Raw genomic sequence first — 72,089 nt, 5'->3', positions numbered from 1 at the left:
TTGCGGAGTGTAGATGTAGATGTAGAAAGTGAAGAAGTATTCCAGAATCTTCTGAGTGGAATGAACAGCCTAATGAGTACAAAATATGGATTGAGAGTAAATCGAATAAAGACGAAAATAATGAGAATCAGCCGAAATGAAAACTGCGAGAAACTTAACATCAGGATTTATGGTCGCGAAATAGATGAAGTTAAGGAAATCATGACAGATAGATTAAGCAGGACCTCAAAAGAGGAGTAAAACTGTCGAAAACGTCACTGCAGGCCAAGACAAGTCTACTAGTATCACACATAGGCATTAATTTGAGAAAGAAATTTCTAAGAATATACGTTTGGAGCACACATCGTATGTAGTGAAACATGGACTATTGGGAAATTGGAATAGAACACAATCGAATCATTGGAGTCGTGGTGCTACAAACGAATGTGGAAAATGTGGTAGACTGTTAAGTTAAGGAATTAGGATTTTCTGCGCAGAATCGTGGAGGGAAGGAACATGTGGAAAACATTAACAAGGAGAAGGGACAGGATGACAGGACATCTGTTAAGACTTTAGGGAACGACTGTCATGGTACTAGAAGCATCTGTAGACGAGAAAAAATATAGAGGGAGACAGAGATTTGAACACATCCAGAGAATAATTGAGGACTTAGTCTGCAAGTGCTACTTTGAGATCAAGAGTTTGGCACAGGAGAGGAATTCAAGACGTGCCGCTTCAAACCAGTCGGAAAACTGACAACTAAAAACCAGAAAAGGAGGTTGATGTTTTCTAGATTTTGGTCGGTATATTAATTGCGATTACCTTCCTCTGTTTCCTTCTCGAACTCTTGGACGATCGTAGCACAAAAGGTATCGCACGATCGTTGTTCGTGGAATTTATTTTCAGTCATCCAGAATCAATATACATTCCGCAAACAACGATCGTGTGTTACCCATAGTGCTTTGTTCGTACAAGAGTCTCAGAAGGAAACAGATTAAGGTAATCATCGAGAAGAGAGTTTTGGCCTCCGTATCAGGTCTAACACGCGAGCCTAAAAAGTGGTTGATACGGAGGCCGGGAAAACCATGCGTGTGATGCCAACGCATACACAGAAGCAGGCGTGACGGTAGGGGAAAGGGACAGAGGAAGACTAGGCGCCAACAAGTGCGCGTGACAAGACGCTGTACGCCGACCGAGCGTTAATGGCGCACGCGGCGCCCGGCGTCGAAGCCGCAGCCTGTTGCGCCGCACGACCACACACGGCACACCTGTGCGCGGCCTAACAGCTGCTACTTGTTGCGTCCGCACCGCAACGCGGACTCCGCAGTCACACAGGCGCCGTGGAGTGTCCGTTCATGTCACTTCCAATTTAAGTATCATGTTAGGTTTTCCTAGTTTCTGATGGTGATGTAAAGTCTGCTGCAGTGCACCTTCATAGCGTAGGAATTGCTTAGTTAACTGCATAGTAACATGTATGCACAAATACATATCTGCCACTAGTTGCATTTATGTTTTTAATGCTACAGTGTAAGATGAAAGGTTGACGTACAGACACGATGCATCACTTGAATCAATGTTAGTTTATGTGTTACATAGATACCCAACATACAGGGTGTTATAAAAAGGTACGGCCAAACTTTCAGGAAACATTCCTCACACACAAAGAAAGAAAATATGTTATGTGGGCATGTGTCCAAAACGCTTACTTTCCATGTTAGAGCACATTTTATTACTTCTCTTCAAATCACATTAATCATGGAATGGAAACACACAGCAACACAATGTGCCAGCGTGACTTCAAACATTTTGTTACAGGAAATGTTCAAAATGTCCTCCGTTAGCGAGGATACATGCATCCACCCCCCGTCGCATGGAATCCCTGATGCGCTGATGCACCCCTGGAGAATGGCGTATTGTATCACAGCCGTCCACAATACGAGCACGAAGAAGTTCTACATTTGGTAGCAGGGTTGCGTAGACAAGAGCTTTCAAATGCCCCATAAATTAAAGTCAAGAGGGTTGAGGTCAGGAGAGCGTGGAGGCCATGGAAATGGTCCGCCTCTACCAATCCATCGGTCACCGAATCTGTTGTTGAGAAGCGTACGAACACTTCGACTGAAATGTGCAGGAGCTCCATTGTGCATGAACCACATATTGTGTCATAATTGTAGAGGCACATGTTCTAGTAGCACAGGTAGAGCATCCCGTATGAAATCATGATAACGTGCCCCATTGACCGTAGGTGGAAGAACATTTCGCCCAATCAAGACATCAACAACAATGCCTGCCCAAACGTTCATAGAAAATCTGTGTTGATGACGTGATTGCACAATTTCGTGCGGATTCTCGTCAGCCCACACATGTTGTTTGTAAAAATTTACAATTTGATCACGTTGGAATGAAGCCTCATCCGTAAAGAGAACATTTGCACTGAAATGAGGATTGACACATTGTTGGATGAACCATTCGCAGAAGTGTACCCCTGGAGGCCAATCAGCTGCTGATAGTGCCTGCACACGCTGTACATGGTACGGAAACAACTGGTTCTTCCGTAGTACTCGCCATACAGTGACGTGGTCAACGTTACCTTGTACAGCAGCAACTTTTCTGACGCTGACATTAGGGTTATCGTCAACTGCACGAAGAATTGCCTCCTCCATTGCAAGTGTCCTCGTCGTTCTAGGTCTTCCCCAGTCGCGAGTCATAGGCTGGAATATTCCGTGCTCCCTAAGACGCCGATCAATTGCTTCGAACGTCTTCCTGTCGGGACACCTTCGTTCTGGAAATCTGTCTCGATACAAACGCACCGCGCCACGTCTATTGCCCCGTGCTAATCCATACATCAAATGGGCATCTGCCAACTCCGCATTTGTAAACATTGCACTGACTGCAAAACCACGTTCGTGATGAACACTAACCTGTTGATGCTACGTACTGATGTACTTGATGCTAGTACTGTAGAGCAATGAGTCGCATGTCAACACAAGCACCGAAGTCAACATTACCTTCCTTCAATTGGGCCAACTGGCGGTGAATCGAGGAAGTACAGTACATACTGACGAAACTAAAATGAGCTCTAACATGGAAATTAAGCGTTTCCGGACACATATCCACATAACATCTTTCCTTTATTTGTGTGTGAAGAATGTTTCCTGAAAGTTTGGCCGTACCTTTTGTAACACCCTGTATAATGCATGTCGCACTGTCATACACCCGTGGTCAGAATGTCTTGGATAACGAAATTAATGTCCTGCATGACTATAAATACTATTAAGAGGCCAAAAAATCTGCTGAAATGATAGGAGAAGAAATGGGAGTTGATGTAGGAAATAAAGAGGGATTTAATATTAGAATCAGGGCTTAAGAGAGCTTCGGAAAATTTGCGATCAAATAAGGCTGAAGACTTAGATAACATTCCTTCTAAATTTCTAAAATCATTGGGGGAAGAGGTTCAAATGGCTCTGAGCACTATGGGACGTAACTTCTGAGGTCGTAAGTCCCCTAGAACTTAGAACTACTTAAACCTAACCAACCCAAGAACATCACACACATCCATGCCCGAGGCAGGATTCGAACCTGCGACCGTTGCGGTAGCGTGGTTCCAGACTGAAGCGCCTAGAACCGTTCGGCCACCTCTGTCGGCTGGGGGAAGAGGGAGCCATATGAGAATTCATGTTGGTTAGTAGAAAGTATGAGGCTGGAAGTATAAAATTGGACTTTCGGAAAGTATCGTCCGCAAAATTTTGAAGATAGCAAGAGCCAAAATATGCGAGTATTACCGGACAATTAGCTTAACGGCCCATGATTCCCAGTTGCTGTCGAGAATCCGTAGAGCATAATGGAAAAGAAAGTTGAGGATCATTTAAATGTCGATCTTTTTGGCCCTAGGAAAGGTAAAAGCTCCAGAGAGAAAACATTGCAGTTGAAAATGGAAGGAAAACTTACGTAAAATCAAACACGTTCATAGAGTTTGTGAACCTAGAAAAGCGTTTAACATCTGTATACATATTCCGCAGGTCACCCACCGATCGGTGGGTTGCGGAAGGTAGCCTTTAACACTACTTATTTCCTTTCCCGTTCCGTTCGCAAATAGAGCGGCGGAAAATCCGCTATCCATGTGGCTTAATATAAGGCCCAATTTTTCGTATCTTATCTTCGTGGTCCTTATGCGCTGACGGCAGTAGAATCATTCTGCAATCAGCTTCAAATGCACATTCTCAAAATTTTCTAAAGAATGTTCCTCAAAAAAACGTCGCCTTCCCTCCACTTATTGCCATTAGAGTTTCCGAAGCATCTCTGTGATACTTACGTGTTGTTCGAACCTACCGGTAGCAAAAGTAGCTGCCCGCCTCTGATCTACTTCGATGTCTTCTTTTAATCCCATTTGGGGTACGGATCCCAGACACTCTATCAGGTCGTATTAACATTCTATATGCGGTCTCCTTTACAGATGAACCACACTTTCCCAAAATTCTTTCAGTAAACTGAAGTCGTCCATTCCCCTTCCCTACCACAAACATCACAAGCTCGTTCCATTTGGGAAGTCTAACCAAAGGCAGGACACTTAGAAAATGTAACAGACCTACTAAGGAGACTGCCTACACTCCGCTTGTCCGTCCTCTTTTAGAATACTACTGCCCGGTGTGGGATCCTTAATCGGTAGGACTGACGGAGTATATCGAAAAAGTTCAAAGAAAGGCAGCACGTTTTGTATTATCGCGACATATGGGAGAGAGTGTCACAGAAATGATACAGGATTTGGGCTGTAAATCATTAAAAGAAACACGTTTTTCGTTGCGACGGAATCTTCTCACGAAATTCCAATCACCAACTTTCTCCTCCGAATGCGAAAATATTTTGTTGACACCGCCCTACATAGGGCGGAACGATCACCAAGATAAAATAAGGGAAATCAGAGCTCGTACGGAAATATACAGGTTGTAGATGTAGATATAGATTTCATATCGTTTTGCACTTTTACGCCCAGATATAAAAACGACGTGACTGTGCCAACCAGCACACTACTAGTGATTTATCCGGAGATTATGGGATTGTTTTTCCTACTCACCTGCATTAACTCACATTTATCTAAATATAAAGCTAGCTGCCATTCATAATGGTGAAACATATTTGAAATTCCCAGGAAAATAGCTGTAAGCTGTTGGGAAATACAAGTAATATACAATATCTACAAGAATCAAGGGGGAAAAACAAAACAGACCTTTTCTAAGTAGAAAGGGTGTATGTCCGAGATGTTGTTTTTCGTCCTTACTGTTCAGTCTATACACCGAAGAAGCAATGACGGCACTAAATGAAGATTCAGGAATGTGCTTGAAAGTCAGGACGACAGTATATGAGTCATAAGATTTGCTGATGACACCAGTGTCCTCAGTGAAAGTGAGTATGAACTGCAGGACCTGGTGACCAGAATAAACATTCCGGTGAGCACATACGGTAGGTTAACACCAAACAGAAGAACGAAGAAAATTACGTAGACTAGTAGGAGTGAGATTAATTTAACATCAGAATAAGGGACTGAAGTAAATGGAGTCCAGAAATTTGGTATGTGGGAAGCAAATTGACATTTGAGGGACGAAGCAAGGAGGTCATAAAAAGCAGACTACCACAGCCGAAGAGGGCACACGTTGTCAACAGATTAGTCTACTGTAGTACGAACCACGAAAGATGAAGTTGGGAGAGGTCAAGACACAGGAACGGATTGCATTTCTCTTGGTGTTTTACATTTTGTGAGGGTGTGTGACCCACAAATTGCGGTTCTCGCTTACTTGTGCAGAATCTCTTGCTCACTGTCACCATTAGCAATGACAGATGCCAACAAATGGAATAGCGGTTCACTAAATAAATAACTCACTACGGTAATGTGTAACGCTCGCGTTCGCTCCGCCATTCAGAGCAGAGCGGTCAGAACACCGCCTAACGCTCAGAGGCTGTCGCAGACGGCGTGACATAGATGCGCACGACAAGTGTAAAGTCGATCGTTATTGTTCGTGACACAAACTATACTATCAAAAATAGGACTTATTCAGAGGAAGAAATATATGAGAAAGTACGTTTTGTTCACAGCATTGTAAGGAAGTGAATCATCAAGTGAGGGACAGCCATAAAAGTTGAGAATCGAAGCGTTTGAAAGGTGGTACTAAAGAGAGATTTTGAAAACTGTTTGGAGCGATAATAAATAAATCAGGAGATTGTATGCATATTCGGCGAGAGCACTGTTTGGACGTCACCGAACAACTTACGAGGGTTGACTGAAATGTAATGCCTCCACCTTCGTAACTCTTCAATAGCTGGCAGCATTGGTATGCGGCAGGTACTGCCTTGTTCCGTAGCCTCTTCTCTACAGCTCCAGTTGGTGGGAAGCCTTAGCATTGAACGGTTGCGTTGTTACAGCATAAAATATGGAACCCTGCACTGACGGTCGATCAATGCGACTTAAGCAACGTGCAGTCATTGAATTCTTGACAGCAGAAAAGTGTCACCCCAAAGGAGATTCATCAGAGAATGAAATCAGTTTATGGCGATTGTGTTGATGTGAGTACTGTGCGTCTTTGGGAGAGTAAGTTCAAAGATGTTGAAGCGGGAACATCTGACCTGCATGACAAACAAAGTGTTGGAGTCCTGTGACAGCAACCACAGAGTTTCACAACCAACATGTTGATTTCGTAGATTGTGGAACGACAATAAATTTAGAGCGTTACATCACAACGCTGCGAACTCCGAAGCGACGGCTAACAAGCATCCGAAAGGAAAAGTGAAATGTTTTCCTGCAGCATGACAATGCCAAACCACACACTTCACGTGCCACCACAGCAGAACTTCACCACCGTACGGCATCCTCCGTACAGTCCAGATTTAGCAATATCTGACTTCCCTCTGTTCCTGATAGACGACCTGCGGGGACATCATTACGCTTCTGATGAAGACGTTTAGATGACTGTCAGACTGTGGTTGCGGATCCACAGTGTCGACTCCTTCCATGACGGCTTCAGAAAACTAGTTCATCGTTGGCAAAAATGTATCCAATTGCCTGGTGATTATGTGGAAAAGTGGATATTGGTAATTAAAGATCAGATTTAAGGTTTATTTCTGCGTTTGATTTACTAAATATTACTATCCAAACCCAATTAACGAAGATGGAGCCATTAATTTTCATTCAACCCTTATACATGGTGCTGCAGGGAGCTGTAGACGCAAAAAACTGGATAGACTAGATATATCCGACAGATAAACGACACCTTAAGGTGTACGTGGCAATCAGAGGGTTGGGTTGGGTTGTTCTTGGGGAGGAGACCTGACAGAGACATCATTGGTATCATCGGATTAGGGAAGAACGGCGAAGGAAATGATAGCGAGTGCCTGCTGCATGCAACCAGATGTAGCGAGAATCTTTGGCGGAGCACTGGCTGTAACGAGAACCGTATGCACGTACACAGGCCCTTAAGAAGAGCGCATCTTGCTTACTTTGTGGGAACGAATACTTCACGTTCCGTAAGCGACACGCTTAGTTCAGAGTTCACTAACGAAACACCAGTCGAAAACCCTTCATTGTTACATCATGTTAATCATATTTAAGATGTATAAGCCTCGTTCCCGTTGAGCCACTCACCTTTAAAGTTCGAGTCTCTCACCTTCACCAATTTCCGTTGATGCAAACGTACAAAGCGAAGTATTATTTTTTGACGACACAGTGTTGGAGGTCATCAGTTTGAGTGGAACATGCTGATCTGCCAGACAACAGATTTGTGACGCAGCATAACACGTGTCACCGCATTGACATTAACGCCATTTATCTGCAGGTCGAGAATGGTTCAGCCTATCCTCGGCTGACATTCTTCAAACACCTCAGATGTAACACAGGTGCCAGTACGGTAGTCATATGTCGCATAAACTATGACTGGTCACTCACCTCTCTTCGCGACACACACGTACATTCCCACATTCCACGAGCCGGCGTTACCTTGACTGATTTCTGAGTCCCATATTTTCTTTTGTTTTCTCCCTTATTAATTTTTCTCTTGCTACCTTTTTTTATTCGTGACTGCTATGGATTATATGTATTCTCTAGACCGCGTTTAACAGTTTTGGAGATTGTGTAATAAGAATGATGTGCTACGTATTCATATTTAAGAACAGAACGTCGTCTGCTATAAACTTAGGAAGCGCCTTTTTTTTTATGGTAGTTTACAGGAACTCATAATAGCAGATCAGCCAGTATAATCTTTCACTGAGTAAGAAAGGCAGTAGCAATTGTTCATGTTCCAGTTTCTGCCAAAGTCGAAATGATTACCAGCTTTATGGCAGCATCTGCCCTAGAAAGCTAAAACTATTGAAGCGTAGTCAATGAAATATCAACCTACTTTTATGAACTTTATAATCTCTTTGGAATTTGTATGTGCTTATTACTGCAATTGTTTCGTAAGTACCATAACATGAACATCGAATTGGTTTATCAAAGAGTGCATTCAAAAAATAATACAACTTAAAACATTTTAAAATATGAAATATGTTTGAGAAGAAGAGCTGACATCTAATTTAGGCATTCATTATCATCCATCTATCGAGTTATAAGTGCAGTGGGAAAAATATGATAGCTGTGTTTATTCGCAAGCAAATTAATTTGCATCTGAGGCATGCCAACGGGCAGCAAATATGCCGACATAATTTATTAACTAATCAACTAATATACCTGGGAAGTGATTGCTTTCAAAAGACAAATTTGTCGTTTTAATATATGATCTACTGACACGTTTCTCTGATTAGCATTAAAATACTTTTTGTTTGTGACACGCTATGAGGACTGAGTTACTGTGCATAAACTAGTGAAACTACGGTGCATAGCTAGCGACAGGATGGAAAACAGTCGTTACATGATGAAGCGAGATTTGGGTCCCAAAATTGCATCATTTTCAATACACTGTTAGGTTTCAGAAGCCTTGACATTTGGTCCAATCGATATTGATTTTTCCTTACAAACATTACGATGTACAAAACTTGGCATTTATTGTTGTGGATATTGCTTTTGTTATTACTAATTTTTAGTCTATACTGATAACCAAACAAAAATGTTCGCCGCTATCTACAACAAATTAGCCGTGACACACGTGTCATTCATTATCTTTTCCTTAAGCCTGAATGGATAAGTAATTATTTGTAATTGTTGTTTCCAGAGTCTTTCTGGAGAAACGGGAATCACACGATCGTTATTTGTCGGGGTTTGAAGAACTTCTATCCCGTAATTTTTACGCACAGCACTTTTTGTACTCTCTGTCTACGCGAGGAAGTTTTAAAGAATCCGTTGAACGAAGCTAATATTAATTGATGTGAGAGTTAATCAAGAAAAGACGAAACTAACAAAGAGTAGCAGTGTGAGATTAGTGGCAAACTTACATTAAAACTGGTAAGGAAATTCTGCTTCGTTATGAAGAAAACACTCCATGACCGGCAAGGTAAGCAGGATATAGAAACCATACTATAGCAGGAAAAGAAACCATTCATGGGGAAAAGAAGACTGCAAACGTGTGCTTTAACTTGAGAAATAAGTATGCGAGAATTTACACGGAATTGATTCAACTGAATCAGGTTCTTGGATAGAACTGAAAAAGAGACGCGACACGTTTGAAGTGAAGTCTTACAGAGTAACGCGAAAATTAAGTGGGTTGAGACGGTAAGAAATGAGAGGGTTCTTCATGAAATCGGCCCGGAAAAAAATATCATACGAAAAACATAAGCAAGATAAAGGTACATGACGAAAGTTCATGTTTTCAGACGTCAGGGAATATATTCTGATTTACTGGAAGGAACGATAGTGGGTGAAAAAGGCAAGGAAAGATTGGAAAAGATAGCAAATAATTGAAGTCCTTAGGTGTAAATTTTACTGTAAGATTATGAGGTTGTTACATACGAAGAAGTCGTGGTGGGCCATGTCACAGCCACGTCAAACCAGCTAGGAGATTGACGACAAAAAAAGGATTAGTAAAGAAATTTCTGTCAGTACATGTCTGGAGCACTGTCAACTTTGTCATGTCAGAATACGTAATTAAATTTTCGTCGTATAGTATTCTGTGTCCTGAATGAAAATAGTTTTTCATGTTTTTTTGGGAGTGAAGTTGTTACTTGTACACTTCAGATTACATTTTTGTATTAGTTTTGCTTTTTAGTCAAAGAAACAGCTCGTTCATGCACGCAGCATGGTTTTTGGGCAAAGTATGCAGAATAATAATATGTCAGAGAGGCATAAGGATATGCGAAATGCATGCAGTATGAGATCTCGGGCACTCGGCTTAGGCGTAGGATATATGAACTCTGATAATGAAATTTGCTTTAAGACTTTCAAGTTCAATATTTATGATGACAGTAAACAGATCGTCGTTATGAATAAAGACGTACAATAAGCAATCTAGGCGTTTATTCACAGAAATTAATAATATCTCTACTTTCGGTACGATGAATTACCTCTGAATTTTAGTAGTGTAAGTCGCATACTTACATTGTTTCAGTTCGGGAGGCGCTACACTGTAACTGTGTCTCACATTATGCACAACACTTGATTCGGTTATTTCCTTTCAGAGGTCCTCAGCCTTCTTTAAAAATAAACTTTGATATTTTAGTATACAGCATTTGAGACTTTCACTCGCCTTTCTTTCCAGTAATAGCTAACTTATTTACAATCCTCATGTTCAGATTTGTGTGAATATGATAACTTCAAAGAAATTGAAGTTATACTTAGAACTATTTCTGCTTCAGGACTGAGTGAATTCAACCCTGTGCAGTTTTAAGTCAAGTAATTCACTAAGTGACTGAAATTCCACAAAAATTTAAAAGATTTCAAGGACATTTATCCGGTGATGACGCTTTGTAACCGTGAATTCGCTCCTTTAATATTGTCCTTTGGAACACCTAATGTTGTCTCGGGGGTGTACACACAAAACCCCCGGTTTTGAGAAGCTTTACAGCATCTTCACCAAAGAGCATAATTAAAAATTGATACGTAAGTTAATCGTTGTGGACGCACGTGAGGTGAAGAGTTCACTCCTTAACTTTTACAACATTAAGGTGCGACAGAGATAAATTACTAGTCGTACCCAACAGAAAACTAACTTCAGTCGCTTGTTACTTAGACCTTAGGCTTTATAAAATATTAGCAACTCTCTGCACTCCAACAAAGAAATCGTGCACTAAGCAGTCTCTATTTTAACCGATTATTTAACGCACAGATAACGCAGCGTGAACTTACTTCACGAGTGAACGAAAGCGCTAGAACGCTTTTAAATGCCTGTTTGAAGATTTAACTACGGCTGGAGACCAATTTAGGCGGTGATCGATTTATCGGTATGGTAATTGCGACGTCAGCGGCGGGAAGGGATTCGAACCATCAGTTAACGAAATCTCGCGTAATTTCCCGTCGCACGCTACCCTCGCGAGCGCACGCCACGTTCGAGTCGGCACGCATCGCCCCATGAAATGCGTCGGCCACGAAGTTAGCCCGCGCTCCACATGCCGCACCACCACAAAAATACGTAACGACTTGGTTCTCGTTAGAGTAACTAGCAACCATAACTCACATTACAGTGTTTGGCTGAGAATACTTCTTGTGTTCCTTTAGCTTATACTGCGCGTGAACATCTACTTCGAGACGGAGAGGAGTTGATGATATGCTAGAATCATTTAAGGGTGGTTTTCGTATTTTAAAATTGTTTGACTCACAACGCCTCTTCAGTAGCGCCTGCTTCTAGAATTTGCTGAGCATCTGCTTGACACATCTGCACCTAATAAACGAACTTGTCCAGAAGCAGTACTCTTTTCTGGTGTCCCCTATTAACGTCAGATAAGTGTCGCGAACTGTCAAGAATACTCACGGTTCCTCCAAAAGGAGGTACTGCAGATACAATAGATCCATATTTAGCAATTATATACAACCACTCGCTCGCAGATATATCCGCACCTAAAGACTGGAAAACTGCTCGAGGCACATCAAAACCCAAACATGGAAATAGGAGTAATCCGCAGAATTATAGACGCATGTCACTAACGTCGATTTGCAGTAAGCTTTTGGAACATATAGTATGTTCGAACATTATGAAGTACCTCGAAATGACACATAGTCAGCACGGATTCAAAAAATATCGTTCTTGTGCAACACAACTAGCTCTTTATACTCCTGAAGTAATGAGTCCTATCGACAGGGGATGTCAAATTGATTCCATATTTTTAGATTTCCAGAAGGATTTCGACACCGTTCCTCACAAACATCTTCTAACCAAACTGCGTCCCTATGGAATAACGCCTCAGTCGTGCGCCTGGATTCGTGATTTCCTGTCAGAAAGCTCACAGTTCGTAGTAATAGACGGAAAGTCATCGAGTAAAACAGAAGTAATATCTGGCATTCCCCAAGGAAGTTTTATCGCCGTCTACTGTTCCTGATCTACACTCCTGGAAATTGAAATAAGAACACCGTGAATTCATTGTCCCAGGAAGGGGAAACTTTATTGACACATTCCTGGGGTCAGATACATCACATGATCACACTGACAGAACCACAGGCACATAGACACAGGCAACAGAGCATGCACAATGTCGGCACTAGTACAGTGTATATCCACCTTTCGCAGCAATGCAGGCTGCTATTCTCCCATGGAGACGATCGTAGAGATGCTGGATGTAGTCCTGTGGAACGGCTTGCCATGCCATTTCCACCTGGCGCCTCAGTTGGACCAGCGTTCGTGCTGGACGTGCAGACCGCGTGAGACGACGCTTCATCCAGTCCCAAACATGCTCAATGGGGGACAGATCCGGAGATCTTGCTGGCCAGGGTAGTTGACTTACACCTTCTAGAGCACGTTGGGTGGCACGGGATACATGCGGCCGTGCATTGTCCTGTTGGAACAGCAAGTTCCCTTGCCGGTCTAGGAATGGTAGAACGATGGGTTCGATGACGGTTTGGATGTACCGTGCACTATTCAGTGTCCCCTCGACGATCACCAGTGGTGTACGGCCAGTGTAGGAGATCGCTCCCCACACCATGATCCCGGGTGTTGGCCCTGTGTGCCTCGGTCGTATGCAGTCCTGATTGTGGCGCTCACCTGCACGGCGCCTAACACGCATACGACCATCATTGGCACCAAGGCAGAAGCGACTCTCATCGCTGAAGACGACACGTCTCCATTCGTCCCTCCATTCACGCCTGTCGCGACACCACTGGAGGCGGGCTGCACGATGTTGGGGTGTGAGCGGAAGACGGCCTAACGGTGTGCGGGACCGTAGCCCAGCTTCATGGAGACGGTTGCGAATGGTCCTCGCCGATACCCCAGGAGCAACAGTGTCCCTAATTTGCTGGGAAGTGGCGGTGCGGTCCCCTACGGCACTGCGTAGGATCCTACAGTCTTGGCGTGCATCCGTGCGTCGCTGCGGTCCGGTCCCAGGTCGACGGGCACGTGCACCTTCCGCCGACCACTGGCGACAACATCGATGTACTGTGGAGACCTCACGCCCCACGTGTTGAGCAATTCGGCGGTACGTCCACCCGGCCTCCCGCATGCCCACTATACGCCCTCGCTCAAAGTCCGTCAACTGCACATACGGTTCACGTCCACGCTGTCGCGGCATGCTACCAGTGTTAAAGACTGCGATGGAGCTCCGTATGCCACGGCAAACTGGCTGACACTGACGGCGGCGGTGCACAAATGCTGCGCAGCTAGCGCCATTCGACGGCCAACACCGCGGTTCCTGGTGTGTCCGCTGTGCCGTGCGTGTGATCATTGCTTGTACAGACCTCTCGCAGTGTCCAGAGCAAGTATGGTGGGTCTGACACACCGGTGTCAATGTGTTCTTTTTTCCATTTCCAGGAGTGTATATTAACGACATAGGAGACAATCTAAGTAGACCTCTTAGATTGATCGCATACGACGCTGTCATTTACCGTCTTTTAAGGTAATCAGATGACCAAAACGAATTCCAAAATGATTTAGATATGATATCTATATGGTGCGAAAAGTGGTAATTGACCCTGAATAAAGGAAAGTGTGAAGTTATTCACGTGAGTACTAAACGAAATCCACTAAATTTCGATTACGTGATAAGTCACGCATATCTGAAGGCTGTAAATTCAACTAAATACTTAGGAATTACAGTTACAAGTAACCTAAATTGGAACGATCAGATAGATAATGTGGGTACAGCAAACCAAAGACTGCGATTCATTGGCAAAACACTTAAATGGTGCAACAGGTCTACTAAAGAGACTGCTTACACCACGCTTGTCCGCCCTATTCCGGAGTACTGCTGTGTTGTGGGACCCGCATCTGGTGAGACTGACGGAAGAAATCGAAAAAGTTCAAAGTAGGGCAGCTCGTTCTGTATAGTCGCGAAATAGGGGAGATAGTGCTACAGATGTGATACGTGAATTGGAGTGGCAATCATTGAAACAAAGGCATTTTTCACTGCGACGAGATCTTCTCATTAAATTTCAATCACCAGTTTTCTCCTCCGATTGCGAAAACATTCTGCTGGCACCAACCTGAATAAGGAGAAATGATCATCACGATAAAATAAGAGAAATCTGGGCTCTCACAGAAAAATTTAAGTAATCGTTTTTCCCATCTACAGTGGAACGCTAGAGAGACAGGTTTAAAGTGGTTCACTGAACCCTCTGCCAGGCACTTTATTGTGAAGAGCACAGTAATCGCGATGTAGATGTAGATGTAGATGTACTGTGACCTACCTCCTTAATTTATCAGTTAAATTTCGTTAAGACGCTTGAAATTAATGATAGCCTGGCGTTTCCCTTTATTACAACTACTTTTATGTCATCGTTCAATTTTGAACCACGCAAACTTTCTGATTGTTTCCATTGATTGATCGAAAACCGTGTAGTCGGGCAACAACAAGTTCGTGATTAATTTACATGCCAGATGGCACATTTGTTTACGTCGAGGACCAACTGCCAGTCCTTGCACGTCGCACCTATTTTCATCGGATCTTCTTGAAAATCACTACAGTCTGCTAAAGACACAATCACGGGAAGCGCATAACAACAAGAACAGTGTCAATGAACTTAGTAGTGGGGTTTCCAACATTTTGCGTACGTTATCTGCGTGGTAACATTCCGCCACAGGGGATGCCACTGGATGGATTGAAATATCGTTTTATTTACTATTTACTCCTGTGCAGCCTTTTCAATTGACTATTAGTATATTTTTGGGATTTTAAATGTCTTTGATCCTAGAATTTTGTGCTTGATTTAATCATCCTTTAGAGCTATTATATCATCATTAGATGCATTTGAAAAGGCAAAAATAATGTGCAAATAAGTTTGATGCAGCCCGTCACGGATTCCTGTCTCGCGACAAACTTTTCATCTGTGAATGGCCCTCATTATTTGTTGGATATATTCCAGTGTTCTTCTCCTTTTTCTTCTTCCTCCTTTCTTCCTTGGGTAAAGCCTGTTCCGTCAGTACGCCTCTTCTACCTTGAGACTGTCATTACATCTTGTACAGCATATATTCCTTGTACCGGCTGGTGATTTACTTCTTATGATTTTCACAGTCGTCCTGTCTATGCACTCGTTCCCATCATGCTTTATCTTATACACCCACTCATAAATGAAGTCCATTTTACTGTCTTTGCTAATGATTCCCCTTCTCTCTGTATCTCTCAGAGTCTTCCCTCAATCCTTCGGAGAAGTTTCGTTTGCCTAGTTTCCGAAAGTCTTCTAGTACTGAATGTTTCTGGTCATGTCTCAGCTGTGTACAACGCAGTTCGTTTCACTATTGTTTTGTGTGTTCTTGTCTTGCATCTTTTCCTAGGGACTGTTTTGAAATTATTTCATTTGCACAATCTGCCACTTTTTTTTAGTGTTAGCTGCTTTTTCTCTAACCTACTTTTCGGCATTCACAACGTTGGACAATTCAGTACCAAGGTATCTATCTGTTGAGTAATTTTTCCACCTACCTCCGTTTTCCATCTAATCGATTCCACAGATAAGGTCATAAATTTACTGTTTTGAGTGGATGTGACCATATTTAGGTTTTTGGCTGCCACTTTAAATATACGTAAAACATTCTGTAGGTTATCTTCACTGTTTACTAGTACAACTGCATCGTTAACATCACAATGATATTATTCCTTCATCTTCCATTCTATAACCAGTATCAGCCACTACCTTCTTTATATCCTCTTCCGTGACTTTAGTAGCCGGTCAAGGCGTCATCTTGTCTAACACCACAGTTAACGCGTATACAGCTAGTTAAGCTTTCTGCAAGGCAATAGAACAACGATTAGCTGCATAATGCATTGTGCATGACGCATTGGATTTACAGCCGTACTGCTCCTCTTCGAGGGTAATGATATTTATTTTTTGTTTCAATTGCCTATTATTACTGTCACGAATTTAAGAACTGAAGTCAGTATATTCATGCCTCTCTCACAGGGACAATCTTTCCTATCTCCTTCGTTGAACGTGAGAACAGTCATACTAGTCCACCTCTGATTTGGAACTATATTACGAGTTATAAGATTGTTAAGTTACCTAGTTTATTAGTCAGTTAGTATATGTCATCCATACAATGTAATTAATTAGGAAGCCTATCTTTCCCAGGTGACTTCTTATTTTTAGCAGACTTGTAGCTTCTTCTACGTTTACATGTGACACAATTACACCCTTGTTTACTTGTATACTGGTCTGTGATGCATTTGTTTTTTATTTCTGGTAGATTTTAGCATTAAAGAACAGTGTTAGATATTTAACCCACGATTCCTCATTTACATCGTTAATTTTCCATAATTTCTTTTACTTCTCGCCCCTCTTCGTATCAACCTCGAAATTTGTTTCTACGGAACACAGTAGTGATATTCTGTATTTTTATAATTAAAATCTTCATAAATCGGTTCTTTAACGGGTTTGTCTTATATTGAGTTCCTTCGTGATTTCCATAAATCGCTCCAGACAAATTCTGGGATGATTCCTTTAAAAGGGCAAGACCGATTTCCTTCCCAGTTGTTGAGAAAATCCGAGCATGTGCTCCGTCTCTAAGGACCTCGTTGTCGACGGGACGCTAAACTCTAACCTTCCTTCCTTGGTTTTCCCAACGTGTGTTTTCTCCTAGAGTTAGTAGCTCCTATAGCTACCTGTGGTTCCATGGAAGTAATTGCCTGATGGCTTAACCCATTACGTATCACTCTGTCCTTTCTTCTTGTCAATGTTTACGAAGTGTTCCTCTCTGCACAGATTCCGCGGAGAACCTCCTCGTACCTTATATTAGCAGTCCGCCAAATTTGAACACACTAAATAACAAATTAACCAACTAGTAAAGCGGGGAAGACGTGAGAAACGTGTCATCATTTTCATCAGACAATGCTGACGGCTTGAAAGACCTATAACGAATTGGATGGCGTGCGGTTTGGGCATTGAAGGTAAAAGAATGTTGGCCAGAAAAATAAAACGTGCACCGGTTACAACAGCATGACGTGTAATGAAAAGTAGGCTCTGAGTAAGAATTCGTTAAGTCAGAATTTGTGCATATTATTTACCTGAGCCGATCAAATCGGCGCAGTTCGGTTACAGTCAAGTACTGTGACTCAAACCTAAGCATATACACTCCTGGAAATGGAAAAAAGAACACATTGACACCGGTGTGTCAGACCCACCATACTTGCTCCGGACACTGCGACAGGGCTGTACAAGCAATGATCACACGCACGGCACAGCGGACACACCAGGAACCGCGGTGTTGGCCGTCGAATGGCGCTAGCTGCGCAGCATTTGTGCACCGCCGCCGTCAGTGTCAGCCAGTTTGCCGTGGCATACGGAGCTCCATCGCAGTCTTTAGCACTGGTAGCATGCCGCGACAGCGTGGACGTGAACCGTATGTGCAGTTGACGGACTTTGAGCGAGGGCGTATAGTGGGCATGCGGGAGGCCGGGTGGACGTACCGCCGAATTGCTCAACACGTGGGGCGTGAGGTCTCCACAGTACATCGATGTTGTCGCCAGTGGTCGGCGGAAGGTGCACGTGCCCGTCGACCTGGGACCGGACCGCAGCGACGCACGGATGCACGCCAAGACCGTAGGATCCTACGCAGTGCCGTAGGGGACCGCACCGCCACTTCCCAGCAAAGTAGGGACACTGTTGCTCCTGGGGTATCGGCGAGGACCATTCGCAACCGTCTCCATGAAGCTGGGCTACGGTCCCGCACACCGTTAGGCCGTCTTCCGCTCACGCCCCAACATCGTGCAGCCCGCCTCCAGTGGTGTCGCGACAGGCGTGAATGGAGGGACGAATGGAGACGTGTCGTCTTCAGCGATGAGAGTCGCTTCTGCCTTGGTGCCAATGATGGTCGTATGCGTGTTTGGCGCCGTGCAGGTGAGCGCCACAATCAGGACTGCATACGACCGAGGCACACAGGGCCAACACCCGGCATCATGGTGTGGGGAGCGATCTCCTACACTGGCCGTACACCACTGGTGATCGTCGAGGGGACACTGAATAGTGCACGGTACATCCAAACCGTCATCGAACCCATCGTTCTACCATTCCTAGACCGGCAAGGGAACTTGCTGTTCCAACAGGACAATGCACGGCCGCATGTATCCCGTGCCACCCAACGTGCTCTAGAAGGTGTAAGTCAACTACCCTGGCCAGCAAGATCTCCGGATCTGTCCCCCATTGAGCATGTTTGGGACTGGATGAAGCGTCGTCTCACGCGGTCTGCACGTCCAGCACGAACGCTGGTCCAACTGAGGCGCCAGGTGGAAATGGCATGGCAAGCCGTTCCACAGGACTACATCCAGCATCTCTACGATCGTCTCCATGGGAGAATAGCAGCCTGCATTGCTGCGAAAGGTGGATATACACTGTACTAGTGCCGACATTGTGCATGCTCTGTTGCCTGTGTCTATGTGCCTGTGGTTCTGTCAGTGTGATCATGTGATGTATCTGACCCCAGGAATGTGTCAATAAAGTTTCCCCTTCCTGGGACAATGAATTCACGGTGTTCTTATTTAAATTTCCATGAGTGTATATTTAATGGATTATGCTGTACGGTCATACGAAAATACACCACCGGAAGTACATAGGCATGAATGGAATGTGTAAGAATATTGTGATCCATTCAATGGCAGTCGCTGTAGCAGAATATTATCACTCAGATGTGAAAACCGTGAGCCTTATTGCAAGAAAAATTTTACACAACGTTATTTATGTGCAATGTGAACCGTAACGGTGTTATAGCTGTCTCCTGGGTTTACCTGCTATGACATTTGTTGCACCCGTTCAGATGGGCGTGCTGCGTTACAGTAACTAGGAACTCGTCAGTCCTATCAAAAATTGGTCCTACATCCGTAAGGTTCAGCAGGTGACATAGGGGAATCTTCCCGAAGTCAAGCATGTCGGATCAGCTTAGACGCAACTGGCTATTAACATTCCGACCAAGGGCAGAGCAGAGTGAGATATTTAACATGCTCGTTGTTAGAAAAATCTATATTGACTTTTTGTCACCAAAAGGTCATAATTGGCGAGCAAGAAAATATTTCAGTAATTCTAAAACGATATAGATCATCTTGCGGACGACACAAGTGATTTTTCAATCGTCTAAACGTGCTGTCGGCCCTGTACGACGAAGGTGCCTCCATTACTATTCCTGCTTTCAAACAGGCTTTATTCGGCTGTTGTTTGTCAACAAAACTGTGGTTTCGCATTTTTGCTTAAGCATCTGTTTAATGTGTCTTGATTTGCTGACAGTTTTTTAATACAGCTTTGAACTAAATTAGAGAACCACCATGTTCGGCGTATTTGTGTCTAAACCTTAATGTACAATATTAATGAAATTCATCTGTTGATACTCCATTTATTTATCTTCAGCTCACTTATATTCAGGTTAATATTGCGCTTCCTGAACTGAAAATTCTTTTACGTGTTCATTAGCATAAGACTTAAGAAGTTTCCGTCACAAATCTGTTGTGAAACTTTGCAAGCAAGTAGGCATGACATCAGATTCGTCGATGGTTCCGCTGCTTATTTCGGCTTTATAATACACATTATTTAGAAGCCATGTATTAGATCCAAACGGTGTTCCCACTTTTACAACCCATAACAATCTGGTATTATGAATCATTGCTTCGCTTCAAGGTGTTTCATTATCAACAGGTGTCAGAACGTAGACATATGGAACTTATAAAATGTAGTTTGTGGGTATGTCTGGAAGTCGTTTCTGAAAGTATTTGTATGGAGTGTAGCCATGTATGGAAGTAAAACAAGGACGATAAATGGTTTAGACAAGAAGAGAATAGAAGCTTTCGAAATGTGGTGCTACAGAAGAATGCTGAAGATAAGACGGGTAGACCACATAAGTAATGAGCGGGTAGTGAATATAAATGGGGAAAAGAGAAATTTGTGGCACAACTTGACTAGAAGAAGGGATCGGTTGGCAGGACATGTTCTGAGGCATCAAGGGATCACCAATTTAGTATTGGAGGGCAGCGTGGATGGTAAAAATCGTAGAGGGAGACCATTAGGTGAATACGCTAAGCAGATTCAGAAGGATGTAGGTTGCAGTAGGTTCTGGGAGATGAAGAAGCTTGCACAGATTAGAGTAGCATGGAGAGCTGCAACAGACCAGTCTCTGGACTGAAGACCACAACAACAACAAGAAGATACAATAGTATTAATATATATCAGATACGAATAATTCTGTTTACTTCGCTGTGTTCGATATAGGCATAGCAATACAGAATTAAAGAGTTTAATTTCGCAATACAGTCATCCAATTTTCCTACTTAAAAGATTTAAGTAACTTTATGTTCTTCTTCTCTGTAGTCATTTTAATCGGTTAGAGTTTTATTCCTTTAGGGTCTCTGTCTTACTGTTTGTCACTGACAGTTAATGAACTCTTCCATAAAATTAGAACCAAAACCTATAACACGTAAGCGTTACAGGTGAACGATTTACGCTGTTTTAAAATATGTCACGCTACACAAAAACTGGAATGGTGTAGTGTTTAAGACCCACGACACTATTTTTGAGGGTCGACTATAAATCTTCGTCTAATTGATGAATGCATGCCTGATTTATGCTAATTCCTTCCCTGTCGTTGACCATCAGACGTTGTGTTTGGTCTGCTAACGTCGAACAGATGTTAGCAAAACGTTGTCGGAGTTCAACCACGATTACAAATGTATTCGCATGATAAGGTAGTGCTTGAGAGACATAATAGTGAACTACAAGTTACTGCCATATTACGAAGTGTAACTTCGTTACAGGCGATCTGGTTCATTATTGTTAAATGTTGCTGTTTTAGTCGAAGAACCATATGTATCTATGCTGCCTCCTGTTCAGCCCCATAGTATCTGTACTGCTGGAGAATCGCGAGTGTGTCACAGACGAAAGAATGTCAGATATCATCTCGCCACTTTGATCGGAACAGTTCCAATTATTTATTCCCACGTCGGAAAACTGCACTGTTGCCAGTTGCTGATGTCAGACTAGTAGTTTAGCAATGACGTCAGAAATAAGTTTTAGAAAATACAGTTGCTCATCTGCTGAAGTTCGCTGCCGCACTTTACAGAGGCATTTTCCGGGTCAATACGACAGGGGTAAAGTTCCAGTGTTGTGGACATACCAGATTTCGTCCGCTCGCGGTAAAGAGAGTGCACGGAACTCTTTCTCATGACGGCACACAAGGTGTAAATCCAAGTGATTCAGAAGAAACGTAAGAGACAACACGCATTGCTTTAAGGACTCCACACTGGAAAACGTTATTTACCTCTTTTTCCGAAGGATATGTAATTTTGAGCTTGGAGTATCAGATATTTTTGTAAGTTACATTTCTCGATCTGTAAAGAAATACAGTGTAGGTTATAAATTAGTTTCCAAAATACCCAGGGAACAGAAATGAGATTCGATAATAGATAATGGAACGAATACAAGTAATAATGTCAAGTTAGCAGAAACTCTGAAGTCGTACGAATACGGTCAAAACAACTTCTCAGGCTATGGAGGACCTACCCGGTTACCAGGTTCGTCTTAGGTATCATCATTCTGTTCTTGGAGAAATAGTAAAAGGCAAAGAAAATTAGTCGTATTCTAGGAAGGGATTGAAAATGATTATATCGAGTGCTAGGTAACAGAATTACTGTACCAATAATCAAGCAGTTAAGTGACAGCGCTACTAAAACTATGCCGTCCGAACGTACGAAATAGCCGATACCGATTTCCATATGAAGACGACGTATACTTGCATGCAAATGAAAATTTCATGGAGAAGTATAAAGATGTCAAGAGGAATTTGTATTACACTGGTAGTCACCAAATAGAAAAAAATGAACATCACCCTCGACTTACGGAATCAGTATGAGAGTTGTAAGACGGAGAAATCAAAAACAGAAATGAAAAGTTGCTTGTGTTCAAAAATAAATTTATAGCACTAAAACACATACGAGAACTGATATCCGAGGACAAAACATCCACGCAAGACAACCTTCTTCGACACTCGAACGAATATGATTACGAATCCTAGTTCTCTGTTTAGATTTACACGTGGTATTCTTCAGGAGCTACAGCAAATCAGTAACAGGATATGCCACCTTATCTAAGACGATTAGCCGCGCGGTGTAGTCACGCGGTCTTAGGCGTCTTGTCACGGTCCGCGCGGCTCCCCCCGACAGAGGTTCGAGTCCTCCCTCGGGCATGGGTGTGTTTGTGGTCCTTGGCGTAAGTTAGTTTAAGTTAGATTAAGTAGTGCGTAAGCTTAGGGACCGATGACCTCAACAGTTTGGTCCCATAAGATTTTACCAAAAATTTCCGAAATAAGACGATTAATAAACAGTTTATTACTGCACTTCGTGTTCCAGTGCTGCAGTTGATGTTGGAAGTGTTATGATTATTGTGCTGGTGGACTTTCCAGAGATTGATGGCCTGCTCTGGGTAACATGGGGGACGGAAATGTGGAAAGGAAACTAGAGATCAAATAAAGGCGTAGCAATAACGAGCACCGAACGAGGTGGCGCAGTTATAAACACATTTGATTCGCTTTCGGGCGGACGACGGTTCAAAACCATGTCAAGCCATCCTGATTTAGGTTTTCCGTGATTTCTCCACATTGCTTGAGGCAGACTCTGGGATGGTTCTTTTGAAAGGGCACGGCCGATTTCCTTCCCCGTCCTTCCCTAATCCGGTGAGATCGATGACCTCGCTGTTTGGTCCCCTTCCCAAAATCAACCAAGCAACTAGTGAGTATGTAAGGGCTAGAGAAAGGTGGACATTGCTAAGGACGACGTAATGGACAGTGATCCTCCTGTGTTTATGGTGCAGTAGAATACAGTAGAATCGGAAATATTGTGGAAAGTAGAATGGAAGTGAGATTAAACGATGATATCCAGGTGGGAGAAAAATAATGAGGGGCAGGGGAGTAGGCAACAGTGGTTTTATCATGAAATACCTAACCAGTAAGGAATGTAATTTGATGAATGGTATGAAGTCGTTGAAGAAAATCCTTATTTTGGGGGCCGTTGGTTTTGAATTTCAGAGTTGATTTTCAGTGTTTAGTACTAGACGTTGTGGCGTTCGCTGTGTTATTCGGTGGTTTGGTATTTTATTAATTTGTAAATGAAAATGATAATCATATTTTATTACATTGAGCAATTACTAAATAATTTTTTCTCCCGGCTAAAGATTTGGTCAAGTTGCTAAAGAACTCCAGGTTAACGTCGTGTTAAAGTGTTGTCTGTAAGTTGTGTAAGTGTCACTAAATCACTGTTCATACAACAGATTCTATACAACTATTGATTGTGATGGAAACAGTTATCTTCAGCAAAATGATCACTGAAACCACCGAATATCAGCCGCGCACAACACTGACGTATGTTACCTCAAACAATATTCTTCGCAACTCGTGCTTCATTAATTTCGGCTCCATACATCAGCTAAAAAGATTGTTACAAGGATAGTGCTATGACCACTCTTTATAAAGAACCAATCTGATTTGAATTATTTTGATTAAGATGATTTCGGGACCACTGGTGCACATTTATTTTTACACATTTGTATTACCTTCTGCATTTATGTCTGCAGAGTTGCGTAATTTGAATTTGCCGATGAGATAAATGTTAAGATGGCGGCAGACAACTGATACAGACTGTGGTGTCACAGCCAGACACCACACGTGCTAGGTGGTAGCTTAAATCGGCCGCGGTCCTGTAGTACATGTCGGACCCGCGTGTCGCCACTGTGTGATCGCAAACCTAGCGCCACCACAAGGCAGGTCTCGAGAGACTGACTCGAACTCAGCCCCAGTTGTACGGACGACAGTGCTAGCGACTAGACGTACGAAGCCTTTCTCTCTCATTAGCCGAGAGACAGAATAGCCTTCAGCTAAGTTAATGGCATCGAACTAGCAAGGCGCCATTAGCCTTACAGTGATTGTAATTAGAGTCTCACTTGTGTTCACCATAGAGATGTACAAGAAGACATTAAAGATAAGTATATGAGAAACTCCGTTCTTTTCTTCATAGCATTAATTACGTATCCTGTTCCAGTACTTCACGCCCGTCTGCGTTAGTCTCGCGTGCATTAAGCCACCTCTATCTACAAGGTGTTGGCCCAGCCGCCGACACATCACAGACTTTGTATTGTTATAGCAAATAGGATAAGTATTTGAAATGCTTATTAAACTTTACTTTCGTATTGTGCACTATTTAGACTTCATCAAGCAAACATTTGATTTTTTTCTAAGGAAAACATAGACAAAAAAACGCGATACAAATCGCTGTCATCAATGGCTGCGCTCCTTGCAGAGGAAAGAAATAATTAACACAGATAATGCTTACTAAGAGAGGAATTAAAGTTACAAATAATTATTCACTCATATTTATAATAATAATGAACTCTATTCTCAAGTAATAATTAACACATAATTGCAATTTCTTAACAGATCTGAGTTTGATATGCGTCTTGCGTCCTGAACCTACAAAAGCCAACCAACAAAAGGTAAAAACAAAGGAAGACAAACGCAGATAGTAAAAGGAATTTACAGTTATCATTGTCTTTGTATGATACACATCGATATGTACAATTACATCATAAAATATTATATAAATAACTAACATTTATTGCACTGTTTTTTCATATTTCGGATAGATAATATTTATAACTGTTAGAGGCATAATTTCCTCTCGTCGCACTGTAGCTAAAATTTATCTCGTGGATGTTACAACGTAATGGACTATCTGAATGGCATAGTACAATAGACCTACTTCACGTTTAGTGGTAGGAAGCTTTTCCTTAAGTTAGTAGGCGATTTTTGGTATGACGTAGGTTGAGAGACTCGAAGACACTGTTCCGATAAGTGATCATGTCGGTAGAGTATTTTTCCAAACCTGTGTGAGTTGGTCATTTTAAAATTATAAAGAATGTAGCAACCAGTCACGGAAACATAATTTATTTATCTTGTTGCAAATTGATTACGACTGATATCAGTCATCATCGGTGCATTTTTGTAACCGATATATGCCATAAGTAGAAGTACTGTCCTTGACAGATTTCTATCGTGAAGTTAGGCACTTAACGCCCTGGGATATTCAGGCCCCGGGCAAGGAGTGTTCAGTACAGTTTCTATGCCAGAGTGTAAGGGCGCTGTTGGTAATAGGACAAGAAATTGTTGAATAAGTTTTGGAGAAAACGTGGATGAGAAGTGTGGGACTGGAATTTTTACAGACGTCGAACGCTTTGGCTATCAGGAAGTCGTTTCGGGACGTTGTTCTTGAGGATGTAGATTGGTGTTGGTTCACACTGAATGTCTTCGTTTGCGATACCATGGTCAATTTTTTTGGTCACAGCACTGAGGGTCATTAAATGCCGAGGAAGTTTGGCGTTTTTGGAATGTAGGAACTGAATGGTGGCAAGGATGCCAGTGGGCCACATGGGCTTGATGATATTTTCGCCCTCTGGAAATGGGACGGTGTCAGTGTAAACTTAGCAGTGTTCTTAATGAGGATAAACGTCTCCTCGGAAGCGAGCAGTCAGAAAGATATGCAAGCATAGTTTTAAAATGTTGAAGATATAAAATATTTACTTCTGTTTTTCCTCATAGACATGAACTAAGGATATTTAGACTGTATGTCGCATTTCCAGTACAAGCGCCGGCCAGAGTGGCCGAGCGGTTCTAGGCGCTACAGTCTGGAACCGCGCGACCGCTACGGTCGCAGGTTCGAATCCTGCCTCGGGCATGGATGTGTGTGCTGTCCTTAGGTTAGTTAGGTTTAAGTAGTTCTAAGTTCTAGGGGACTGATGACCTTAGATGTTAAGTCCCATAGTGCTCAGAGCCATTTGAACCATTTCTTGGTACGGTGTCAGGTACTGGCTATTGTGTGATTTAGTAAAGTGTATTCATTCGAACATACGTTAATGTATTTTAGTCATAACTGAATTACGTAGAGATACTACTCAGTAAAATTTTCTGCATTGCTTAAGGGCTTAACTCCAATAGCTCTGTTTGTACTTGCACCTTATCAGTTACATGTGCTAGCTTGTCATCTTACCTAGGCAAAGGCGTATGTACTTACAGGGTGTTTCAAAAATGACCGGTATATTTGAAACGGCAATAAAAACTAAACGAGCAGCGATAGAAATACACTGTTTGTTGCAATATGCTTGTGACAACAGTACATTTTCTGGCGGACAAACTTTCGAAATTACAGTAGTTACACTTTTCAACAACAGATGGCGCTGCATGTGATGTGAAAGATATAGAAGACAACGCAGTCTGTGGGTGCGCCATTCTGTACGTCGTCTTTCTGCTGTAAGCGTGTGCTGTTCACAACGTGCAAGTGTGCTGTAGACAACATGGTTTATTCCTTAGAACAGAGGATTTTTCTGGTGTTGGAATTCCACCGCCTAGAACACAGTGTTGTTGCAACAAGACGAAGTTTTCAACGGTGGTTTAATGTAACCAAAGGACCGAAAAGCGATACAATAAAGGATCTGTTTGCCAAATTTCAACGGACTGGGAACGTGATGGATGAACGTGCTGGAAAGGTAGGGCGACCGCGTACGGCAACCACAGAGGGCAACGCGCAGCTAGTGCAGCAGGTGATCCAACAGCGGCCTCGGGTTTCCGTTCGCCGTGTTGCAGCTGCGGTCCAAATGACGCCAACGTCCACGTATCGTCTCATGCGCCAGAGTTTACACCTCTATCCATACAAAATTCAAACGCGGCAACCCCTCAGCGCCGCTACCATTGCTGCACGAGAGACATTCGCTAACGATATAGTGCACAGGATTGATGACGGCGATATGCTTGTGGGCAGCATTTGGTTTACTGACGAAGCTTATTTTTACCTGGACGGCTTCGTCAATAAACAGAAATGGCGCATATGGGGAACCGAAAAGCCCCATGTTGCAGTCCCATCGTCCCTGCATCCTCACAAAGTACTGGTCTGGGCCGCCATTTCTTCCAAAGGAATCATTGGCCCATTTTTCAGATCCGAAACGATTACTGCATCACGCTATCTGGACATTCTTCGTGAATTTGTGGCGGTACAAACTGCCTTAGACGACACTGCGAACACCTCGTGGTTTATGCAAGATGGTGCCCGGCCACATCGCACGGCCGACGTCTTTAATTTCCTGAATGAATATTTCGATGATCGTGTGATTGCTTTGGGCTATCCGAAACATACAGGAGGCGGCGTGGATTGGCCTCCCTATTCGCCAGACATGAACCCCTGTGACTTCTTTCTGTGGGGACACTTGAAAGACCAGGTGTACCGCCAGAATCCAGAAACAATTGAACAGCTGAAGCAGTACATCTCATCTGCATGTGAAGCCATTCCGCCAGACACGTTGTCAAAGGTTTCGGGTAATTTCATTCAGAGACTACGCCATATTATTGCTACGCGTGGTGGATATGTGGAAAATATCGTACTATAGAGTTTCCCAGACCGCAGCGCCATCTGTTGTTGAAAATTGTAACTACTGTAATTTCGAAAGTTTCTCTGCCTGAAAATGTACTGTTGTCCCAAGCATATTGCAACAAACGGTGTATTTCTATCGCTGCTCGTTTAGTTTTTATTGCCGTTTCAAATATACCGATCATTTTTGAAACACCCTGTATTTTTACTGCGTACGACCAAAACCACTCTTATTATCTCTGTCAATCTTAGCGAGATTCTCCTAATAAACAAGCTAACACACACACACACACACACATATATATATATATATATATAGGGTGATACGAAAAGGTACGGCCAAACATTCGGAAACATTCCTCACACACAAATAAAGAAAAGATGTAATGTGGACATGTGTATGGAAGCGCTTAATTTCCATGTTAGAGCTCATCTTAGTTTCGTCAGTATTTACTGTACTTCCTCGATTCACCGCCAGTTGGCCCAATTGAAGGAAGGTAATGTTGACTTCGGTGCTTGTGTTGACATGCGACTCATTGCTCTACAGTATTAGCATCAAGCACATCAGTACGTAGCATCAACAGGTTAGTGTTCATCACGAACGTGGTTTTGCAGTCAGTGCAATGTTTACAAATGCGGAGTTGGCAGATGCCCATTTGATGTATGCATTACCACGGGGCAATAGCCGTGGCGCGGTACGTTTGTATCGAGACAGATTTCGAGAACTAAGGTGTCCCGACAGGGAGACGTTCGAAGCAAATGATCGGCACGGAACATTCCAGCCTATGACTCGCGACTGGGGAAGACCTAGAACGACGAGGGCACCTGCAATGGAGGAGGCAATTCTTCATGCAGTTGACGATAACCCTAATGTCAGCGTCAGAGAAGTTGCTGCTCTACAAGGTAACGTTGACCACGTCACTGTATGGAGAGTGCTACGGGAGAACCAGTTGTTTCCGTACCATGTACAGCGGGTGCAGGCACTATCGGCAGCTGATTGGCCTCCACGGGTACACTTCTGCGAATGGTTCATCCAACAATGTGTCAATCCTCATTTCAGTGCAAATGTTCTCTTCACGGATGAGGCTTCATTCCAACGTGATCAAATTGTAAATTTTCACAATTAACATGTGTGGGCTGACGAGAATCCGCACGCAATTGTGCAATCACGTCATCAACACAGATTTTGTATGAACGTTTGGGCAGGCATTGTTGGTGATGTTTTAATTGGGCCCCATGTTCTTCCACCTACGCTCAATGGAGCACGTTATCATGATTTAATACGGGAAACTCTACCTGTGCTGCTAGAACATGTGCCTTTACAAGTACGGCACAACATGTGGTTCATGCAGGATGAAGCTCCTGCACATTTCTGTCGAAGTGTTCGTACGCTTCTCAACAACAGATTCGGTGACCGATGGATTGGTAGGGGCGGACCAATTCCATGGCCTCCACGCTCTCCTGACCTCAACCCTCTTGACTTTAATTTATGGGGGCATTTGAAAGCTCTTGTCTACGCAACCCCGGTACCAAATGTAGAGCCTCTTCGTGCTCGTACTGTGGACGGCTGTGATACAACACGCCATTCTCCAGGGGTGCATCAGCGCATCAGGGATTCCATGCGACGGGGGGTGGATGCATGTATCCTCGCTAACGGAGGACATTTTGAACATTTCCTGTAACAAAGTGTTTGAAGTCACGCTGGTACGTTCTGTTGCTGTGTTTTTCCATTCCATGATTAATGTGATTTGAAGAGAAGTAGTTAAATGAGCTCTAACATGGAAAGTAAGCGTTTCCGGACACATGTCCACATAACATATTTTCTTTCTTTGTGGGTGAAAGTTTGGCGGTACCTTTTTGTAACACCATATATATATATATATATATATATATATATATATATATATATATATATATATATATATATATATATATCCTAAAATTCCGGCCGCGGTTGTCTAGCGGTTCTAGGCGCGCAGTCCATAACCCCGCGCGACTGCTACGGTCGCAGGTTCGAATCCTGCCTCGGGCATGGATGTGTGTGATGTCATTAGGTTAGTTAGGTTTAAGAAGGTCTAAGTTCTAGGGGACTGATGGCCTCAGAAGTTAAGTCCCATAGTGCTCAGAGCCATTTGAACCATTTTTTTGAGTCACCTAACATTACCGCTGGATATATTTCGTAAACCACATCAAATACTGACGAACCGATTCCACAGACCGAACGTGGGGGCTAGTGTAATTGTTTAATACAAACCATACAAAAATGCACCGAAGTATGTTTTTTAACACAAACCTACTTTTTTTTAATGGAACACCGTTAGTTTTGTTAGCACATCTGAACATATAAACAAATACTTAATCAGTGCCGTATGTTGCATTGTAAAATGTTAATAACATCCGGAGATATTGTAACCTAAAGTTGACGCTTGGGTACCACTCCTCCGCTGTTCGATCGTGTGTATCGGAGAGCACCGAATTACGTAGGGATGTAAAGGGAACGGTGATGGACCTTAGGTACAGAAGAGACTGGAACAGCACATTACGTCCACATGCTAACACCTTTTTATTGGTCTTTTTCACTGACACACATGTACATTACCACGAGGAGTGAGGTACACGTACACACGTGGTTTCCTTTTTTAATTTCGGAGTGGAATAGAGTGTGTCCCGACATGTCAGGCCAATAGATGTTCAATGTTGTGGCCATCATTTGCTGCACACAATTGCAATCTCTGGCCTAATGAATGTCGTACAAGCCGCAGTACATCTGGTGTAATGTCGCCGCAGGCTGCCACAATACGTTGTTTCATATCCTCTGGGGTTGTAGGCACATCACGGTACACATTCTCCTTTAACGTACCCCACAGAAAGAAGTCCAGAGGTGTAAGATCAGGAGAACGGGCTGGCCAATTTATGCGTCCTCCACGTCCTATGAAACGCCCGTCGAACATCCTGTCAAGGGACAGCCTAGTGTTAATTGCGGAATGTGCAGGTGCACCATCATGCTGATACCACATACGTCGTCGCGTTTCCAGTGGGACATTTTCGAGCAACGTTGGCAGATCATTCTGAAGAAACGCGATGTATGTTGCAGCTGTTTGGGCCCCTGCAATGAAGTGAGGACCAATGAGGAGGTCGCCAATGATTCCGCACCATACATTTACAGTCCACGGTCGCTGTCGCTCTACCTGTCTGAGCCAGCGAGGACTGTCCACGGACCAGTAATGCATGTTCCGTAGATTCACTGCCCCGCTTCATCGGTAAGTAGGTAGAACTGCAACGCATTCTCTGTTAATGCCCATTGACAGAATTGCACTCGATGATTAAAGTCATCACCATGTAATTGCTGATGTAGCGACACATGAAACGGGTGAAAGCGGTGACGATGCAGTATGCGCATGACACTACTTTGACTCAGTCCACCGGCTCTCGCAATGTCCCGTGTACTCATGTGTGGGTTCATGGCAACAGCAACTAACACACCAACTGCACCCGCTTCTCCTGTGACGGGCCTGTTACGGACCCGTTTGCGTGCTACGACCATACCTGTTGCATACAGTTGGCGGTAGATGTTTTGCAATGTGCGGCACGTTGAATGCTCTCTGTCCGGGTACCGTTCTGCATACACCCTGCAGGCTTCAGCTGCATTTCGTCGACACTCGGCATAGATGAGTATCATCTCCGCCTTTTCAGAGTTCGAATACACCATGGTCACAGTTCCTACAACACTACACTATCACAGACGTCTGGTAACACGGTGTACTACAGTTGGTCTGCGTGCGGAGACGAATGCAGAATAACAATAGCAGCAAGCGCTACATGCGGACACTGCGACAGCTAGACCAAACCACAACAGTGCACTACAGCCACTCTCGTAAAAACGGTCGTCATCGTAACCATGTCCCTGCAGATGCTGCTCGCCGACCGTGGCCCGTGTTTGTTACAACACGCAACTGAACGTCGGAGGTTTCAAGCGTCAACTTTAGGTTACAGTATCTCCGGATGTAATTAACATTTTACAATGCAACAAACGGCACTGATTACGTATTTGTTTATATGTTCAGATGTGCTAACAAAACTAACGGGGTTCCATTTAAGAAACGTAGGTTTGTGTTAAAAAACATACTTCTGTGCATTTTTGTATGGTTTGTATTAAACAATTACACTAGCCGCTCTCCTCATGTTCGGTCTGCGGGATCGGTTCGTCAGTATTTGATGTGGTTTACGAAATATATCCAGCGGTAACGTTAGGTGACTCACCCTGTATATATATAGTTTGACTTCTACTATTTGTTTTATCTGAGATTACGGGGTTGTATTTATCTTGCTAAAGAGAGTCTCGTCATTTGTGAGTATATATTCTGTTATACTTTGAGGGTGCTGCCTCGCGTGTGATTGATGTTCACTGTTGATCGTAAAACACTCGAGTCTAGCTTGGTGTTTGCACCCGTGACTTTTGGGCCGCTACCTTGGCGGCATCCTGCCCAACTGTTGCTTTGCATTTTTTGGTATTGGTTCTTGAAGATTTTAGTAACTAGGTGGGAATCGATAGGGATACTGGAGTAAAGTCTTTAAGTAATACGGAATACGCAGAGAAGTTTAATCTGGATAAGAAGGGATAAGAATTACATTAGTTGTCGCAGGATTCATGTTGGAGATGAACTGCAGATGAAATAACAGAGAGAGAGAGAGAGAGAGAGAGAGTATGGAATTCAGGAGAAGGAATTAACAGAAAATTAGTGCAACCAATATCAAGGTAAGAGTAGCATAGTAGAGGCTAGGTCAGGTAAAAGCTTCTCCGATGCAAAGAATGGTAAAGAGGTATCCTCTCCGTGTTCATCTGGTTAGTAATTTCAGTAGTCTGTTTTGGAATGTTTGTTGGATGGCGAGTTAGTGGGGCTTCCTTGATAGTCGACGTTCTGTGGTAGCAAGAGTTTGTTTATTGCGATAGTTAACTGGACGGGACGGTAATTAATAGTTATACAGATAGTTATACAGAAGGGTTTTAGGATTCTTTGGTTACTCCAGCAGGTAAATCCTGTTATTGCAGTAGTCCCCGTAGGATAAAAGGATGGAAACCCTTGACTGAGTTCATGTTAAAAGGATAACATTTACACAGCTTTTGAACACGTGTACAGTAATTTATAGCAGCAATGAATTGTTAATAAAATCAAATCCAGTAAAAATTTAAAACGAAAGTAGTACCGTAATAAAATAGGTACAAACATGTTGAATGAATCCACTTCCAATCCATACCGAGTTGTAAAAGGAAATATTTAAACAACACTATTACCAAATCAACTGAAATGACAATCAATAATTCACCCAAAAATAAAATTAACTACAATTTTAATGTAAAAATAACGTGATTAAGAAACACCATAAAAAACAAGTTGGTGTAAGCACCTTCAGCAACATCTGAATTTATATAAATTAGCACGAACAAGACAACTATAGTTTCTCTAGTATAGCGCATTGCCCTCAGGTCTTGCATTCACCCATAACCTGTACACATGGTGTTGACTTCTCTTCGTGGTGGGGCTCGGCAGTAGTGTGTGCTGTCTGCTACCACACTTACAAACTCAGCACTGAGATGCTATATTTCCTTGACTTCACGTCTACGGCCATAAACTATTTTGTCATCAGACTACCGGTTTCGATCTATAATGACCATCTTCAGACATGTTTCATAAAAACATGTCGTAACAGATCTTGCGAGGGTCATTATAAACCTAAACCAGTAGTCTGATAACAAAAAAATTGTGACCACAGTTATGAAGTAAAGGAAATTTATTCTATATTCGGGTCAGGGTCAAAAAAACTAGTGATCACGTTTGTCGATTTTAAAAAGGCCTACGATAGCATCCATCGTGAATCTCTACTGTCAATTCTTAAAGAATTTGGTTTATATCAGAAACTTGTCAGCCTCGTTGCCGTCACCCTTCGAAATACTAGGGCCAGAGTAAGGTTCATAAATGAATTCTCTGAACCTTTTGAGATTCATACTGGCCTTCGACAAGGCGATGGATTGTCTCCATTATCTTTCAATTGTGTGCTGGAGAAAATCATGCGTGAATGGAACAAGATGTGCCCACCATCTGCTAAGATTGGAAGGAAGATTCAACATCACTGCCTTACATTTGCAAATGATTTGGCGCTGTTAGAAAACTAAATTGATGAAGCAAAGGTTCAGATATAACAACTAGAACGATTAGCGGCAAAGGTCGGATTGCAAATTTCCTTTGAGAAAACAGAAATGATGCCCAGCTTCCCGGTTGACGCATCCCATATCATACTCCATAATGATCAAAAAATTAAAGTAGTAAAAAAGTTTAAATGTCTTGGTGAGATTATTACCTGGAATGTTAATGAAAGAGCATCAATAGATAGAAGAACATTAAAACTTCAGCGTGCGCAGATAACCACGTGGCCAACCTACAAAAAACGATCTCTCTCAATAAAGCCTAAATTTCGAAATTAGTCCTCCCTCGTTAAACCGGAAGCAATATATGCAAGTGAAACGCTATTCAGACTAAATACTCAATCAACAACTGACAAATAGGAGAAAGTTGATAGAAGAATACTCCGAACAATTATAAGTAACAAACATCAAGTTAATGGGCAGTGTAGACTTTTGCCCAATTCAGTAGTGTAGAAAGAAAGTGAATTCATTATTGATACAATGCGCAAAAGAAGGATTGCATTTTTCGGCCACATATCTCGCCTACCAAATTCTAGAATCCTGAAGCAGCTTTTTGACTACTTCTGGAACAGTAAAACCAATAACATCAGGTCTAAAGAAGTACAAAGTGATCTGGATGAACTGAACATCACCACTCACCAAATTCAACAAAGAGAAGAGAAACTGCTTCCGAAACACAAATACACACGGGTGACACTCAAACCATCAGAACGGAAGAAGTATGTCATATCTGCAGAAGAACGAGCAGCCAGATCACAGCGAATGAAGAAGTTTTGGGAAATGAAGAAATTGCTGACTACTAAGACCTAAACTTAATCATTGTAGACTCTCTTGTATGACGTTTGATTTTAATGGTCCAATGTGGGCGTAAATTATGTAAATAAGTAAATAATTCGGGTCACTGTTCAATTCGCGACAATGTCGCAGCTTGTGAAACTGAGGTACTATACAAGCGACTGCGATATTTCTTCGATATCATATAAGAAAATTAATAGTAATGTCTGATAATAGATACGTTTACGAAGTCAACAGTGAGATACAATTATCGTTAGACACGAATCAAACAAATTAATTTTAATCTCCACCAATAAACCTGATTGTTCCAAAGTGCGTACATATATTTCCCAAAGGAAACCCCGTCACGTTAAAGAACAAGCTAGATCTGTAAATGATTGATCATATTTGTTATTTAAGGATGTTTGAAAAAGCATAACAAGTTTGCGTTTAACAACATTGATTTCCTGCCTCAGATTGTGGAGCTGTCCAGAAAGTGGATAGCGCAAACTCAAACAGTGAAACTTATACGAAAATTCGGCAAGCGCGCTGAGTAGAAGCTGGAGCAGACGCCTCTCTTCGTTGACTGGGCAGCACGTCCCCATCACACTGAATGTGCTCTCAAAACTTCACTCCTCACACGCACAAAAAAGGTCCGAAATAGACTCCTTAATCTCTCACAGTGCACAGTGTAGCTAAGGCGGCACGTTCTTACCTTTATCGACAGGAAGGTGCTTCTAGTCAACTTAAAGATTCTCTACGGACCTTCAGTGGCCTAGCACCGGCTATACAGGTCATCGCCACCTGTGTAGACAAAAGCTCGCGGCTGACCTGGCCACGCCGACTTACACAAACGGCAATCACTTGGGAAGCTACACTCCAGGAAATTGAAATAAGAACACCGTGAATTCATTGTCCCAGGAAGGGGAAACTTTATTGACACATTCCTGGGGTCAGATACATCACATGATCACACTGACAGAACCACAGGCACATAGACACAGGCAACAGAGCATGCACAATGTCGGCACTAGTACAGTGTATATCCACCTTTCGCAGCAATGCAGGCTGCTGTTCTCCCATGAAGACGATCGTAGAGATGCTGGATGTAGTCCTGTGGAGCGGCTTGCCATGCCATTTCCACCTGGCGCCTCAGTTGGACCAGCGTTCGTGCTGGACGTGCAGACCGCGTGAGACGACGCTTCATCCAGTCCCAAACATGCTCAATGGGGGACAGATCCGGAGATCTTGCTGGCCAGGGTAGTTGACTTACACCTTCTAGAGCACGTTGGGTGGCACGGGATACATGCGGACGTGCATTGTCCTGTTGGAACAGCAAGTTCCCTTGCCGGTCTATGAATGGTAGAACGATGGGTTCGATGACGGTTTGGATGTACCGTGCACTATTCAGTGTCCCCTCGACGATCATCAGTGGTGTACGGTCAATGTAGGAGATCGCTCCCCACACCATGATGCCGGGTGTTGGCCCTGTGTGCCTCGGTCGTATGCAGCCCTGATTGTGGCGCTCACCTGCACGGCGCCAAACACGCATACGACCATCATTGGCACCAAGGCAGAAGCGACTCTCATCGCTGAAGACGACACGTCTCCATTCGTCCCTCCATTCACGCCTGTCGCGACACCACTGGAGGCGGGCTGCACGATGTTGGGGCGTGAGCGGAAGACGGCCTAATGGTGTGCGGGACCGTAGCCCAGCTTCATGGAGACGGTTGCGAATGGTCCTCGCCAATACCCCAGGAGCAACAGTGTCCCTAATTTGCTGGGAAGTGGCGGTGCGGTCCCCTACGGCACTGCGTAGGGTCCTACGGTCTTGGCGTGCATCCGTGCGTCGCTGCGGTCCGGTCCCAGGTCGACGGGCACGTGCACCTTCCGCCGACCACTGCCGACAACATCGATGTACTGTGGAGACCTCACGCCCGACGTGTTGAGCAATTCGGCGGTACGTCCACCCGGCCTCCCGCATGCCCACTATACGCCCTCGCTCAAAGTCCGTCAACTGCACATACGGTTCACGTCCACGCTGTCGCGGCATGCTACCAGTGCTAAAGACTGCGATGGAGCTCCGTATGCCACGGCAAACTGGCTGACACTGACGGCGGCGGTGCACAAATGCTGCGCAGCTAGCGCCATTCGACGGCCAACACCGCGGTTCCTGGTGTGTCCGCTGTGCCGTGCGTGTGATCATTGCTTGTACAGCCCTCTCGCAGTGTCCGGAGCAAGTATGGTGGGTCTGACACACCGGTGTCAATGTGTTCTTTTTTCCATTTCCAGGAGTGTATTTCCTAGACAACGAGAGCTCTGCAGCCGTCCACTGGGAGCAGAAACGCATACCTGGATTTGCTCGTCTCCGGTAAGAGAATGAGAAGCTTTATTCCAGAGGCTAACAAGCTGCATACTATTCCGCAGAAAGAAATGGAAAGTAATCAAATATCGCAACAGCAATATGTGACTGTGAAGTACACTGTACCTTGGTATTTGAACATCACTCCACTTAAGCTTACACCGATACAAAGAAATAGCCAAGACTAACCTGAAACAGTTCAGTATTCGAAACAAGCAACAACCTTTACTTATTATCTTAACAAACATACGCTACTTATGTTGTCCACATCCACCATTAATCACAATGTACAAAATACCAAGGCAGCGAACTGTCCGCTTCATGACGCACCAATAGAACGAAATTTGTCTCGTATGTGGCAACGTGATACAATGTGGTCAGTTAGCTTAATGTGCTCAGTTCAGACACACTAGCGATGCCCAGTTCCGAATAGCTGTCGGAAAACGCCGCCTTAGCAAGAAGCAGCCTACAGAAGCTGTCCAGGAGAGAAAGCTCACTAGCACAGCTAGCAAACATACGAGACATACACTACTTTATGGAAAGTATCCGGACACCTGCTTGAAAATGACTTACAAGTTCGTGGTGCCCTCCATCTGTATTGCTGGATTTCAGTACGATGTTGGCCCACCCTTAGCCCGGATGACAGTTTCCACTCTCGCAGGCATTCGTTCAGCCAGCCGCTGCAAGGTTTCTTAGGGAGTGCTACACTGAGGACAGAAATCGATGTCTGTCGGTGAGGCGTGGCACGAAATCGCCGTTCCAAAACATCCCAAAGGTATTCTGTCAGGACTCTGTGCAGGCCAGTCCATTACATGGATGTTCTTGTCGTGTGACCACTCCGCCACAGGCCGTGCATTATGGATAGGTGCTCGATCGTGTTGAAAGATGCAATCACCATCCCCGAATTGCTATTCAACAGCATGAAGCAAGAAGTGGCTTAAAACATCAATGTAGGCCTGTGCTATGATAGTGCCACCCAAAAACAAGGGGAGGCAAGCCCCATCGACGAAAAACACGACCACACCATAACACCACCGCCTCCGAATTTTACTGTTGGCGCTACACACCCTGGCAGATGATATTCACCAGGCATTCGCCATACCCACACCCTGTCATCGGTACATAGTGTACCGTGATTCCTCACTCCATACAATGTTATTCCATTATTCAATTGTTCAGTGTTTATGCTCCTAACATCAAGCGATGCGTCGTGTGGCATTTACTGGCGTGATGGGTGGCTTATGTGCAGTCGCTCGGCCTCGAAATACAAGTTTTCTCACCTCCCGCCTATCTGTCATAATACCTGCAGTGGCTCCTGATGCAGTTTAGAATTCCTGTGTGACGGTCTGGATAGATCTCTGCCTATTACACATTACGACCCTCTTTAACTGTCGGCGGTCTCTGTCAGTAAACAGACGAGGTCGGCCTGTACGCCTTTGTGCTGTACGTGTCCCTTCACGTTTCCACTTCACCATCACATCGGAAACAGTGGACCTAGGGATGTTTAGGGGTGTGGAAATCTCGCTTACCGACGTATGACACAAGTGATACCCAATCACCTGACCACGTTCGACGTCCGTGAATTCCACGGGGCTCCCGAGTCTGCCCTTCCACGATGTCTAATGACTACTGAGGTGGCTGATTTGGAGTGCCTGGCAGTAGGTGGCAGCATAGTGCACCAAATATGAAAGACGAATGTTTTTGGGGGGTGTCCGGATACTTTTGATCACATAGTGTATGTCCAATATCATCAGTGTGTGTGACATAGTGGGCGTACTGACTCACTACAACAATGGGTTCTAAAGGTTCAAGTCTGCCCAGGCAAGCCAGCGCACAATCGAAGCTGTACGTACGGCGGGTACGTTCGATCAGTACCGTGCCGTCCGCTCGCTCCGCCGACTTCCTTCCCACTTTGCTGTCTGTTCGCGCTGCCAGATAAACACTCTCACACCGAGATAGTTTTTACACACAAGGGAAACGGGTCTCGCTTAACACAACCGTTTAAAATTGTGTTGAATTCATAGCTCGGAAACTGGGTGTTGTGTTACCATTTTGTCCAATCGTCGTAAATGACGTTCTCCTGTTAAGATGGTTGTATGAACACGTCCCGAAAGCATATAGCATGAAATAAATTGAGCTGAAGGGATCTTTTCCATTTCAGGTGTGCGGAATACAGAGCCATGAAAGGAACGTCACTGTCGTTGACTACATTAAGGGACCTGTGGTGCACACCCGTAGTAAGACGCAGAAATGAATACGATGTTGAGCCGTGGCGCGGCTGGCGCCAGTGTTCTCGCACGTAGAATGGCATGGTTGCCATCGATTATAGGGTCACCATCTTTGCCTTCCGCGATTCAGGCCGGTGGTCGGGTGGTTAACGGAGAGTAAAAAGAGACAGGTTAAAGAGGGAGAAGGGTGAACAGAGGTGGGGAGTGGCAACAGGTTATAGGGGGAACAGACATAGGAGAGCATCAGACAGCTTTGTCATAAATCTTGAAAGTAGATTTGACCTGTTGCCTCAGTCAGAATCGGATGAGCCTCAAGTAGTTGAAGCTGTAGAAAGGGCACAACAAGCTTTCAAGGACTTGAAAAAGGTAGGGAAATATGTAAAGAAAAAAAAAGTTCTGTTGTTAGGTAGCTCCAATGGTAGAGGTGTTGGCCAACTACTGCAGGAAAATCTAGGTCCAGAGTACCAGGTCACAAAATTTTACAAGCCTAATGCAGATCTGGGTCAGGTAACAGTGGATGTAGGTTCTTTACGCAAAGATTTCGCGAAGGAGGATGCCGTGGTTATAGTAGGTGGTCCGGGAAATAGCATTGACAGAGACTCTGAATATTCCATAGAGAGTGACCTGGTGAAGATAGCATCATCAACGAAGCATACGAGTGTGGGATTTGTGTCTGTGTCGAGACGCCATGATCGGCCTAATTTGAACTCTTCCGTCAGGAGGGTGAACTTGGAGTGGCTGTTTAGGACGGATATAGGGTCCCAAATTGGTTTGATTCCTATGGATGCCATCGATAGGTGGGACTACACTAGGCATGGCCTTCACCTCAATAGGAAAGAGAAGGGAAAACTGTCTGGGCTGATTGCAGAAAACGTAAGGGGGGGGGGGGGGGGGGGCACTGTCACAAGTGGTAAAATACCAGTGGTCACAGGTGTCAGAGGAATGCCTTTTTTAGGATAGGGAAGGGGGAAAGAAAACGAAGTTTAAGAGAGATTGGCAGACACACTCCGTTTGAGAAAACAGATGAACAGGAGTCAGATTTTAGCATACAGATTCCATTTAAACAATGTTTAACAGAAAGTAATCAGAAACTGCCAGTTCATCTTCGACAAAGTAGTTATAATCCCATTAGTGTGCAGTATCAGTTATCTTTATTAGACCAGAACATTCCGGGACTCAGAAATAAAATTGATGAACTACTCATTTGTATTGATGAAATGAATTCATCTAACCAAATTGACATAATCTGCCTCTCTGAACATCAAGTGACCACTGGCATAGATATGTTAGACATTTCAGGATTTAAGCTAGCTTCCTACTTCTGCAGAGTAGATATCGATGGAGGAGGAGTTGCCACATTTATTAAAAACTTCCATAAATTCAAAAACATTGACATTAATAAATTCTGTTTAGACCAGCATCTAGAAGCATGTGCAACAGAAGTAGAGTTCCATAACAGATCCTATATAATAGTAACTATTTACCAACCACCTGCAGGAAATTTTAATCTATTCATAAATCATCTAGAAGCTCTTTTGGGTTATTTAACAGGAAGAAACAAAGAAATTTTGATTGCTGGTGACGTTAATATAGATTTTCTAATGCAATCGTCCAGTAAACAGTTACTGCAGTTAGTTATGTTGTCTTTCAATCTAACTCACACTGTAAACTTTCCAACTAGGATCACTAAATCCTCAAGGACAGCCATTGATAACATTTTTATAGACAAATCAAAGGAACAAAATCATATCATAAAACCTGTAATAAACGGACTGCCAGATCATGACATGCAGCTCCTTGTTTTAGATGTAAATTCTGAGCAGATTATCAAGATTGCTAAGTCTGAGTACAGGAGAGTATTCAGTCAACCAAAAATTGAGTGTTTTAGAAAACTGCTCAAAGATATGAACTGGAAAGATGTTTATAGTGCCCATGATATGAATGAAAAATATAATAAATTCATGAACAATGTCAGCACCGTGTTTGAAAACTGTTTTCCTCTAAAAGTTACTCAAATTAAACGAAGGTCTATAATAAAACCATGGATTACACAAGGAATAAAGATTTCCTGTAAGACAAAAAGGAAAATGTATCTGTCGACCAAGAATAGCTCCAATAAAGATGATTTAGCTAAATGCAAGGAATACTGTAAAATATTTAAAAAAGTAATTCAGACATCGAAACAAATGCACTACGAGAAGAAGATAGCAATGTCAGGGAACAAAATAAAAACGATATGGGATATGGTGAAAGAGGAGACTGGTAGAACGAGAAAGGAACAGGAGCAAATAGCATTAAGAGTAGATGACACATTAGTAACCGATGGGCATAGTGTGCAAATCTATTTAACAAGTACTTTATATCCGTTACTTATAGAATGGGATTGTCAGGATCAGTAAATAATGCCCTTGAATAACTGAAACTAGCCTTTACAAATAGTTTCAGCTCATGAATATGTCACTCACTTCACCAAAAGAAATAACTTCCATAATTAAATCTTTGAAAACAAAGCATTCTAGTGGTTACGATGAAATATCAACAAAGTTAACTAAGGCATGTTCTTGTGAGTTTAGTACAATTCTAAGTTCCTTGTGTAACCGGTCAATTATAACTGGGACATTTCCTGACTGGCTAAAATATGCAGATGTAATGCCTCTATTCAAGAAAGGGGATAAAGAGATACCATCAAACTACAGACCGATTTCACTTTTGCCAGCATTCTCAAAAATTTTAGAAAAAGTAATGTACAGGCAGCTTCTCAACCATCTGACCACAAATAACATATTATCAAGAACACAGTTTGGATTTCTGAAGGGTTCTGATGTCGAGAAGTCTATTTATACCTACAGTGAAAATGTACTTAATTCATTAAATAACAAATTATAAGCAGTAGGTATTTTCTGTGATTTGTCAAAGGCATTTGATTGTGTGAACCACAACATCCTTTTAAATAAATTAGAAATATATGGTGTCATGGGCAGTGCAGCAAAATGGTTCAAGTCATACCTAGCTAACAGGAAACAAAGGGTGTCAGTACAAGGGACTAGTGAATTAAGTCATCAGTCATCATTGGAATGGGAAGAAATTACATGTGGTGTCCCACAAGGATCCATCTTAGGGCCATTGCTTTTTCTTGTGTACATTAATGATCTCTCATCAGTTACACTGCCAGAAGCAGAGTTCGTTTTGTTTGCAGATGACACAAGTATTGCAACAAATAGTATGTCTTGTGTAGTTCTAGAAAGATCTGCTACTGATATTTTCATGGATATTAATAAATGGTTTAAAGCCAACTCATTGACATTAAACTTTGAAAAGACTCACTACATGCAATTGAGAACCTCTAAGAGGTTTCCACCCAGCATATGCATAAAGTATGAAGAAGAGCAGATAGAAGAGGTTGACAGTCTTAAAGTCCTGGGATTACAACTTGATAATAAATTCAGTTGGGAGGAGCACACCACAGAACTGCAGAAACGCCTTAACAAATCTGTATTTGCAATTCGAGTGTTAGCAGACATAGGCGACATAAAAATGAAAAAGCTTGCATACTTTGCCTACTTTCATTCCATAATGTCATATGGTATAATATTTTGGGGTAACTCTTCAAGTCAAACAAAAGTTTTCAGAGGCCAAAAGCGTGTAATACGTATTATTAGTGGAGTAAATTCACGGACGTCATGTAGAAACCTCTTCAAAGAACTGGGTGTACTAGCCACTGCCTCTCAGTATACTCCTTAATGAAATTTGTCCTAAATAATATATCTATTTTCCAACAAACTGCTCATTTCGTACATACAATACCAGGAACAAAAATGATCTGCACAAAGACTTAAAAGCACTTACTTTAGTTCAAAAAGGGGTCCACTACTCAGGAACACTCATCTTCAATAACTTGCCAGCAAACATAAAAAATTTAGTTACAAATAAAGATCGATTTAAAACGAGCCTGAAAGACTTACTAGTGGCCAACACCTTCTACTCCATTGACGAATTTTTTAATAGAAACAAATGATTTATTGTATATATTCATACTATTAGTATTGTTTGTAACCTCCCCACAAAAATATTATAACAAAAATAATATGAACCAAGTGTAACCTACCCACAGAATTATTAAAAATGCGCCAAGTGTAACCTCCCAACAAAATTATTAATTAAATGAATTTTAAATATTGTAACCTATGAACAAAATTGGCTCCCATTTATAATATCTGTGCAGAAATGCATTCACATTTAATGTTCCCACAAAATTCTTTTCTCATTTAATGTTAAGTTCGAAACAGAAAAATTCGTAAACACCAAAATAATAATAAAAGAATTCAGTAACCTGGTAAATTTTATGACGACAGCAGCGCTGCGCCTCGGCCCTGTATTCTGAATAAAAAGCAAAAATTCTTACCTCAATAAAAACTGCGAATATATCTGCTCTTATATAAAAAAATTTCGGCACAGCTCCGTGCAATGCTGGCTTATTCTTTGTGACTCGTGAAAGGAATTAATTATTTATTGGATAAAATCTTTAAATTGAAATGAATGTTTTTTAAAAATTACTTTATATTATAAAAATTATTATTGGGGCATTTGTTTTAAAGAAATTAAATGACACTTAACATACATTATTAGATATGCGCAAGGCTGCTTCTTTATCTTCTACAATAATACTCATCCTCCACAGTCCCGACCAGAGCAGACTGCACACAAGAGCAGACACGCGCCGACTACTGTCGACTACTGCACACTGTTGCCGACTCACGCAGACTACTGCAGACTACTGCAGACTGATGCCGACTAGCGACAAGCAACAACTAACTCAACTAACTACATACTGCTCTCTGGTCAGAGACTCTCCTAAGTCTTGCCTGTTGCAGGCAGCGCATACATCGCATACCTCTTACATGTTATTTCAGGTAAAAAAAAAAAAGTGACATGTTCCACATCCACGAGGATCTCCTCAGCATGGATCTATGGAACAAAAAACTAATCCAATCTAATCTAATCTAATCTAAGACAGCGTAGTGGATAATATTCGTGGGATCGGAGGTGGCTTGTTGACGTTTACCGTGAGGCCTGTGGTACGACGCCTGTACGCTATGCGCAGGGTCAGCGAGAGCTCCCGGCAGTGACTTGATGGGACCTCGGGTTTGCTATCGCGGTGGTGCACTGTTGTGTTTTGGGCTTTTCTGCTGCGAGGGCATGTATAGGTTTTTGTTACTGGCCATTGAAACTGAGATGTGTCTATGGCGTGACGGAGGAAATGTGTGATGCTCGCCGCTGTTGCATGTGAAAACACTTCGTCTGCCTTGTGTCTCTGCAGGAAATTATGTGAAGTAAACAGCTGATCCACGGCGACGTCTTTCTCTCACGCGTTGTTGAATATATTTCGGTATTACTGAATGGTGAAGATACTCCACGTGTAAAGCAAATGAAGCCATTTGCCCCATACTAAGGTACTGTTTAATTCTGCTTAAATCTATGTCAGTTATACAAGCATTTATATGCCCTTCTTTAGTTGCAGAAGTTATAGAAGTATGTAAACAGAGAGCTATGTGGAAATGGATGTAAAGTTGAAACCCTTCCATTAAGTGAATAGACTCGAACTCTGTATTACTAAAGGTGTCTTTCGATACCAGCCCCTACCTAGGGTAATAAGTGTTATTCGGAGGTTGTCATGGTACTGTAAGTAATTATTATACACAAAGTTGTTTATCTGATTATAGTAAATTGGAGATGCAAGGTCGGTTGTGTGCCGCTGTAAATTACTATTGTCTCCTCTGTGTGGCAGCCTATCATTGTCAGTGGCTGCAGTCATTATTCCTGTCATATTTCGAGTTTTGTATTCGTGGGTTTCTTTAAGCTGACACTGTTAAGTTGAGTTATAAGACCTATAAACAGGCAAGTCAAACTGAGTATTCTATGAGCTCAAGACGATATTCTATTATGTGGTATCTTAGATTGTTATAGGTTAGAAGTATTTTAAGTGTTATTAATATTCTGCTGTTTGCTTTGTCTAAAGAGGAGCTAGTTCTGTGAAGTAGTCGTTTATATTTTATTAGTGTGTTACGCGTTGTGCCTTTTCATGTTAGTTGTTTTTAAGCAGCTACAAATGACTCTGTGTATGTTGCAGGTAGCTGAAACTGACATATTAAAGAAAAAAAATGGCTCTGAGCACTGTGTGACTTAACTTCTGAGGTCATCAGTCCCCTAGAACTTTGAACTACTTAAACTTAACTAACCTAAGGACATCACACACATGCATGCTCGAGGCAGCATTCGAACCTGCGACCGTAGTGGTCTCCCGGTTCCAGACTGTAGCGCCTAGAACCGCTCGGCCACTGCAGCCGGCGACGTGTTTACTGGGGTCGCGTCCTGACGGGGCTGATAGTGGCCCTTTCTACTACGGCACATCCGGCTATCCTCCTTCGGTACATTTGTCTCATTTATATCGTTACTACACTCCTGGAATAGGAAAAAATAACACATTGACACCGGTGTGTCAGACCCACCATACTTGCTCCGGACACTGCGACAGGGCTGTACAAGCAATGATCACACGCACGGCACAGCGGACACACCAGGAACCGCGGTGTTGGCCGTCGAATGGCGCTAGCTGCGCAGCATTTGTGCACCGCCGCCGTCAGTGTCAGCCACTTTGCCGTGGCATACGGAGCTCCATCGCAGTCTTTAACACTGGTAGCATGCCGCGACAGCGTGGACGTGAACCGTATGTGCAGTTGACGGACTTTGAGCGAGGGCGTATAGTGGGCATGCGGGAGGCCGGGTGGACGTACCGCCGAATTGCTCAACACGTGGGGCGTGAGGTCTCCACAGTACATCGATGTTGTCGCCAGTGGTCGGCGGAAGGTGCACGTGCCCGTCGACCTGGGACCGGACCGCAGCGACGCACGGATGCACGCCAAGACCGTAGGATCCTACGCAGTGCCGTAGGGGACCGCACCGCCACTTCCCAGCAAATTAGGGACACTGTTGCTCCTGGGGTATCGGCGAGGACCATTCGCAATCGTCTCCATGAAACTGGGCTACAGTCCCGCACACCGTTAGGCCGTCTTCCGCTCACGCCCCAACATCGTGCAGCCCGCCTCCAGTGGTGTCGCGACAGGCGTGAATGGAGGGACGAATGGAGACGTGTCGTCTTCAGCGATGAGAGTCGCTTCTGCCTTGGTGCCAATGATGGTCGTATGCGTGTTTGGTGCCGTGCAGGTGAGCGCCACAATCAGGACTGCATACGACCGAGGCACACAGGGCCAACACCCGGCATCATGGTGTGGGGAGCGATCTCCTACACTGGCCGTACACCACTGGTGATCGTCGAGGGGACACTGAATAGTGCACGGTACATCCAAACCGTCATCGAACCCATCGTTCTACCATTCCTAGACCGGCAAGGGATCTTGCTGTTCCAACAGGACAATGCACGTCCGCATGTATCCCGTGCCACCCAACGTGCTCTAGAAGGTGTAAGTCAACTACCCTGGCCAGCAAGATCTCCGGATCTGTCCCCCATTGAGCATGTTTGGGACTGGATGAAGCGTCGTCTCACGCGGTCTGCACGTCCAGCACGAACGCTGGTCCAACTGAGGCGCCAGGTGGAAATGGCATGGCAAGCCGTTCCACAGGACTACATCCAGCATCTCTACGATCGTCTCCATGGGAGAATAGCAGCCTGCATTGCTGCGAAAGGTGGATATACACTGTACTAGTGCCGACATTGTGCATGCTCTGTTGCCTGTGTCTATGTGCCTGTGGTTCTGTCAGTGTGATCATGTGATGTATCTGACCCCAGGAATGTGTCAATAAAGTTTCCCCTTCCTGGGACAATGAATTCACGGTGTTCTTATTTCAATTTCCAGGAGTGTACGTTTGTCGAGTCGAATTAGGGCTTGCTGTAATCACCTTATATGTTGAAGTTAAGTATCTTCCTTGCCAGGGCGCCAACCTTCGTGGATATAGTCGTATTCTTATCTGTAAAGATTGATAGTGTTATTCATCTGTTCTCTCACATGTATGATTATTTATCTTGTTATATTTAATGTCAGTAAAATGTAAGTGTTACCGAAGTCCGAATTGGGACGTTGTATTCTCCTCAGGTGGAAACAAATTTAAGTCATTTTATTCCTTTTTTAAGGAGCTTTTAGATGCGCACATTTGACCTCCATGTTTTGTGTTTTATGGCTTCCACGTTAATTAAAATTACAATAAAGGTAAATTTGGCACCAGAGGGTTTCGTGTATTTATTAGTTGCTAAGTGGATCCTAAGTTCAGTGCAGGAACCCTACCAGATGTACTTAGTTGTTATACAGAATGATTGACTGGAGAAAAAAGATGCATTCCAGTGTACATAATTCACTTCAAATGCTCATCTCTGGAGCTTGAACAGTATGCAATAAATGGTTAAAAGGTTAAGGAGGGTAAAGGAACATACATTTCTCTTAAGACTTTGATGTGAGAAGAGACGAGTTAGGTGCATAAATGTGTCATCAGAGGCAAAACAGAGAAGAAGCCCCCGTGGTTGACAAATTGGAGTAGTTACAGGTCTTTAGGCTACTTAGGAAGAGGAAGTATTCGAAGACCTTACTGAACATTGAGGTGAGTCTGATGGATAGCTAGGAAGCGACGTCACTGGAAGGTTTCTCAGATTTAAAGCAATTTTTATATCAAGAATTTCTCCAGAACGCATGGTAGAAACGTGTGTGAAGAATGAAATTGTACAGAGTGAAAAGTACATCTAGCATAGAAGGGGAGGATTCCTTCGGGTGTCTATTGCTGATTCAGTTGCGACCACAAGCACTATTTCGTTTTTATGTGCAATGTGTTGTTTGTGTCATGTCTGTGGATTGCTGACTACTACTGAATGGTAGGAGCAAATATTACGACAGACATGTTGGTGTATTTATGAAGCATTAGAGAAAGGATATAATCAAATGTACCCAACTTCCGTTGTTTGTCAGAACAAAATATCGCTAGAAGACGTTATGTCATTCAATAAAACAGCCGCATTCCAATCTAATATGATGGATGGGTCCGCTTCCCCGATCTGTACGCAGTTGCGAAAAGGGGACGCGGTCGCGTTCTGTTTTATTCAGTGGCATACGCCTTTCAGCGGTGTTTGGTTCTGAAGGACAACAGATGTTTAGCTCTACTGTGTTAGTTATATGTTCACCTGAAGAAGTAGCTTTTAGTACCCTGGAACGGGCAGTAATCCAAGGATAAAGAACTTAGTACTGCTTAAGTGGTTTATTAGTACTGAAGATCATTACTCATAACTGTGGTGAAGCTGCCTACAAGGCTATGCTAGTTTAGGTCTGTGGCAGTAAAGGAGCTGAATACGGTACGATCAAAATGTCTCAGTCATAAAATGTAAAGCCGGCCGAAGTGGCCGTGCGGTTAAAGGCGCTGCAGTCTGGAACCGCAAGACCGCTACGGTCGCAGGTTCGAATCCTGCCTGGGGCATGGATGTTTGTGATGTCCTTAGGTTAGTTAGGTTTCACTAGTTCTAAGTTCTAGGGGACTAATGACCTCAGCAGTTGAGTCCCATAGTGCTCAGAGCCATTTGAACCATAAAATGTAAGCTGGTGGGGTGCGCATATAGCGCTTAATATTTTGAAAGGAAAGGAGAGGAGTATGTATTTATTTAGTGTGAATATCATAAACGCGTCTTTGCTGAATAGCTTAGTTCTTCCGGTAACCGAAAAGAACTCTGCTTCCTAATAATGACAGTGATTAGCCATAGCAAAGCAGAGTATAGAGGGAAGCGCGAATGATGTCGAAGAGTTGGAGAAATTTTTGAATAAAGATGAAAGTATCCGGAGAGAATACACAAAAACGTGGTTTCGTTTTCATATAGGATGTTGTTTAGTTTTCGAGGCATAAAGGCTACGAAATGGCTTTATGGTGGGTAAAAAACAGAATGAGTAAAGTGTCGAGGGAATTGGAGATGAAATGCACTTGGTTGTGGAAACAGGCTGCAACAACTACAGGGGTAATATAACAGGTAACATTTATGTATGAGAAGTTATATGTGGAAACTGATTTAAATTTTTTTTGTGGGTTTCTTACAACTCTGTGGGCCGTTTGTAGCAAACACATATGCACGCATCTCGATCGTTAAACAAATTTTCTTTCAAATTTATTAGTTGCGTTTCTCTACCAGCTGATTTTGGAACTCCGAACAGAGTGTTCTTCTTTTTCTCTTGTATGGAGTTTGACAGTGTAGTACTTTCTTCGACCTTTTTCATCCCCTAATCTTATCATAAGCCCATACCACTTTAAACACCATTTCCCAACTATTCGAAGACGTATGTGGGAGGTTTCATTCGCTTCCTGGTTCCCTTATTCGAGATCTTCTTTCGCTATGAAACTCTACAACTTTTCTCAAACCATTCATTTGCTCGTCTTCAAGTTTTCTGTTTTTTTTTTTTTGTTTTTTTTTTTTTGCCACTTCCACACTATATAAGATTGGAATTAGGTTTTTTGATTGCTTGTGTAACTTTTGTTCTCCTCTGTCTTGTTTATTGTTTACTGGAATCGCAATCTAAGATTATAACTCTCAGACATTTACTCTTGTAGACATGCCTCAACAGTTTTTCTTTTTATGAAACTTTGTGTTATTTACTTACTTTACACATTTCCCAGATTTTCCTCATCACGCATTTCTTCACAGTCTTCTGCAACCAATAACTATATGTAAATTACATTCGTAATTTGCGTCACTTGATCATGTCAGGGCAAAGTGTTTCTTTCAGACTGCTTTGAAAAGCACACAATAGTGTGTGCATCGTGTGCTGCATCACTTCTAACCTCTCAGCTACTGAGCGTCTTGACGAGATAGTAGAAGTAGAGCTTTAAGTGTATGATAACTAGGCGAATCTGGAGACATTTTATATTTTGTCACTCATTGAGCTGTAACGGCAGGACTTTATTATGGAAAGGACGTTCACCAACTGTAGTGTGCTGCTGCCCCACATGGACCAGTGGATTCACCATAAAAGCCATGTGTGTCTGCTTCAGCACTGTCTCTATATGAACAGGAGGATAGACTTTAGAATTGTATGGGAGTTACATAGCATTGTTTATTTGGTAAAATGTTGTAAATCTGAAATTTTGGGGCACGCGTCTGTTCTGTCCTGCCCAGTTAGTTGGTCTGCCTGGGTGTGGTGCTGATCTTGATCCAGAGAGTACGTTCGATATTGTGTGGACAGGAAGATCTCTGAGCTTTGGTGGTGTTGGGTAAGTAAGTTGGTGGAGCGCAGTCGACATTTAGGAGAAGATGCAGCAGCATCGAGTTGGGCAGAACAGGAGGCCCCTAGTGGCAGCGGAGACAAGTTATGAAGCGGCGCTGGTGCCTGGTATGGCAACGCCAGCCAACTTGTTCACCTTGGCCTTCCTAAATGAAGAAGTCGTCACGGGTTGGGATAATGGCAGAAGCTAGTCAGTCGCGTGCAGTGGCTGTCAAATTGTTGGGTAGTATCGGATCGCTGTTGTCTCGTCCATCGCACTTTCTTTGCATCAGCATTGTTGGCCTCAGTAATCGCCGTTGGCCGCAGTTTCGAAAAGAAGAGAGCAGAAGAGTGAGTTCATTGGTGGCCAGAAAACATGGAGAGAAGCACCATGAAATGAGCGAAGCGATAGTGCAGAAATCTCAATGACCGACGCACGGCGAGGCCAGCTAAATCGTCCAACTGAGTAGTTGAAGGCGTCTTTTGCAAGCGTCCAGAAGAAGATTGGAGCTCGCAATCAGAGAACACGCTCAGTAGAGAAGCTAGTCACCTCAAAACAGTGCAGAGCACGAAGTGGAATGTAGCTTTACGACCGACATAAGTTAGTGGCAGACATCAATAGTTTTTGGCCGAGTAAATTACGGTGATGTTGCGTGCGCCGGGATGGGTGAACTCGGCTTGTGTTTGTTGTGGAGGTAACGTGAGGAGTTTAGTATAGTGAATTACAGAACTGCGTGGTGCTTCTGTGATGTATAAGCGTATTATATTTTATTGTAAAAATACTGTATACGTAGAGATGTAATTCCACCACTGTATACTAGTCAGAAGCTATTGAGTATTCTACAGCATTTTCCATGTCTGTGTAGTAGTTAGTCTGTGTAGTTGTGCTGTCCTTCGGGATTAGTTTTGTAGAGGGTGAAAATGGCTCTAAGCACTATGGGACTAAACATCTGAGGTCATCAGTACCCTTTCGCAGAGTGTGAAGGTTGATTGCAGTAGAGTGTAAATATGTTACAGAATCAGTAGCTTTCGTTAGTTATTGAGTATGACTCCATGAGCCGGTTTATAATGTTCATTTTGTGAAGTCACACGACCGAAATGGATTTCTTCAAATGGTTCAAATGGCTCTGAGCACTATGGGACTCAACATCTTAGGTCATAAGTCCCCTAGAACTTAGAACTACTTAAACCTAACTAACCTACGGATACCACACACATCCATGCCCTAGAACCGCTCGACCACCGCGGCCGGCATTTCTGGTATTAAAAGTTTGTCTGATGGTACTGTTTCTATCATAAAAAACAAACATCCTGTTCCTATTTTTTGATTATGTCACTGAACAGCTACATAGAAAATATGCATGAGCCAAGATTTTATTTTACTTCAAATTTCCTTAAGTTATTCCCAGCAACTTTCATTGTCAGGCATACTTCAGCGAGTAGGAGACGTTTCACTAAAATCTCGGCATTAAGGAATCATTTACGGGCACATTTTCAGAATAACTCATTTACAATTGCTATATTGTGTGGCATACTATACTGAGTTGGTTTGACGGCCAGTATTTCAAAGTGTATGTTTATGTACGGATATTGGTGGATCAGTTTTACTAAAATGGGGGCACTGCAATTAGTAAACGTATTGAAACGCATTACACTGCAAAACATTCTTATAACTAATTTATGTTGCGTTACTGTTACTGACTCGTTTAGAGTAAATTTATAATAGTGATAGCTTAACTCTACTGGGTTTAGTAGGTGTACCTGAGGTAGCCCGCTGACTGTTTTCCACAACAGCCATTTACGCACCAGTATGCAGTACCCTTTGGGCAGAGCATTGAACACATGTGCGTGTATCATCCTTACGACCCTGGAGCTTAAGGCAGAGGCAATTTTTCCAGAGGCTGTGAACCCAGGACCGTACCGAAAGCTTCTACCGATAGAGAACTGAAGGGGTGTGGATTAATTAAACCTCTACCAAGCCAAACTAATCGACTTTGCTTTCACAACACATCCAACTGCTCAGAACTCTTCAACCCAAAGGAGTATGTATATAATGTTACGATTAGGGATATATAATGTTAGGATTAGGGACTGCTCAATGTTCTGCAGTACTGAACTGTCGGTGTAAAAACATTCTGTTATAATTATACTGCTCGTTCGAAAAAAAAACACTGTGCTCTACATTTCAGTTCGGCACATTTGTGGAAACTGCACACTTTGAACATGCAGACGATGGAAAAAGGTAGAGCCCTTCCTTTCCGCAGAGTACTACCTGTGTCAAAAATATAGCTTCATTTTGCAGCGTACATTGCCTCCATGCCAATATTTGATCTCAGATTATAGTGCAGAAGTTAGTTCTTGGACTGAAAATGTTCCGCCAATTTTAGACAGTAACTCGATAATACACCTTTAGACGACACTTAACACATTCGAGCCTAAGGAGTCGGCAATCCTGTTAATATCCGGATCCCGAGGAAATTTGGCACAATTTACAATTTTTTAATAAATTTATTATTCCACTTACCTCTTTAGGCAGTATATCAGCTTAACCTTCCACCTTTCTCTTTATGGATAAGTATACGTTTAGCACAAATAAATTATACATGGATTTGTAGATAATACTCTAAAGATACTGTTTTTCAGCAGTTGAACTTTTCCCCGAAGTGGAAAAAATTTTCCTAGTCATAAGGAAGGGTAGGCTATTGATTTAAAATCACTTGACAGCAGGAAATACTAAATGCTTGATTTACAGGTAAAGTCTTTTCTTGTCAAATGTTTTTTCTCATTTTTGCAAATTACAGAACTTCTCTCGGGTAAGAAATGTTCCAAAACTCCCGGGAACACAAAGGCCTGTGTTACCTGGCCTACAGTGGTACCTGGTTTCTTTCCTAAATACCTTTCCTGCAGCTTTCCCTTGTTCCCAACAGACCCTGCATATTCTAGCTGGGTTTTTTTTCTTTTCTGTTGGTGGCAATTTCTCAGGAAAATGACGTTGCACTTACAACTCCAGATGCTGAATGTATGTCTCGGTTTAGTTCCGCTCTTCCTTTTTGAACTAATTGCTTTGCTAATTTACTGATAAAATCTGCTAATGCACACTTTTCTGATACTGTAAATAATGTTGGCATTCACAACTGCCCTCATAAAAATATGGAAGAAAATGTTTTTCCGCCGTTTTAGAGTCTTTCGCTGGACGGGATAGTACCTCATCAGCTGGTCTCCTCTGTCAAGACCTGTTTTAGACAAGCTGTAGTCCAGTGCTACGTCTGGTTTTACTACCTCAACATATCCACTCCTGGATTTTGCATTGATATACAAAGCAGTCATCTTATGCTGTGTTGACTACATGTGTACTTAACGTTTGTCTTCCCATTTCATGCAGAAAAGATGTTCTTTGCTACGAAATGTCAGTTTTTGATTTATTCGGTCTCTTGGCAAACCTATCCTGCTCTTTATCGCAGTTCCAACTCCCAATGTATTTCTTTCCCATAGTTGTTCAAAGACTGTTGGACTTGTATAAAATCTCTCCAAGTATACCACACGTCCTTTTCCCAAGTAAGCGGAACATAGCCTCAGAAGCACGAATTTGACAGAATTTTCAACATTTCCTTTTCCTCCAGTACAAACTTCAGTATTGCACATGTAACCTGTTTGAGCATCACTTACAACATACAGTTTCCCTCTGGCCGGAGGTTAGAGTCCTCCCTTGGGCATGATTGTGTTGTTCTTAGTACAAGTTAAAGTTGTGTGTAAGTCTATGGACCGATGACCTCTTTAGTTTGTCCCCTTAGGAATTCAGACACATTTTAACGTTTTTGAACATATAGTTTTATCCCATATTTCTCTGTCTTGCCTTTCACATAAACACGGAATCCGGTGCTTCCTCGAAAACAACATACTGCTTCATCCACAGACAGATTTCGTGATGGATAAAAGAATTTTCTGCATCTTTCTGTGAAAAGTCCCAAACAGGTCTTATCTTATGAAGAGGGTCATGGCATGGTTCTTGTTGAGGTATCCATAGCGCATTATTGTTCACATGAATACGGCAAAAAATCTATTCCGTGACATTAGCTGAGAAGCAAATGATGAAGCAAGCACAGGGTCTTCAGAACAATAATTCCTACATTTTGGTTTCTTTAGAACATACATATGGAAAACGATTGCAAAAAATTTATATACTTCAAGCATTCTCGCTGCTCTCCATTTTTTCCATAAAGATTCTGGTTTGATTTTGTTCTTACGGCGAAGGTCAGAAACTGTATCAGTAGCATATATATTTGTCTCTGGCTTTACTTTTAGAAGCATTCTGTGAATAAAAAGTATCAACAAACAGTCTAGTTCTTTTGATAATGTATCGACAGGAACTTTAATTCCACTCGTTTCTTCGAATAGAGGTAATTCAGGAAGTGCATCAGAATGACACCACTCATTATGAAGTGCTGGCTGTTGAACTGGATGACAAACCTGACTAATAGGAACCGGTGCATCAGCTTCTTCGTACTCACTGCCATCGTTTGTAGCAGCAGCATAGGTTCTGCTCTCCAGCTCACGTGAGTCATCGTCGTCTTCTGACAAATCGCCCATGTCGTCCGAATGATCGTCAAGTTCTGTGCCATTACTCAAGTGTTCTTCGATCTCTAAGTTTGACAAGCGATGGCTATTAGCCATATTCACTATATACGTGTTTTTACACACGGGAAGGATGCACACAATAGCACAACACGGCAGCCGATATAGAACGAAACAACCTTCAACAATATCCCGAGCGCGTACGCAATTCACGTAATATTGATACCATTCACGAGAGACTATCGCCCGATAGCCATCAACAGTGCACTTACGGCAAGCGAAACAATTAGTCTCCCCACTTACGAACGTAAAATTCGCGTTTAAACTACAAACAAATAAAGGCGGAAGTGAACAACGTATGATAGACGTCTGTCGGATTTTATGATTAAAACACAATGAACGAATCTAGTACGCCCGTCGGCTCTGGTGTGTTAACAACGCTTCCCGATAAATTCTAGGTGGCACTGGCCAGCTTTTCATGCCACGCACATTGTTTCCGAACTGCAGCTCGAGGCAGGATTTTCGCTTGGCCGAAAGGATGCGGTTAGGGCCACTAAAAATCGCAAACAGGCAATAGCCGGCGGGTGTATCGAGCAGCGGTCGCACAAAAGGAGGCCGTTACACCTTTGACTCGAACTAGGCACCTGTACGTGGCAGCATGCAACAGATCGATATTCAGCTGTTACCGCCGCCCGACGAGCATGACAGGAATAAAACGAGTTACGGCCGGCGCGATCTTATTTAACGACGCCTGTTATTTCCTGCCCCCTCTTCTCTCCCATCCATCTGCCTTCGTAGCAAACAACGTCGTTCTGACTACCTCAAATCCGTAGAGGGTGGAGAAAAACGCAATGACCAAATTTATCGGAGTCGGAAATTGAAGTCAGTCGATTTCAGTGATGGATGCGATACAATGTCAGGTAAGATACATGCTTTCGAATGTTCCCTATGCCACCGCAATCTCCATTCCCATTTCTTGTAATATGGTCGATAAACTAAAAACAGGACAGGTGGGTCATAAACTTTCAAACATATTAAGTATTCACGAATTTTTTTTTCCGTGTTTAAAAAATTTAAATAATCATAGCGAGTAACCTTTTAACTACAGTAAACACTACGAAAGCATCATATGAAACAGGTTTTCCCATTCTAAGTAGATGAACTGCATTTAAGTTCTCTCTAAACAACAATTCAGTTTTCCAAGGTTATTTGTTTCTTCGTATTATATCGACGGTAATAGCAGCGTTTTTTCTTTTTGTTTTAACGTAAAAATGAAACTCCTATAGAATCATTAGTCTCTATGTGTTCCTGTCTGTAAGACCGATAAGACCCTTTTTTTCTGAGGATCTGGCATGGGTACGTGGGTGAAATTTATGTCGCACACTGAAGTCTGCCGTCCGCTGGTGGAATCAAACATTTAAGCTTCTACATCATCGCAATCAAAAGATATGGTCATTTATATGACATGTGACATAATAGATACTCGCCAAACTCACTCATCAAATACCTAGAATCATGAAATTCGCCAAGAAGCTGTATTTCACATAAAAAGTAAAGAAAAACATCCGAAAATTATTAATTTGTAAGTATCAGGTATAAAAAATATTTTTTTGCCATTTGTTACACGTCCGTCTGCCTATCTGCTAAGATTCCTTTTCTCGGGAAAGGGTATAGCAGTCCATTTGAAATTTATGTTAGGTACTAAAGTCTAGGGTCCCTTGGCGATTTAAATAGACAATAAGTCAAAACAATCAAACAATACGCCAAATACGTCATATTTAACACTCGCACACTAACTCATCGACATGAAATGGCACGATTTCAGAGACATTACTGGTATCAGATGATTTAATGTACAGGGTGACCATAATTAAACTTAAACTTTCAAACCGCTGTATAAATAACGCCACTGGTCAGAACGATGTCAAATTGCGAAGAAATATTATCGGAGAAGGGGAAAACGCATGACAGAAGAAAAATAAATAGTTACAAAATGTAGCAATAGATGGCGCTGTAAGCATAATAATTTAATAGCGGTCGACTACAAATGACAAATGAATCATACAACAATGCCTAAGGTGTACGTTTGACATTAAACAAAATGTACTACTCAGCGTGCATGGGTGTACACGTGTGATACTGTTAGTTACGTAAGCCCATCCTCCACGGTTAGGTCATATCACATTGGATGGGAAAAATCGGTTTTTATTTGTCCTGAGGCCAAATACCACATAAAAAGCATCAGTCAAATACAAATAGAATTATTAATTTCCCTGTGACTGGCGCAAAACATGTTCAATATGCTGTCCACCGTTTTTTGCAACAAGTTGAAATCGAGAAACAGCATGTTTCACAAATGATCGAAGTGTTTCCGGGATCACATTCAGCGTGTGTGGCGCAATGCGTGCCTTCAATGCAGGTAAGTTTGCAATCGGAACACTGAACACAACATCTTTCAGATAGCCCCACAGGAAGAAGTCACAAGGATTAAGATTAGGCGAAATGGCTGTAGGGAAATGGCGACTGATAATTCTAGCATTTCCGAAGTGGCCCATTAGCAGCTGCTTAACTGGATTTGCATTGTGCGGAGGTGCACCATCTTGGATAAAAATGATCCCATCCGCACATCCACGCTGTTGGATAGCTGGAATGACGTGATTGCCCAAAAGACACTCATTGCGCTTGGTAGTGACAGTACAATACCTATCTCTTCGAAAAAATATGGCCCTAAGATAAATTATACCGTAAACCAGCATCACACTGACCTTTTCAGGATGAATTGATACTGGTTGATTTCTGTGTGGATTTTCCGTTGCCCATATTCGACAATTCTGTGTACTGACATATCCTGTCAGGTGTAAGTGGGCTTTGTCTGTTCACAAAATCTTCCGTGGCCAGTCATTGTCCACTTCCAGGCGAGCAATTAATTCTAAATCGAAGGTCTCTCTTGCTGGCAGGTCAACAGGAAGCAACTCGTTCACATGGGTAATTTTGAATCGATAGCAAAGAAGGATGTTTCGTAGGATTTTAGGCAGCGTGCTCACGGGTATGTCCAATAATCGGGCAATTCTCCATGCACTACATGTTTGCACACCACCACTCGTCTCCTCCTGCACTGCTGTGGCCACTGCTTCCACTGACGTCGAATCTGTTCGTTTCCTCTCTCTACCAGGTTGCACACCAAAAGGACCGGTCAATTCGATTTTCAAAATCATTTTCTCCAGATCCACGGCAGTCATCGGATCAACACCTTTCTTCAATCCTTTCAGTGTCCTAAACTTCTGCCGAGCGACGTGTGCACAGTCATTACTCTTCTTATAGAGCTTTACAAGCAGAGCGCGATCCTCCATTGAGGCAGTCATATCGAACGTCGCAGACGCGGAAGGAGGAAAGGCCGTTTACTCGGCGTGTTTATACCAATTTTAATGGGTGGTGCGCATGACAAGTGTCTCCACGTATGTAATTTGAACATACAGCGCCATCTACTGATCAATTTTCACATTATGTTTTTTTTCGTACGTTTTCTCCCTTCTCCGATAATATTCCGTTGCAATTTGACGTCATTCTGACCAGTGGTGCTATTTCTAAAGCGTTTTGAAAGTTTAAATTTAATTATATAGTCTGAAGCGGCGAGTGAAAATTTGTACCGAGGTTGGGAGTCGAACCAGGGTCTCCTACTTACTAGGCAGGTGGGCTAGGCACTAAACCACCTTGCGCTTCAATTTGCACAACTGCACGAATTATCCTGGCACGCCTCTCTCCTCGATCCGAATTCTCCCTGCCGCTCCAGCCTACTTAAAATTTCCTCCTTACACATGAACAGTAAGCAGGAGAACCATGTTCTGTTCCCGGCCTTGGTACAAATTTTTACTCGCTGCTTCAGTCTATATACACGAAACCATATCTGTATGAGACCAGTGAAAGCTATCAAATTGTCATTTCATTTGTATGAGTTCCTGGCTGGATCTCTCGTTTGCGTTTGATGATGAGGTGCTATTCCAGAGCACCGACAGCGTCGGCATTTATGTTCGTGTGTGACGGAATAATTTAAAGTAGACTGGGGCGGGAGTAAGACTTTGCATCGAGGAGTGAGGTGTGCCAGGTTAATCCGCGTAGATTTGCAAACCGCTGGACAAGGTGGCTTAGTGGCGAGCGTACCGGCCTAGTAAGTAAGAGGAATCGTGTTCGATTCTCAGCGTTGGTACAAATTTTCACTCGCTGCTTCAGACTGTCTACATAAAATCACTGATCAAAACTTAGTAATGAACCATCCGTATACATGTTGGACGTGGTGGTTCAATAGTGAAGAACTTAACTAAGAAAGCGAAAGGTCGCGGTACCGAATCTCAGTTGGATCACATATGTTTCAAACAGGGCTTCCCCTCTCAACGATTGGTTTCCCTGTCTTTTTAGACAAGTGCGAATACGACCCGCGCTCTGAATACATCAGATGATAAGCTTCGTAAACAATTTCAGACAGTGAACGAAATTGGAAATCCGCGTGCGGTCATCCTGTTATTTTTTCCGTGCTGTTGTACAAGTTTTTGTGGAACTTCTTCCGCTGATGCCAGGACAGTGGTTTGCGGTGCCGTTGTCTTGTCATTCGTGCATCAAATTCTAAATACTATGGTCATTCCATACCGTGCGAAAGTGTGCCATGTCCGTAACTGTAGTAAATATATTCGAAAGCCCACGCCAAACATCATGAAATCAACCGACAGATTGAGACCGCATACGAGGATGACTCAGGATCAGCGCCTGAAACATTCATTGTTAGGTTGGCCATGCTGCAAGATGAGTCATCCCCCATTCATCTTACTCACCAGACTACAGTTCAAGTGACATCGACGTCATTCCACAGTTGGGGATACCACCGCGTGAGAGGCGCTTTGCAAAGAAGGCGAACGTCCTCACGGCATTTCGGCGACTAACTACAACAGACAGGCGATTTAGAAGCAAATTTAAAACTTTAGTTCTTAAAGTAATTCGGAGAAGATAACACACACACACACACACATGCACGCACACTGAGCGCTAGTGCCAAGCAGAGTTTAAACCAAAACTTCCATCACTGTTTACATGGTTGCTCGCTAATCTAATCTCCACAGCTTCCTTAATAACACTGTCCCAATAGCTGGACGTGCATGCCAATATCTCGGTATTGTTATATAACATAGGGTGACCAGTATCCAAACAACGTTCAACAAAAAACAGAGGGACAGAGTCAATGTTACCTCACCTGCTACTTCGTAGTATTTCACTATCGATACCTCTGACTTCGGTCATCTTTGGTGACACTTGTGTTCACTGTGTGTTTTATATCTTTCCTGAATTACTGTTTAAGAACCGAGGTTTTAAATCTGCTTGTGCATCACAAGTCCCTTGGAGTTAGTGCCTTGAGAATGGCGGGGGTGTACTCCCGCCGAAATATTGGCGGTCGCTGTAAATATTACCTGGCTCAATTCCCGTAAGTTGTTTGAAAATTGTTTACGCCAGAAGAAACTCAGGTCTCACATTATATACCTCTACGGGGAGGAAATGTATCGGTGTTTACGAAAGTTGGATAAACTTGGTAGCTGTTGAGTTAGACTGCAATGTGCTTTGTCGTTTTTATTGAGGTGTCGTGATGAAGATCGTGTCCCAACATTTGCCAAGGTTGTGCACCATATTAATTCTCCTGCCGCCAATCGCATCAAGCAAGGTGCGGGCTTGACTCTTCTGCGTGATAGGATTCGTTTTAGTCGTCGACGTTTGAATTCTGTTTCCAAGGAATTGTTTCGTTTCCCTTTAATGGTTGCTTAGAAATTGTCTGATGTCGCTTGGGATTGGTTTGACTGTGCTTCATGGACTCAAGCTGATTGAGAATACAATTCTGTTACTGCTCGGCATTTGGCAAGGTTTGCACGTTTCCACCCCTCGCAGTCTTATTTTATATCTCGACGTTCTGTGATAAATCTCAGACAGAAATCTTTTGACCACGCACCCGTATCCGTGCTAGGGATGGGTTCAAATTTTGCATCCACAACGAAGAGTTTGTCGGTAGGCGATTTTATTACTTCAATTAAATAGGCAGTTTGCAAACTACCTCCTGACGCTGCAGAGGAGGTTAGGAGGGATGCTTGTCGTGTGTTGACTAGTGCTCGTCCACCTAAGAGTAATGTAACAGCAGCACAGAGGGTTGCTTCACGCTCTCTCTAAGTTGAACCTGACATTGTTATTTTACCTGCGGGCAAGGGCGATGACACTGTCTTTTAAACAAACAGGATTATGTACAAAAGATGCAGTGTTTATTATCTGACTCAGCGTATCGCAGGATCGATGCCGACCCACGAAAAGTGTTGAGAGAAAGACCAACAGGCCCCTGAAGAAAAGTGATTTGTCGCAGGACACTTTCAAGAATCTTAACACCTATAGTGCTGTTCCCTTTAGGTTATATGACCTTCCGAATATACACAAGGAACGGCTTCCTTTCCGTCCTTTAGTCAGCAATATCGGCGCTCCTACGTATCGTGTAGCTAAACATCTTAATTTTCTTTTAAGCCCACACAAGTTGGTCAGTGTGAACATCATATCAGGAAATCAGCTGATTTCTTACGTCATTTGGAGGGAATGTGGTTGTATCACTCTGATATTTTAGCAAGTTTGCATGTGGTCTCTCCCTTCACCCGTGTCCCTCTGTCTGATTCGTTGCAGTTAATTGAGGTTACGTTTGGTGTTGAGTTACCTAATCTCTTTTGACATGTGCTGGCATCCGCTTACTTTTTATTCAACTACCAGTATCACGACCAGGCAGATGGAGTTGCAATGGGTAGCCCGTTGTCTCCCGTGATTGCAAATTTGCTTATGGAAGACTTCGAGGAACATGCAGTCGGCGCGTTCTTCGTCAGACATGTTGATGATACTTCTGTTGTTTGGCCTCATGGTGGGTAGAATCTGAATGCCTCTTTAGAACATCTGAACTCGATCCACCCGAACGTTCGTTTTACGAAGGAGGTGGAAGAGGATGGTTGCCTTCCCTTTCTTGACGTTTTGGTTAGGAGGAATGTTGATGGATCATTGGGTCCTGCAGTTTACCGGAAACGTACTCACACTAGCGTGCATTTCCAGGGTGATAGTTGTCACCATCCGGCTCAGCGTGAAAAAGTACTTCGTACCCTGGTACAAAGAGCACATGTTATTTCCGGCACTGAGAATTTTTCAGCTGAGCTGGCCCATCTTGAAGCTACATTTTGTCAGAATAGTTATAGTGGAAGACAGATTGAACGTGCGTTGCGCTATCGACCAACTGCGAATCGGATGACTGATGATAATACTGAGTTGACACCGAAGTCTACTACCTTTTTGCCTTACTCAGGAATCCCTTCGTACAAGATCGGTCGTATTTTACGGAAATACGATGTGAAATATGTTTTCCGAACTCCATCTAAAACTGGATGGCTTTTGAGTTCTGTTAGGATGATCTTGGTTAGCGTGAGGCGGGCGTGTATCGCATTCCTTGTACCTGTGGCATGGCATACATGGGTCAGACTATCAAGACCGTTGAGGACCGATGTACTGAGCATGAACGGCACAGACGATTGGTCTTGCCGAACATTGTTTGGCTACTGGTCAACCTATGTTACATAACAATACCAAGATCTTCGCATGCACGTCCAGCTATTGGGACAGTGTTATTAAGAAAGCTGTTGAGATTAAATTAGCGAGCAATCTTGTAACCAGGGATGGTGTTTTTTTTTTTTTTTTTTTTAACTTTGCATGGTATCCTGCTCTATCCCTTGTCAAAAAACAGAGGGACAGAGTCAATGTTACCTCACCTGTTAGTTCGTGGTCCTTCACTATCGATACATCTAACTTTGGTCATCTTTGGTGACGCTAGTGTTCATTGTGTGTGTGTTACCTTTCCTTAATTAATCTAAGAACCGAGGTTTTAAATTTGCTTGTACATCGCCTGTCCGTTGCAGTTAGTGCCTTGGAAATGGCGGGGTGTACTCCCGCCAAAATATCGGCGGCAATTGTAAATATGACCTGGCTGAATTCCCTAAGTTGTTTGCCCGCATCTCGTGGTCGTGCGGTAGCGTTCTCGCTTCCCACGCCCGGGTTCCCGGGTTCGATTCCCGGCGGGGTCAGGGATTTTCTCTGCCTCGTGATGGCTGGGTGTTGTGTGATGTCCTTAGGTTAGTTAGGTTTAAGTAGTTCTATGTTCTAGGGGACTGATGACCATAGATGTTAAGTCCCATAGTGCTCAGAGCCATTTGAACCATTTGAACCCTAAGTTGTTTAATAATGAAAGCGCCTTTTTCACCAGTCTCAGAGACGAGGCGCATTTGTTATTGAGATCAGTGAATTCTCGGCGCCAATGAGAATTTTTTCTGGGCCATCAGTCTTCTGACTGGTCTGATGCTGACCGCCACGAATTCCTCTTTTGTGCCATTCGCTTCATCTCTGAGTAGCACTTTACCCAACGTCCTCATTTATATGTTGCATATATTCTAGTCAGTGTCTTCCCTATAGTTTCTAACCTCTACAGTTCCCAAAAGTACCCCGAAAATGTCTTAACAGAGGAACTACCGTCCTGTTCCTTCATCTACATCTACATCCATACTCCGCAAGCCACCAGACGGTGTCAATTCCTTGGAAGACCTCATTTCTTACATCATCAGTCCACGTAACTTTCAACATCCTTCTGTAGCGTCAAATCTCAAACGCCCTAACTGTCTAGCTTTATGGTTTCACCGCGGTCCACGATTCACTTCATGAAGTACCGTGCTCTGAACGTACATTCTCAGAAATTTCTTGCTCAAATTGAGCTGACGTTTTATATCAGCAGACCTCTCTTGGTCAGAAAAGTCCTGTTTGTCTGTCCTGATCTGCATCTTGTGTTCTTCTATTCGACTTATATAACCGAATTCTATCAAATGGTTCAAATGGCTCTGAGCACTATGGGACTCAACATCTTAGGTCATAAGTCCCCTAGAACTTAGAACTACTTAAACCTAACTAACCTAAGGACATCACACACACCCATGCCCGAGGCAGAATTCGAACCTGCGACCGTAGCAGTCCCGCGGTTCCGGACTGCAGCGCCAGAACCGCTAGACCACCGCGGCCGGCGAATTCTATCGTTTCCCAGATACACAAGGCGAGTCAGCTGCCACTGCCTATGCGTATTATGCAACCTGCAACGCTTTCAAACCACACGAGCAAGATTTTCATATTTTTCCCCTTGCTATGAGTGAACGATTGGCCATATAGAAAAAAGGAGCAGGATCTTTTTTAGGAAATTTCATTTAGTTAAATTCTATATTGGGACTTTATTTAGCCATAGGCCAGAATTCTGGAGTTATTCAAGAAAAACATGTGAAAGTTGCCAGCAAACGCATTTTTCTAGAATAACTCCAGATGGTGGTCTCCCTGGAAAACGTATCCCAGTGCAAAATTTAACTACATTCAATTTCCTACAAAAAGGTCCTGTTCATTCTTTTCTATAAGGTTAACAGTTTGTGTGTAGCAAGCGAAAAAAATATGAAAATACCGGGGATGGTTTCTGAAGGTGTTGCAGGTTGTATAAAATCAATAAGTAGGGGCAGCTGAATCATCAAATATGTCTTGTTACTGACTTCCGTACGTGCATTATAATGGACAACAGTTGATTAATAGTTATTTAGAGTGTTGCTCAAAAGATTGGCTAATCCTACTGATTCATTTGTTTGGCCTAATAAAACGCTGGATGGGTTTTTGTAAATTATTGATGTATCCATTTAAGAACAAAATGGTTGTCAGAGGGTTATGGTCATGAAACTTATACAACATTGGAAGTTGTATCCGTCGATGACTACAGTAGAATTTTCTCTTCTTCTGCTTTTGTGATTTCCACTGATTCCAAAGTACATTATTTACTCCTACTGCGAATGATGTTTCTTCCATTATTAAATTGAGGAAACACAATTTCAGTTCAGTTGAAGCACTGCTGATTAATATAACTTAACTCTCTATGCTACATACATTTAAAAAAAAAAACAGTTATTTTTACCTGTACTGGTCGCAGAATTTAGTTCCATAAACTCTAACACGGAATGATGCGGATTCTCGTAGGCGCCTGCTTACAGACGCAACAGTGCTGTGATGATGTTGCCGGCTCTACAGGAACAATACAGCATAGCTTCTCTACTGCATTCAGTGAATCCACACGCGAGATCTACTCTTCATTACTAAATCTATTCCTACTGCTGTGTATCAGTATTAGCGTTCAACTAACAGCGGCAGATAATCAAATCCGCGACATAACGGAGCTGCGCTGAATGCGAGCTTTAGGGTGTAGACTGAAATACGCACTACTGTCGTCAATAGCAAGTAAAGTGAGTGAATGGAACAACGTTGTTTCCAAACAAGACAGAGAACACATACAGTCAACATTTGCACTGTAGTGCAATATTTTCAGAGCAATACATATGCACCTCCATCTCTGGCTAGAAAACAAACGAAACGCAATAACTGTGTAACGATCTGTCGGAGGCCGTGGATCCTACATACCAAAATGTCCGCAGCTCGTAGTCTAGTGGCGAGCGTTGCTGCCTCTGGATCACGGGGTCCCCGGCTCGATTCCCGGCGGGATTGGGGATTTTCTCTGCCCGGGGACTGGGTGCTTGTGATGTCCTCATCATTTCATCATCATCATCGGTATCATCATTATTCGTGACAAGTGGCTAGATTGGACTGGGTAAAAAAATTGGACTGTGTAAAAAATTGGGAGTTTGTACTGGCACTGATGACCGCGCAGTTGAGCGCCCCATAAACCAAACATCATCCCACGTGCTAAAATTCAAAAGTTATTCCTGAACAATCCCTGCAAGTTTGCTGGTAGAGATCTTTTTTCTTTTTTTTAAAAAAAATCTTGTGGGAGTTAACTGCTAAGGTCATCAGTCCCTAAGGTTACACACTACTTAACCTAAATTAGCCTAAGGACAAACACACACACCCATGCCCGAGGGAGGACTCGAACCTACACCGGGACCAGCCGCACAGGGTAGAGTTCTGCCTCACCCACTACGTAGGGTACTGCACCCTTACGAGATATGTCTGACGAATTTCTCGAGCTTGTGCACCAGCCTGTCATTTCCATTCTAACTCAACTCCTTCTGTCACTCATCAGTGATGACATAGATTATCTGACCTCTCGCAGTGCCCGTTCACAGAATTTTGTCTGAAACCTTAAGTGCAAGTTATGGAACAATGAAAGAGTACTTGCCGGTACTGTATTCCTAGTTATTGAGAGTTGTATCATTTTAATGCGGCTGGACGTTTGTTGCTACCCATTAGCTGAGAGTTTTTTTTTTAAGACAATCCTTTGTTCTGAATTCTTCTATGAAACACTGCTATCAGTTTTTATGTTCTGGAAGGTTATACAGGGTGATTCAAAAAGAATACCACAACTTTAAAAACGTGTATTTAATGAAAGAAACATAATATAACCTTCTGTTATACATCATTACAAAGAGTATTTAAAAAGGGTTTTTTTCACTCAAAAACAAGTTCAGAGATGTTCAATATGGCCCCCTCCAGACACACGAGCAATATCAACCCGATACTCCAACTCGTTCCACACTCTCTGTAGCATATCAGGCGTAACAGTTTGGATAGCTGCTGTTATTTCTTGTTTCAAATCATCAATGGTGGCTGGGAGAGGTGGCCGAAACACCATATCCTTAACATACCCCCATAAGAAAAAATCGCAGGGGGTAAGATGAGGGCTTCTTGGAGGCCAGTGATGAAGTGCTCTGTCACGAGCTGCCTGGCGGCCAATCCATCGCCTCGGGTAGTTGACGTTCAGGTTTCATAACTAACATTTTACGTAGGACTCTCCATACAGTTGATTGTGGAATTTGCAGCTCTCTGCTAGCTCTGCGAGTCGATTTTCCTGGGCTGCGAACAAATGCTTGCTGGATGCGTGCTACATTTTCATCACTCGTTCTCGGCCGTCCAGAACTTTTCCCTCTGCACAAACACCCATTCTCTGTAAACTGTTTATACCAACGTTTAATACACCACCTATCAGGAGGTTTAACACCATACTTCGTTCGAAATGCACGCTGAACAACTGTTGTCGATTCACTTCTGCCGTACTCAATAACACAAAAAGCTTTCTGTTGAGCGGTCGCCATCTTAGCATCAACTGACGCTGACGCCTAGTCAACAGCGCCTCAAGCGAACAAATGTACAACTAAATGAAACTTTATAGCTCCTTTAATTCGCCGACAGATAGTGCTTAGCTCTGCCTTTTGTCGTTGCAGAGTTTTAAATTCCTAAAGTTGTATTCTTTTTGAATCACCCTGTATATTCATAATTTGATGCACAACTCAATGTGATGTTTTTGACCTTTGCGCCGCTGTCCTACGCCGCTGGTCCTGAGTCGGCTGCAGGTGGTCTAGCACGAAACGGCTTCGGCGGGTAATGCAGTATAGAGGGGTGGCACGCCCCTCCATTACGGGCGGCAGGCAATCGAAAACCGTTTAACTAAATGTATACCCGCCCACGGGAAAGCTCCGCCTCTACGTGATAATGAAACGGATATTTCCGAAGGCTGCGCTTAGTGGGCGATCCGTAAGAAAGGAGGGGAGCTAGCAATTATTGGTGAAACACGTTACAGTCGGAAATCGAATGCACAAGAAGAAGGAGGTGGAGGAGGAAGGACGAAGGACAGAGCCGATGAGAACGGCTGGCGCGGGAGCTGCATCTCAGATAGGCCAGTCTCCGGTATCGGCCTCCACACGGCTGCAGAGAACGCCGTCGCCGCCCAAGTTTTAGACGTTCCTCCACGAAAATCTTGTTCACTCTACTAAATTCATATAGCTCTGTTGCATTCCGCACTGTAGCACTCCGTTCTTTCATATTTCAGCAGGGTTCGCCCAATACACTTAGTTTATGTAATATCGTACATTTAGCTCTGTCTGGCAAGAAACATACTATGCAGCACGTTTCATTCAGGTCCGTAAATCAACTGCTAAATGTGCTATGATAGGTCACAATAATGAAAACACGAAACAATCAGAATCTAGAAGAAATAATCAGGCACTAAGAACAAGATCAGTGGTTTTCCCCAGGATTTAATTTTGTCTCCATTCCTCGCTAATACATTCGCATTGGATTTCCACGTATTGCGTCAGCTGTATACTTACAAAGACAGGCAATCGCTAGCAGACGTACTAGTAGTCAGCCAGTATATTCCCGTTCTTTGAGGCAAATGAAATAAAGCTAAAAGAGTGCCTAATGGAATACTACTGGGATGCTAAACAGATGTTCTCACAAAGCGTAAACAATGCATTAATGCACACGTGATTTAATTATGCAGACCTAAACTCATTCGCATCTTGATTCAACATTAGTTTGCTCTAGTAACGGAGTATCCACACCAACGAGCACCTCACTGGGTGTAAGGTTGCAACGACGAGCTGGTAATGGAAATTGCCAATTATCACAAATAAATGTATTATTTTGCCGCACAGGGTAGCCTTGCGGTCTGCGGAGCCTTGTCACGGTCCGCGTGACTTCCTAGTCGGGGGTTCGAGTCCTCTCTCGGGCATGGTTGTGTGTGTGTTGTCCTTAACGTAAGTCAGTTTAAGTTAGATTAGTGTGTAAGCTTAGAGACCGATGACTTCAGCAGTGCCAAAGTCTTGCTGCATCAACAACATCCTCATGATCAACGTGCCGCCCCCTGCGGAGTGCATCTTTCGTTGCGCCCAACAGTTGGAAACCGGAAGCTGAGAGATCTGGACTGTAGGTTGGATGAGGAAGAACAGTCTGGTGAAGTCTTGTGAGCCCCCATCGGGTGTTGTGGCTTGTGTGAGGCCTTGTGTTGTCACGTACAGTGAGAGATTCGTTTGCAATTTTTTGGAGATGAACACACTGAAGTTGACATTGATTAATGATAACCTAATTTTAAAGGTATATATATCTAACAAACTTAGTTGAAAGAAAAGGTATAAATCATATTCGATTTCACAACTGTGTGTGGCCGCCCTGCACACGTAGGATAAGAGAGGTTTACCTTAACTTGTTGAGATGATGACAGACGCCTCACCCAATAACTGACCGTGTTTCAGTTCACTTTCAGGTCGCAAAAGACATTGTGCAAGCACCTTTGTATATCTGCGATGCTTTGGTTTTCCGGCAAAAGGAACTCAGCTGTCTGCTTGAAACGCACCTCCGCTATTTACGCCATTTTGAAGGCTGCATATAGAACCGCAAGGTATCGCAACTTCATCGAAGTCCCACAGCAAATGCCGCATCTTCAACCTAATATTAGCTAAGAAAAAGAAATCTTAATTACTTGCTGAACGCTCCTCACGTAACAACGTAGGTAGGCAGTTGTGTATCAGAAGCCGGCGACAGTCAGCACTCCACCTAGCAAGACAACTTGACGTAGCAAACTGGCCGCACATGGTAACTACATCATTTATTAAAAAAGTAAAAAATAAATAAAAAGAACTTTCGTAATACATGAAATGTTAAGACATAAGCAATAACAAAAATATGAACAGAGACTACTTCAGATTACACATACCCCGAAATTTCAGAATAATTCCTCTTCTTCTTCTTCACCTTCTTCTTCTTCTTCTTCTTCTTGTTTCGTTACGGCCTCTGTAGGATCACTTTATGGATTTTATGTCCTTCTTATCCTCCCAGAACTTCTTCATCGTTTCTCTTATCCTCTCCCGCTCTTCTTCAGCGATCTTCAGTACGCTCTTCTCTTTTGTGGTCCGGTGGTGACACTCTCCTCCTTCTGTATCCATCTCTGTTGCCGATCTCCGGCATATTGGTTGGTGTGCACTTGCTTCTCCACTTATCTTTCATCCACCTTGAACCCCAGTTCCGACCAGCCCTTCCGGAATTCAACAACCCACGCGGTTCCTATCTTTCTTCTTGTCCTTCCTGTTGTTTCCCATAATTTTTCTTCATTCTGTCATTGGATCAGGCCTTTCCTTTTGTCCCCCTTGTCCTCTTCTCCCATGCTCTTTTCCTCATTCTTCCATATTCATCCTCATTACATACCCAGCAAATCTCACTTTTTTCAGTCTGATATCTCCTGATACTGTCTTCATGTTCTGGTAGAGTTCTTCCATAGGTTATCATAGCCATCCCTTGCCACCTGCTTTAGATGTTGTTTTCTCTAGGTATGCTGCTCCTGTTCTTCCATGTGTTATACAGGGTGGTCCATTGATCGTGACCGTGCCAAATATCTCACTAAATAAGCGTCAAACGAAAAAACTATAAAGAACGAAACTTGTCTAGCTTGAAGGGGGAAACCAGATGGCGCTATGGTTGGCCCGCTAGATGGCGCTGCCATAGGTCAAACGGATATCAACTGCGTTTTTTTTTTTAAATAGGGACCCCCATTTTTATTACATATTCGTGTAGTACGTAAAGAAATATGAATGTTTTAGTTGGACCACTTTTTTCGCTTTGTGATAGATGGCGCTGTAATAGTCACAAACATATGGCTCACAATTTCAGACGAACAGTTAGTAACAGGTAGGTTTTTTAAATTAAAATACAAAACGTAGGTACGTTTGAACATTTTATTTCGGTTCTTCCTATGTATTACATGTACCTTTGTGAACTTATCATTTCCGAAAACGCATGCTGTTACAGCGTGATTACCTGTAAATGCCACATTAATGTAATAAATGCTCAAAATGATGTCCCTCAACCTCAATGCATTTGGCAATACATGTAACGACGTTCCTCTCAACAGCGTAATGTTCCCACATGCATTGACAATGCGCTGACGAATGTTGTCAGGCGTTGGCGGTGGATAACGATAGCAAATATCCTTCAACTTTCCCCACAGAAAGAAATCCGGGGACGTCAGATCCGGTGAACGTACTGGCCATGGTATAGTGCTTCGACGACCAATCCACCTGTCATGAAATATGCTATTCAATACCGCTTCAACCGCACGCGATCTATGTGCCGGACATTCATCATGTTGGAAGTACATCGCCATTCTGTCATGCAGTGAAACTGTAGTAACCAAAACCAACTGCGGGAACGCCTTGGGCTGCGGATCGGAGCCGCCAGGCGGGGAGGCCGCCGGCGGTGGAGCACGCACCACGGGGTAAACACAGGACGAGTCGGGCGACAGACCAGCGACAACTGACAACAACCTACCACGACCGACTATGACCGACACAACCGACTATCACCGACAGAACAAGGAAGAGATAAACAACGGAGGCTTGTGGAAACCACAACACCAAACACCAACAGCAAATCCACTCAGAACCAGAGCCAGGCAAAGGTCAACAACGAGCAACGACCAGAACGCAGTACTGCCGAGATAGAAACGAAATCCAGGGCAAGTACCAGACTGGCTGGACTAGGTTTTTTTTTTCTTTATTGTATTTCAATTCCCCATCGGGGTGGGCTGGCAGCAGCATATGCGCTGCTCTTCAGCTGAAAGACATAGAACAAACAATAGAAGACATTTAAAAATAACGAAGGAGAGAATATGGTGAACATAGATATAAAAAAAGGGGGAACATCATGGAAGGCAATAGACAAAAAACTGGGTGACTGTAAAATGGAGATAAAAAACTATTTAAAAGTAGCACACACAAAAAGTCACACACTGCGACAATTAAAAGAACACAAGGCACAGTATGACTGGAGCATAAAAGGTATCGACAGATGGCGTAGCACATAAGAAACACTGACGGCGAGCCTCAAGGCAGTACATAATTAAAATCACACCTCTTGACGCACAGGAGAAACATCACTAAACACAACACTGATGTGGCACACTGACGATGATCAAAACAGAGGAT

The sequence above is a fragment of the Schistocerca nitens genome, chromosome 1 (genome assembly GCF_023898315.1).
Source record: "Schistocerca nitens isolate TAMUIC-IGC-003100 chromosome 1, iqSchNite1.1, whole genome shotgun sequence".
Taxonomy (NCBI): Eukaryota; Metazoa; Arthropoda; class Insecta; order Orthoptera; family Acrididae; genus Schistocerca; species Schistocerca nitens.
This window is presented reverse-complemented; position numbering follows the sequence as displayed.